Here is a 70,129-nt window from a genome sequence, read left to right on the forward strand (position 1 = left end):
AATTAAGCATAAAATCAAAGATCAAATAGTCATTTTACTACTTAATACCTAGGTTCTTGATTTCTATAGAATGGGTGGGTTTTTTTTTAATGGAAATTGACCAATAGCAAATTGCTTTCTATATAATTTTTGCTTTTGTTGTAGGATGCCCAATTGTTTTTTCTTGTTTTTTTATTATACACCATAAACCGTTAATCAACCCGAATATAAACCGTTGGTCCAAACCTTTAATTAGCCCGAACCCAAACCACACCAAACCGAAACCGTTATTTTGCTAAAGGCCGTTGTTTGGGCTAGATGTTGATCTGAAACCGTTAGCCCCCTGACGGCTCAAAAAGGCCTGTTCTTTCAATGAAAATCTAATTTCGGGGTCTCTATGCTTTTTAAACATATAGTGGGGTGAAGTGGGGTGTCGGTGCTTTAAGGCCTCCATTTTGGGGTGCTAGTGTAATTTGCTCTTAAATTAAAATGTAACAGCTGCCTCTTTAGGATGTAGTTAATGTGCTTGAAAGCTGGCTTAAAAAAACCTCAGTTGCAAAAAATAAGTATAAAATATATTTGATCGATTTCAAACATTTACCAATCTATTTTGATTCGAATCAATTGATTCATCCAATCCAAGTCCAAACACTAAAACTTAAGGGCAGTGGTTCTTCGATTTGAATCCGACCCATTTATCCAGAAAAAGGGAATAACCGATCCATTGGAGTTAGAAAAAACTTGGTTGTCAAGTAATTGGGTGGACCGGTTTGGTTCACAGCAAAAAGATCCCGTAGATTTGCGTGTTGGAAGGGCATCTTAAAAGTAAATATGAGATATATTTTTTATTTTTATTTTTTTAGCATCGTTTTTTCATGCAAATAATTCTATTTTTATCTCTCTCCTCATTGTTCCGTCCTTTCCTTCATCTCTTCTCCTATAAACAGGTTATTCCTTACTTATTGTTCTCAGTTAGGATTCATCCGTCTCTCGGATCGAAAATCAAAACCCTAACTTAAATTCGTTTCAGTTTATACATATATTTCTCCAACACTGTTCTCTGCTACTCCCACTACGACGATCCGATCGGAGAAGAGAAGAAATACAGAAGATAAAAAGCCGTTTTCCAATTGTTTTGTTTTACGGTTTCTAATTCTGAAAGATAATTGGCAGTGAAAGGATCGTTCTTCTGCCTTTCTTCCGATAGTAATGCTCTACACTGGTTAATTCAAGATGAAGTTAAAGAGGAGAAGGGTTTTGGAAGTGGTATAGTATTTCTGAACTTTGTTTGCCCTCTGTCTTAATCGATTCGTATTGGCAAAATCACTTCTAAATTACTGTAAAACGTTATAGGTTAATTCTTAGGGTCTGTATATATTTTATTTGATTGACACCTTTTCATTTCCGGTTGTCTGAGAGTGCATTTAAGTGTGTGTGGCATGTGGGTTTTCTTCTTTCTAACATATCGCGTGATATTTTTTTGTCGGTTAAGGACTTGTTTTTTTATTCACCAGCAAACATACATGTTGAATCCGTTGTTTATTGATCAAGTCTGCTTAGTTCATGCAGTGGATTTAAGAATAGGAATTGGACTGAAGGCTTTGTTTTGTTTATTTATCTTTTGTTTTTGGTTAATAGGTTTTGTTTAATTTCCACCCAATAGTTTTGGAGTATCCAATGTTATTCTTGAAAGGTTATGTAATGCTCTTGGTATCACATGCTTAGATATAGTGAAGTTTTATGTTTCACTGCTGGTTTGGTGGGTGATGTTTGTGTCTTGTTTGAGTTTATCACATCCAAATCTTTACGATTATGTCATGCAAGAAAATAAAGCAAGGCAGTCGTTTAATAACTTGTTGAATCATCATTCGTGGTTGGCTTCTTCTTTAGTCCTTGCTTTCGAATCCTCTAGTCCCAAGAGGATATTACCAAGGAAGTGATTTTATGGAGGACCTGCTTCATTGTTCATTTTGGACATCAGAGACTTTTGTCTGATTCCCAGCTGGGAACAGTTTTTTGAATTACTGTAGGGAAATTGTTGAACTTCTCTTCGAATTAATTGATATCCTGCCTTTTTTGAGGAAAGAACCTTATGGAGTCTGGAATGAGGTTACCCTTCCTGAATCCCAATTTATGAAGAAGTTTGTCTGTTGGTGAAAGCAGTTGCCAATCATGATAAGCTGTAGGTTTAGTTGATGATGGACCACAAATTTGTGGTCCCTTAACCTCTGTGGTTTACATGTATTCTGTGAGCACAGACTGATTACAATGCTAAGGGAGAATTGCAGCTTTAGTTTTGGGCTCATTAATTTCTTATGTAGGTTACATACTTGAGTTACCATGTGAATAATTTGGGTAAAAACTGATCCCTCATCCACATTAGAAAACTTTAATGAAATAGAGCTTATAAAAAACGAAGAAGAAAGGTGTTCTGAAACTGTGTTAGTTGTTGTAGTGAAATAGCATGAAAACCCAGGTTGATGGATCATGAAGTTATGGTTTGCATTACCATTGTTTAGAGAATTATGCGTTCCAATTTTCTTTTTATTTTATTTTATTTGGTTCGAAATTGCGGAACCTGTCTAAATTCAAGTGGACTAAAAGCAGTATTATGGCGATGAAGATGATTACAGTTGGTAATTTATTGAAGTAGTACCCCATAGCAAGTTTGTTGAGTCCTCTCATGTTAATGGATGTTATAAGTTTAGACCTTATAAGCTTGTTCAGTACTTGTTCCTTGGCAACGTAAGAACTGTTTAAGGTTAATCCAGTCCCGATATAGTCCACATTAATCATACTAGCTGTCAGAAAATAACCCCCATAACAATGTATATATCTGAGCTGAAATTAGGCTCATTGGCTAGAATCTCACTTAGGGTTTGCAGCTGAGAACAGCGGCTGTAGAGGTTGAGTGCAGGCCTTTAATAGTCTGAAGCCAAAATTTGGATGGCATACCATTGCTATTCAATAGGTTATGAAATTAGAAGTATGAATGTGAGTGTAAAAATCAAACCAGTTACTAGTATCGAACCGAGTTCTGATTGGGCAAATTACTTGAAGGAAGGATCCACTGCACAATTTTCGGCCAATCTTGATGGTTAATCTGAGGGTGACACCAGAATAGGTGGTCTGGACTCTTCTCCAAACTCTGCAGGTTCTGATGAAGGGATATGGAGTTGTGAGATTTTGGGACTTGCGGCCAAAGGCCCAAAAGTGGAGAAGAACTGAATCTGTATGTTGTTTAGCCTCCCTATGGTGAATCTGGTTTAGCCTTAGATTGAAACTGAGCACTGATGCTGCCAAGAGATTCCAAATAGAACCAACTTGATATGGATAACTTAGGGCAAAATTAGGATATTGCTGTTCTAGGGTTTTTAAGGCTTAGGTCTAGGGCAAGTTTAGGATTGAGTTCTAGGTGAATTAAGGAATGGTACAGTCTAAGTTATGGATGAAACCAGGGGTTTCTGAAATTACAGTTTCTGGAAAAACTAGGGTTTGGATAACTTTTGGAAATCTAGAGTTTGGCTGAAACCTGAATCGAGTAGGAGTTTTTACTGTGGATGCTCTCCAAAAATCAGCAAATTCTGATGGTGGGAAAGGTCTGATATGAAATCTGCAGAAAGTTATGCTCTTTATTGGTCACAGGGTTTGAAAAATGGCAGAATTCTGATGGTGGGCTGGACTGGAACTGAACATAGACTGAATAGGGTTACGGTTGGTTCGAATTGTATAGTTGATCGAGAAGATAAAGGAGAAGTTCGGGGGGAGGGGAGAGAGGGATGAGGTTGTAGATCTCCTTATCTAGGTAGCAGGCTGTAATGGCAGATCAAAGTAGACTGTTTCCACTGACAGATCTAAGAACTAGAGTTTGAATCACCTAGCACCTTAGGGGAACCCTCCTGGACATTGAACCACCAGATGCAAACCCTCTTGGACATCAAAACCACCAGGTTAAATCCCAAACAAATTAACTCTTTTTTTTTTTTTTTTTTTTGGGGGGGGGGTCAAAAACAAAGTAGCTCTCAATTATGATCAAGCAATTTGCTCAGCAAAAATAACAGAACTGAAACTGATTGTATTCATTCCTTACTGGGGTATAATTTATAAATAGATGGCTTAGCATGCTTGCAATGGGAATCCTTCCATCAATAGGATTAGACTTTAGACCTCGAACAAAATTAGGATGCTGACTAGCTAACTGGTGTGGAAGATGTGTACACACTTGACACTTGACACATGACCACTTATTTTAAGTGACATGATCATTTAAATTGACCCAAATAAAAGTCTAGGTGAACCAACAAGCTGGTCCAACCAAAATAAAAAAAAGAGCTGTTGGGGGCAGGGGTTGGGAAGACCTAATTATAGACCCTACAATCTTCTGTACTACTAGTGCTACTGTTGGTCGTGCTGCTTGGGCAATCTTCCTTGGACTTCTTGCAGATGTAGGTCTGTGGATCTACATCTGATGCAGGGGAGTCCCTAGAAACTAAGGGACCTACAAAATGGGCTATGAGACTCTTAGAACGAGACACCTATTCTTGACAAGTAGTAAAAGAAAAAGGAATACACCTGGATTTTGATTAAGCATGCATATAAGACAGGTAAAGTAGAGAAAGAAACATAATAAAAATAAGTCTTAACTGATGAGCACAACTAAACAAGAATCAATAGAGAAACAAGGGGATGGGGATGTTGGCACCCTAACACTCAACTGGATGCAAGAGTATTACTGTATTAAGAAACTTAAAAGAAAATAGAGCTGTCCTAATCAATGTCAGATTTCTAACAAAGAATTCAGCAATTAACAATGCAAAGGGAATCCTTTGTTTTAAAGAAAACTATTGCTAAAGAATAAATATAACACGAGAAATATTGAAGGAGAGATAAAGTTACCTGCTGGTTCTAGCTGCCAAAACAGGGGTTAGAAAACATCTAGGAATAGAAATAATAGAAAAAAAATATTTCTAAACAATGATGAAACCCAAGAATGTACAGTAGGGTTAGAATGGAGAAATACAGCAAGGCTGCTGTACAAGAAGTGAGAATAGAGAAAAAATGAAATAAAAAAAGGTATGGCAGAGAAAGAAGAAAGTGCTGACGGACATAATAGCAGGGAAAGAGGAAGGAAGAAAGAAAGAAAGAAAGAAAGAAAAGAAAACTGAGAAGAATAGAAAGAATCGATAGAAAGAAAGAAGAGAGAAGAAAGCAAATTTTCTGGACAGGGAAGAAAAGAAGAATAGAGAAACTTGATTCACGCAAGAGAGAAAGTAGGAGAAGAGGAGAAGAACTTACTGAGAGAGGAAAGAAACCACGCCAAGAGATTTGCTCAAGAGAGAGAGAAATCTTTTCTGTTTTCATTCATTCATGCTGCCAAACGATTCCCATTCAAGATTTAAATAATAGAACTAATCCCTCCCAACCCTACATCGAATTCCCAAAATATCCCCAACTAAAGTGGCAAATATAACCCAAACCCAAACTAATTCAAAATTGGGCCAAATAATACTCTAGGCCCAGCCCACAAAGACTAACATAAAAAAATCAATAGTAAACTAATACCCAACCCACTAAGACTAACGAAAATAACATGACAGAGTGCCTATTAGCAGTGCTCCTTATCGAACCATAGGACCCTGAAATCTGATAGCCTCCGAACTCGTCATCCATCCACAAACTGTCGTGGGATGATCTCTACGCCGGCATCGCTGGTAAACTTGGAACTGTCCACTGATGTCCTCTTCAGCATCAGAATTAGCTACAACCATAATGTCTACTATGGTTGTTGGTTTGCCTTGATGATGCAGATCCAGCACCAAAGACGGATCTGCATCACTCAAGCCTTTAGGAACCTTCATGGCTATGTATTGATCACAGAATAGTAGCAGCAGCAAGGGGATTTGATTACAAGATAAAAGAAGGGTGATCTAGTCATTGAGTGGTAGGAGACCATATAAGAGCCAATGTCCAGGATTTAGGGTGAACTATAGTGAAGCCAGGTAGGTCAAAATATGATTTTTGGTTTAAAATTAGGGTTGGGGTTTGGGAGGACCTATGTGATGCAGATTCATCACCAAACTGGTCTAATTTTCTTAGGAATAAGTCGAGGGTTAGGTTCTATACATCTTGGGCCTGATCTCGTGTTTTTTATTTTTATTTTTTGTTTTTATATATTATATATATAATAGGAGATTCTTATGAGCCTAATCTCTGGGTAATTAGGTTGCTATGAAATTAAGTCTTGTTTTTTAAATTGAACCAGTGGTTCAATCTAAGCTATTTTGGAATAATTTTTTTTGGTTAAAGGACTATTCCCTTTTAAGTTGTATTCACTATTTCAGTTTCCTAATGAGTTTGAGTTACAAAGTTCATGCTTGATAGGTTGGGCAAGTGATCCCTGATGTAGATCCACAACCAAAATAGGATTATTTCCCCTAAAATAAGCTTAGGGTTGGAGACTGGCGTTTTGAATTTGTTCACATTGCTTTGTTGCTGCTTTCTTCTTGGAGAGTGAGTATTGTGCTTGGTGACTAAATTTGGAGTGCGGTGACTAAATTTGGAGGGCCAGTGTTCTTGGTGATTGGAAGTTGAAGAGAGCTTGGGCATTAGGTGTTTGAAGCCCTATTCCTTTCTTTGAATGTGGAATCAGTTTACTGATACCTACTGTAAAGTTGCTGTTTTAGGAGACATTAGTTGGTAAAGTGATCCAATTAATAATCTATCCTCCATCCTCATTTTTTCTTGTTACAGAGTTAGCAGAGAAGCCACTGAAGACCAATTTCAGTTTTATTTTTGTCCTCTTTGCTGTTCATAAATTTTGGTTGTCTAGACCTGAACCTTGGTTTTCTCCTTCTGGAGTTGGGTTCACAGTCTTACATTAATATGCCGCTCAACATCAAATAAGACCAAATTAAGTGTCGTTTTTCAAAATGCCACAGCTGCCATATAAAAGGTTATTATTCGTTTGTGTTGTGGGTGGAAACTTCTTTTTGAGGCAGTTTTACAGCAACAACAACAAGCCTTATCCCTACTAAATGGGGTTAACTATATGGATCCTTGCCTGCCAACCAGCTCAATTTGAGGCTATACTAGGGTAGAATCCATGTAGAAATGGTTTGGCTGGGTTTTTCTGGCGCCAGCTGCCCACGTGATGCACCAACCCTCCTCCTTTACCCGTGAACTTCTAGGTGAAGGGCAAATCTGGTGCAGAAGGCTTCCATACAAGCAGAGTCCATTGGGGGAGGGGGCAATTTCCTAAGCAGCCTTTCCCCAGCAATATTTGCTGAGAGGCTATTTCGATTTTAGCGGTGCACTTTTGATCCTCTGAATTTTTCTAGTATCATTGCATGCATTATTACTGCTTGGTTAACGGCTATTATGTACTGATATGTTTACCTTTAAAGATTTGTGAATATGCTTACTAATATTTTGTTCGATTCCAGCCTCCAAAAATCCGATCCTTTATCAACAGTGTCACAGGTGTTCCACTTGAGAATATTGAAGAGCCCTTGAAGGGTTTCATTTGGGAATATGACAAGGTGTGTTTTCTTAAGTTTTAGTTCTTTGGGTTGTTGAAACTAAGTGCAGTTACATTGATTCTTGACTATGTTCTTGGTGCAGGGAGACTTTCATCACTGGGTTGATCTTTTCAATCATTTTGATTCATTCTTTGAGAAATACATAAAATCAAGGAAGGATCTACAGTTGGAGGATAACTTTTTAGCTGCTGATCCTCCCTTTCCAAAGGAAGCTGTTCTGCAAATTCTTCGTGTTATACGAATTATTCTGGAGAACTGTACAAACAAGCACTTCTACAGCTCATATGAAGTATGTTCCCGTTATTGTTTGTTTTTTTGGGGTCTTTGCAAAGATCTATCCATAAATTTTTTTAATATGTTTCCTTCTTTTTATTTTTTTTAAAGAAAAAGAAACATCATGTTTCTCTCAATTATGCTAGATGACGGGTGTGGGGGTTTAATTTTATCATTTCCTACCAACTTTCACTTGACATTTGGTTACTAAATTGCTTTTCTTCTGTTTATTATTTTTTGCCACTATGCATATCATTTTTCTTCTCCCTCCTCCCCTCTTCTAATTTCTCTCTCTTTTTTTTTTTTGAACTTGTGGCAATGCAGCAGCATCTTTCGTCGCTTCTTGGATCCACTGATCCAGATGTCGTTGAAGCTAGCCTGCAGACTTTGGCTGCATTCTTGAAGAAAACAATTGGGAAGTGCTCCATTCGAGATGCATCTTTGAGTTCAAAGTTATTTGCTTTTGCACAAGGCTGGGGAGGCAAGGAAGAAGGCCTTGGATTAATTTCATGCTCTGTAGAGAATGCTTGTGACTTGGTAGCATATGAGTTAGGTTGCACCCTCCATTTTGAATTTTATGCAGTTAATGATTTGTCTGAGGTGTCTGCAACTTCTGAACAACCGATCCAAGGTCTGCAAGTTATACATTTGCCGGACATTAACAGTCATCAAGAAAATGATCTTGAGCTTTTGAATAAGTTAGTGAGAGAGTATAATGTACCTCTTAGTTTAAGGTTTTCGCTCTTGACGCGATTGCGATTTGCAAGGGCTTTTGGTTCTTTAGCCTCTAGGCAGCAGTATATATGCATTAGATTGTATGCCTTCGTAGTTCTTGTTCAAGCTAGCAATGATGCTGATGACTTAACTGCTTTTTTCAACAACGAACCTGAGTTCATTAATGAACTGGTCTCATTATTAAGTTTTGAAGATGCAGTTCCTGAAAAGATTCGAATTCTGGGTATTCTATCCTTGGTTGCTCTTTGCCAAGACCGGTCCCGTCAACCAAGTGTGCTGACTGCTGTCACATCTGGTGGGCATCGTGGGATCCTACCTAGTCTTATGCAGAAGGCCATTGATTCAATTACCAGTGACTCCTCAAAATGGTCTGTTGTTTTTGCTGAGGCTCTCTTGTCACTTGTCACTGTTTTGGTTTCATCTTCTTCAGGTTGTTCAGCTCTGCGGGAAGCAGGATTTATACCCACTCTTCTTCCTCTTCTTAAAGATACAGAACCCCAGCATCTACATTTGGTCAGTACTGCGGTTCATGTTCTTGAAGCTTTTATGGACTACAGTAACCCAGCTGCTGCATTGTTCAGAGACCTGGGTGGTTTAGATGACACTATTGCACGCCTGAAAGTGGAAGTGTCATACGTAGAGAAGGGTTCAAAGAAACATGGTGAAGACTCTCAATGTGGTAGGAAAGGCAAAGAAGTGGTCTTAAGTACTTCCAATGATGTAGATAGTATGCAGCCCCTCTACTCTGAAGCTTTAGTTGCTTATCATCGACGATTATTGATGAAAGCTTTGCTCCGTGCTATATCACTTGGAACATATGCCCCTGGAAGCACAACTCGTATTTATGGTTCAGAGGAGAGTTTATTGCCACACTGTTTAAGCATTATTTTCAGAAGAGCAAAGGATTTTGGTGGTGGTGTGTTTTCACTTGCTGCAACTGTGATGAGTGATCTCATTCACAAAGATCCGACATGTTTTCCTGTGTTAGAGGCGGCTGATCTTCCTAATGCTTTTTTGGATGCTATAATGGGGGGCATTCTTTGTTCAGCTGAAGCAGTAGCTTGCATTCCACAGTGCTTGGACGCCTTGTGCCTAAACAATAATGGTGTCCAAGCTGTGAAGGATCGTAATGCATTGAGGTGCTTTGTCAAAATATTTACTTCCAAGGCATATTTGCGTGCACTTACTGGTGACACTCCAGGATCCTTGTCTACTGGACTTGATGAACTAATGCGCCACGCTTCCTCGTTGCGTGGGCCTGGTGTAGAGATGCTGATTGAGATCTTGAATACTATCGTGAAGATTGGATCTGGAGTTGTAGCTCCTGCATCCACTGATTCCTTTTCCACACCTGTTCCTATGGAAACTGATGCAGAGGAGAAGAACCTGATGTCATCTGATGATGGAGAGTCATCCAAGATGGAATGTGCTGAGAGTACAACTGAGCCGTCTGCTGATGGTTCACTCGTGAATGTTGAATCTTTTCTTCCTGAATGCATAAGCAATGCTGCTCGCCTTCTTGAAACAATTCTTCAGAATGCTGATACAAGCCGAATATTTATTGAGAAGAAGGGTATTGAAGCTGTTCTCCAGCTATTTACTTTGCCATTGATGCCGCTTTCAGTATCTGTTGGGCAGAGCATATCTGTTGCTTTTAAAAATTTCTCACCTCAGCATTCTGCTGCTCTGGTTCGGGTTGTATGCACTTTCCTGAGGGATCATCTGAAGTTAACTGAAGAACTATTAACATCTGTAGGAGGTACTCAGCTTGCTGAGGTTGAAACTACAAAGCAAACAAAGGTTTTGAGATGCTTTTCCAGCTTGGAAGGTATTCTGTCTCTTGCCAATTTTTTATTGAAGGGGACTACTACTATGGTATCTGAATTGGGTGCAACAGATGCTGACGTCTTGAAGGATCTTGGAAAGGTTTATAGGGAAATACTGTGGCATATTTCATTGTGTAGTGACACCAAGGTGGATGAGAAAAGGGATGCTGATCAAGAAAGTGTTACTGGAGATGTTGCTTCATCTAATGCTGCAGGAAGGGAGAGTGATGATGATGCAAATCCTGTTCCACCTGTGAGATACATGAATCCTGTCTCCATAAGGAATGGTGCTCAGTCCCACTGGACTGGGGAACAGGAGTTTCTGTCAGTGGTTCGAGGTGGTGACAGTTTACATCGTCATGGTAGGCAGGGATTGTCACGATTGCGGGGTGGAAGGTCCAGTCGACAGTTGGAGATTTCAAACATTGATTCAGAAGGTTCTGGAAATATATCTGAGACCACTTCTGCCCAAGATGTTAAAAGGAAAAGTCCTGATGTTATTGTCATGGAAAATCTGAATAGGCTTGCACTTACTGTGAGGTCTTTCTATGCAACTCTAGTGAAGAGCTTTACATCTCCAAACCGTCGTAGAGCAGACTCTGGTTCACTGAATTCTGCTTCCAAGAGCCTTGCAACTGCACTGGCCAAAATTTTCCATGAGGCTCTCAGTTTCCCAGGGCATTCTACATCTGCTGGTCTTGAAACTTCGTTATCAGTAAAGTGCCGATATCTAGGAAAGGTTGTGGATGATATAGCTGCACTAATATTTGATAGCAGAAGACGTGCATGCAATACTGCGTTGGTAAATAACTTCTATGTAAATGGAACCTTCAAGGAGCTTCTGACAACATTTGAGGCTACAAGCCAGTTGCTCTGGACGCTTCCTTATTCTATACCTACATCTGGCGTTGATCAAGAAAAAGCAGCTGAAGGGAGCAAGTTGTCTCATAGTACATGGTTGCTGGATACATTACAGAATTACTGTAGAATGCTTGAGTATTTTGTTAATTCTGCTTTTCTCTTGTCTCCACATTCTGCATCTCAGGCACAGCTACTTGTTCAGCCTGTTGCAGCAGGACTGTCAATAGGGTTATTCCCTGTTCCGAGAGACCCAGAAGTCTTTGTCCGTATGCTACAATCTCAGGTTCTGGATGTGATACTTCCTGCATGGAACCATCCAATGTTCCCTAATTGTAGTCCGGCTTTTATCACATCAATGGTCTCACTTGTGACTCATATATACTCTGGTGTTGGAGATGTAAAACGTGGTCGTAATGGTGTTGGAGGAAGCACAAGCCAGCGCTTCATGGCCCCCCCACCAGATGAGGCTACTATTGCTACTATAGTTGAGATGGGTTTTAGTAGAGCAAGAGCAGAGGAAGCCCTGAGACGGGTAGAAACGAATAGTGTTGAGATGGCCATGGAGTGGTTGTTTAGTCATGCTGAAGATCCTGTGCAGGAGGATGATGAGCTGGCTAGGGCACTTGCATTGTCATTGGGCAATTCATCAGAAACAACAAAAGAGGATAATACTGATAAGTCACGAGATATGTTGGCAGAAGAAAAAGGAGCAGAACCACCTCCTATTGATGATATTCTTGCTGCATCTATGAGGTTGTTTCAAAGTGCTGATTCAGTGGCCTTCCCTTTGACAGATCTGCTTGTGACTCTTTGCCATCGGAACAAAGGAGAAGATCGTCCAAAGGTGGTGTCTTATCTTATCCAGCAGTTGAAGCTTTGTCCATCAGATTTTTCTAAGGAGACCAACGCATTGAGTACAATATCGCATATTCTTGCCCTGCTTCTTTCTGAAGATGGCAGTGCACGAGAAATTGCTGCAAAAAATTGTCTTGTGTCCATTTCAATAGATGTATTGACAAATTTCAAGGTGAAAAATGAATCAGGAGACGTGGTTCTTGCCCCAAAATGTCTGAGCGCTTTGCTGCTTATCATAGACAACATGTTGCAGTCCAAACCCAAAGTATCTTCCGAAAGTGCTGAGGGATTTGTCTCAGAATCCTTAGTGGTCTCACCTGAAGAGGATGCTTCCTCATTGCTGCCTGCAGATAAAAAATGTGCTTCAGAGACCAAAGAAAAACAATCTGAAAATGCTTTTGAGAAGATCCTGGGGAAATCTACTGGTTATTTGACTTATGATGAGTGCTGTAGGGCTCTGGCACTTTCTTGTGAATTCATAAAGCAGCATGTTCCTGCGATGGTAATGCAGGCTGTTCTACAGTTATGTGCTCGTTTGACAAAAACACATGCTATGGCTTTGCTATTCCTTGAGAATGGAGGATTGCCTGCACTTTTTAGTCTTCCAAGAAGTTGTTTCTTTCCTGGGTATGACAGTGTGTCATCAGCTATTATCAGGCATCTCCTTGAAGATCCGCAGACCTTACAAACGGCTATGGAGTTGGAGATTCGACAAACACTGACTGGCATCCTCAGCCGCCATGCTAGTCGTCTTTCACCAAGGACATTTTTGACATCCATGGCACCCGTCATATCCAGAGATCCTGTGATCTTTATGAAAGCTGCAGCTGCTGTTTGTCAGTTGGAATCTTCTGGAGGGAGGACTAACATTATCTTATCCAAGGAGAAAGAGAAGGAGAAGGACAAAATGAAAGCGTCTAGTGTTGAGGTTGGTTCTTCTCATGAATGTGTTCGGCTACCTGAAAATAAGCTCCATGATGGTCCTGGTAAATGTTCTAAAGGACACAAAAGGATTCCTGCAAATCTTACTCAAGTAATTGACCAGCTTCTAGAAATAATAATGAGTTATCCATTGCCTAAGAATCAGGACGAGTGTACAAGCTTTTTGTCTCCTATGGAGGTGGATGAACCTGCCACCAAGGAGAAGGGGAAGTCAAAGGTTGATGAGACAAAGAAAATGGAATCTGATAACACCTCAGAGAGGTCTGCCATGCTAGCTCAGGTGACTTTTGTGCTGAAGCTGATGAGTGATATTCTTCTCATGTATGTTCATGCTGTTGGTGTTATCCTGAGAAGAGATACGGAGACATGTCAACTCCGTGGTTCGAGTCAAGTAGATGGACCTGGGCATGGTGGGATACTTCATCATATTTTGCATCGGCTTCTTCCTCTATCATCGGACAAAAAAGCAGAAGCAGCGGAAGAATGGAGAGATAAGCTGTCTGAAAAGGCTTCATGGTTTTTGGTAGTGTTATGCGGACGTTCCGGCGAAGGGCGCAGACGAGTGATTGGTGAAATAGTAAAAGCATTTTCTTCATTCTCAACTTCTGGGAGCAATTCTTCCAACAACATTCTATTGCCAGACGGAAAGGTCTTAGCCTTTGCTGACTTAGTTAATTCTATTTTGTCAAAAAACTCATCATCTAGCAACTTGCCTGGTCCTGGTTGCTCACCAGACATAGCAAGAACCATGATAGATGGAGGAATGGTCCAATCTCTTACTGGTATTCTTCAAGTAATTGACTTGGATCATCCTCATGCCCCAAAAGTTGTAAATCTAATAGTCAAAGCTTTGGAGAGCTTGACAAGGGCTGCTAATGCTAGCGAGCAAGTATACAAATCAGATGGGGCCAATAAGAAGAGGTCTTCAGGCACAAATGGAAGAACAGAAGATCAGACAAATACTTTTTCTTCCAGAGAAGCTGGGGAAAATGATCAGAACCAAAGCAATCAACTGGAAGCCAGAGATACCACACAGACTGAACAGCAGCAGCAACAACAGCAACAGCAACAGCAGGGAACTTCTCATAGTGCTGGGGATCATAATGGGAATCTAAATCAGATAGTGGAGCATGATATGGGAATAGAAGTGGAGGCTACTTCCACTAACCCACCTGTGGGGCACGATGTGGAGTTTCCACAGGAAGAGATGGTAGATGGTAGTGTTTTACGCACTACAGATGGGGTTGAAATGGCATTCCGAGTTGAGCATAGGACAGATGATGATATGGGTGATGAAGATGATGAAGACATGGGGGATAATGGTGAAGATGATGATGAGGATGACGACGACGATGATGATGAAGATGAGGATCTAGTGGAAGAGGGAGCTGCCTTGATGTCTCTTGCTGATACAGATATTGAGGACCATGATGATAATGGTCTAGGAGATGATTACAATGACGATATCATGGATGAAGAAGATGATGATTTTCATGAGAATCGTGTTATAGAAGTGAGGTGGAGGGAAGGCCTAGATGGTTTAGATCATTTGCAGGTTCTCGGAAGACCTGGAGCTGCAAGTGGCCTGATTGATGTTGCATCTGAGCCTTTCCGAGGAGTAAATGTTAATGACATTTTTGGTCCTGGTCCTCTCCGGTCCTCGGCTGCTGAGCGCCGTCGTCAAAATAGTGATAGGACTTTACTTGAGCGATCTGGTCTAGATGGAAGTGGTTTCCAACATCCACTTCTTGTAAGGCCATCCCAGGCTGGTGATTCATCTTCCTTGTGGTCTTTGAGTGGAAACTCATCAAGAGATTTAGATGCTTTGTCAGCTGGAAGTTTTGATGTTGCCCATTTCTACATGTTTGATGCACCTGTTCTTCCATCTGAACATGGATCAGGTTCTCTCTTTGGTGATCGCTTGGTAGGTGCTGCACCTCCACCTCTGATTGATTTTTCTCTGGGTATGGATCCTCTACATCTAGCTGGACGAAGAGGACTAGGTGATTGTCGTTGGACTGATGATGGTCAGCCACAGGCTGGTGGTCAAGCTGCTGCCATTGCACAGTCAGTGGAGGAACTGTTCATTTCTCAGCTGCGTAGTGTGGCTCATGCAAACAGTCCTCCAGCTCAAAGGCCGTCTGAAAACTCAGAACCACAGGACAAACAACATTCTGATGCCCCAACAAATGTTGATGGTCAACCACAAGTAGTTGGTGAGAATGCCACTGGCCAACAGAATGAAGCTCAATGTCCAGAAATTGGGGAGGAATCAGCACATCAGCAACATAATCTGGCAGATGAAACTGCATTGTGTCTTCCTGAAGCATCTAATGGACAAGCAAATGCAGGTTCTACCGTGCATGAATCAGATGAGGGTCTACAGGCACAGGAATCTATGCCAAGGCAAACAAATATGTCTCCATTTGGTAATGAAAGCATGGAAATTGGTGATGTTGGTGCTACTGCTGGGCAATCTGAGGCCATTCCTGAGCTTATTACACCATCCACTGACTTATGCACTGATCCTCAGAGTCAAGATGGATTGCCTCATGCAAATTCTGGGGATGCAGAAAATCAAAATGAGTGTATTGATGGCCTTCCAAGAACAGATAGGCAGTCCAGTGACCATGTTGTGGTCGGTCCTGGTTCAGGATTGCCTGATGTAGGCGACGGTAATACATCTCAGGTTCCTGCTAATGCTGATGTTGATATGGATCGTGCAGACACTGATGGAATTCAAACTGAGCATCAGTTGCCTATTTCTGAGAATGGTGCCGATGATTCATCTGCAATGCAAAGCCCTCTAGTTGCACAAGATCCTAATCATGCGGATCAAACCAGTGTAAATGATGAGGATTCTGGTGCAAACACTATTGATCCAACCTTTTTGGAAGCACTACCTGAAGATCTACGAGCAGAAGTCCTAGCTTCCCAACAAGCCCAGTCTGTCCAGGCACCGACTTATTTACCCCCGTCTGCAGAAGATATTGACCCTGAGTTTTTAGCTGCCCTCCCTCCAGATATCCAGGCAGAAGTTTTAGCACAGCAACGAGCCCAAAGGGTACAATCTCAGCAAGCTGAAGGACAACCAGTTGACATGGACAATGCATCTATAATTGCTACCTTCCCTGCTGATTTGCGTGAGGAGGTATGTATTTGTATATCTTGTTAGTTAGTAAACTGCATTTGAAATTCTCCTTTGCTTAGACTGCATTTGAATTTCTTCTTTGCTTCTGTCCAGGTTCTTTTAACCTCTTCTGAAGCTGTCTTATCTGCACTACCTTCTCCACTACTTGCTGAAGCTCAAATGCTCAGAGACAGAGCTATGAGTCATTATCAGGCTCGTAGTCTTTTTGGAAGCAGCCACAGGCTCAATAGTAGGAGGAATAGCCTACTTGATAGGCAGGCAGTTATGGATAGGGGAGTCGGAATTACAATAGGTCGACGAGCAGTTTCTGCCATTGCAGACAGCTTGAAGGTGAAGGAAGTTGAAGGCGCACCTCTTTTGGATGCCAATGCTTTGAGGGCATTGATCCGGCTACTACGGTTAGCACAGGTATGGTTTTGTACACTGGAAATCAGTGAGTCAAGGTGTTTAATTCTCAGTTTGGGAAACCTCTGATGATTCTTGTTTGTGGAATGTCTTCATATGGTTAAAATTATGTCTGAATTTGAAAATATCAGATTAATAGATAGGGAAAAGTAAAGATAAAGGTGAGGCAATTAGACCATGGAGGATGGGAAACAAAAGAAGGTATAATGATTGCATGATCGAACTAATTGAGATTAAAAAGTGAAGTATAGTTGTGGTACAATTTGAGGCATGAGTGGGTGGTTAGTTGAGTGCTGTCAGGATTAGTCATGTGGATGTGTTTGAAGTATTATATGCTCTAATGAAATAATTTTAAATACATAGACAATGCAGAGCGTACAGATTTTTTCTTTTCTTCTGTTAGATTGAATGTATTTTTACCATTTGCAGAATCTAGACATTTAATTAGTACATCTTGCTTTGGAAAGAGCTAATATCATCACTGACCAGATTAGGTTTATTATATTTACTTCTTAATTGAATTATTCCCTTCATTAGTCTTTTTTAGGTAAATTCTATTGTAATACACTTAACCTGACCTCCTACCTTTTTCTTCTCTTCTTTTACATGTGAAGCCCCTTGGTAAAGGTCTTCTGCAAAGGCTGTTGCTGAACCTATGTGCCCATAGTGTTACACGTGCGGTTCTACTTCGCCTTCTGCTTGATATGATCAAACCTGAGGCTGAAGGTTTTGACAGGGGATTAGCGCTTGCTACTTCTCAGAGGTTGTATGGTTGCCAATGGAATGTTGTTTATGGTCGACCACAGCTATCTGATGGTACTACTTTTGACCGAAGGGATCATTAATTACTTTTGAGCTCTCTTATTTCTAAACATAGGCTTTTGATTTTTGGATTGGTTTGTCTTATGTAGGTCTTCCGCCACTTGTATCACGTCGGCTTCTTGAGATTCTTACATATCTGGCAACAAATCATTCTGCTGTCGCAAATATCCTTTTCTATTTTGATCCTTCATCGATCCCAGATTCTCCAACTCATGATTTAGAACCCAAGAAGGTGAAAGGTAAACAGAAAGTTAGTGAAGAAACGGATTCATCAAACCAACTGGAAACCTCTAAGGAAGGGAATATACCGATAATATTGTTCCTGAAGCTCTTAAATCGACCTCTGTTCTTACGCAGTAATGCACATCTTGAGCAGGTACCAATAAGGTCCTGAAAGACCTTTAGTTTTCCCATTGCTATTTCAACCTTCTTAGTAATTTGTTCCAAAATATTCTCTGCAGGTCATGGGCCTACTCCATGTAGTCATTAATACTGCAGCATCTAAGGTCGACAGTCAGCCTCATACTGGGCAGGATACATCTAATTCAGAGAGTGTACCTGTTAATAGAGCCTCAGATGATGTACAGAAAAATCCACCACTATCTGAACCTGATCCCAATCAACAATTGGTTTCCACTTCTGATGAAAAGAAAAGTTTCAGTCCATATGATATCTTCTTGCAGCTCCCAGAGTCTGACTTACGTAATCTGTGTGGCCTTCTTTCTCATGAAGGGTAATTTTGATGTACTGATCCTAGGTTCTCGTTGTTATATTTGCTTAATGAGTTTGGTAGTGGGTTTTATGAGTTTAATTTGATTATAAGCTGACTCCTCTTGTCTGTGTGGGTGTTGGTGTGGCATGGATTTTTCTTTTTTTTTTTTTTTTTTTGGAGGGGGGTTGGTGTGTGTTTTGGAGCGGTGGGGGTGTATGTGACGTATGGGCATGCATACATCCCTATACTCTCATTCACCCACTAACACTAAATATCCCCATTTCTACATATTGCTCCCTGTGCACATTCAACTGCATCTCTATTTATTATTGTCTGTCATAATGACTACTTTGATACAATTTACTAGGCTTTCAGACAAAGTCTATTTGCTTGCGGCTGAGGTACTGAAGAAGTTGGCCGTTGTAGCTGCACTACACCGGAAAATCTTTACTTCAGAGTTAGCAGGACTTGCTCATGGTTTGAGTAGTTCGGCAGTTGCTGAGCTTGTCACCCTGAGGAGTACACAGATGCTGGGGTTGAGTGCTGGTTCAATGGCTGGTGCTGCAATTTTACGCGTGCTTCAAGCACTCAGTACTCTCACTTCCCCCATTGCTGATGCTGCCAAGGGTCAAGATGATGATTATGAGCGGGAAGAACAAAGCATCATGTGGAAGTTAAATGTTGCACTTGAGCCTTTGTGGCAAGAACTGAGTGACTGCATTAGCACAACAGAAACAAAACTAGGCCAGATCTCCTCCTCTTCTCCAATGGCAAATACGGACACTACGGATCATGTTGGAGGCGCATCTTCTCTTTCCCCTTCGCTTCCTCCTGGAACTCAGAGGCTTTTGCCATTTATTGAGGCTTTTTTCTTTTTATGTGAGAAGCTACAAGCAAATCAGACCATCATGCAGCAAGATAATTTCAACACTACTGCAAGAGAAGTGAAAGAATCTGTTGGAAGTTCCTCAGGGCTGTCCACTAAATGTGTTGTGGGTGCTCAGACTCAGAGACGACCTGATGGTGCCATCACCTTCACAAGGTTCACTGAGAAGCACCGTCGCCTGTTGAATGCTTTCATCAGACAGAATCCTGGATTACTGGAGAAATCATTGTCATTGATGTTAAAAACATCGAGATTGATTGACTTTGATAATAAAAGAGCATATTTCCGCTCAAGAATCAGGCAACAGCATGAGCAACACCCATCTGCCCCTCTGCGCATAAGTGTTCGCCGGGCTTATGTCCTGGAGGACTCCTATAATCAATTGCGAATGCGTCCAAGTGTAGACCTCAAGGGACGGTTGACTGTTCAATTTCAAGGTGAAGAAGGGATTGATGCTGGTGGTTTGACAAGAGAGTGGTATCAGTTGCTTTCACGTGTCATATTTGACAAAGGAGCTTTGCTTTTCACCACTGTGGGGAACAATGCGACATTTCAACCAAACCCCAATTCTGTGTACCAAACTGAACATCTTTCCTACTTCAAATTTGTTGGCCGTGTGGTATTTTCCGTCAACCTGTTCACTTTTTCAATACCCTTCAATTTTGTTGTGGTTGATCATTTTGATGCTAGACTTCTATCTGCCCTTTCTGCAGGTGGCTAAGGCACTCTTTGATGGTCAACTTTTAGATGTCTACTTCACCCGCTCCTTCTACAAGCACATTCTTGGTGTCAAGGTGACTTATCATGATATAGAAGCAGTTGATCCTGATTACTATAAGAACTTGAAATGGATGTTGGAGGTAAGTGAAATCAGTGGTGTAAATTATTCTTTGTTTGGTAGTGTTTACATAATGGTTGTAGGAATCAGGAGTGGGTCGGTTGATTCTTGCTGATTCTAGGGCCTTTTTGACTGATTCTAGTTGTGGATCAGAAGAATGGGAGTTGGAATTGGTGGAAGCCAACTGTTTGCCAATACCACTCAAACTTGGCTTATATGGGAAACTCTAACTTATTTTTTGTTCATGTTTACATCAGAATGATGTGACTGATATACCTGACCTGACATTTAGCATGGATGCTGATGAGGAGAAGCACATACTTTATGAAAAAACTGAGGTACGAAGATTGCCAAATTTACATGAGACCCCCAATTTCTCTTTTCAGACTTTCCAAACTTCTTCGCTGTTCTAAATTTGTTGCCATTTGACCATTTATTGAGCTATTTCTCATTGGTGCTGCATACATTTTCAATTTTATGTTTAACCTCCTTAATTCTCATTGAATTGCTCATACTTTTGAGAAGGTCACCGATTATGAGCTTATCCCTGGAGGAAGAAATATCAGAGTCACAGAAGAAACAAAGCATGAATACGTAGACCTTGTGGCTGACCACATTCTGACAAATGCAATCCGTCCTCAAATTACCTCCTTCCTAGATGGTTTTGAAGAATTGGTTCCTCGACATCTCATTGCGATTTTTAATGATAAAGAACTTGAGCTTCTAATCAGTGGACTTCCAGAAATCGATTGTGAGTTTACTTGGCATAATTCATTACTTGTTTTTGTTATCTGCATCCTCAAATTTTAATACTTCTTCATTGCATGTACAGTGGACGATTTAAAGGCCAATACTGAGTATACTGGTTATACAGCAGCTTCTAATATTGTACAGTGGTTTTGGGATGTGGTCAAAGGCTTCAACAAGGAGGATATGGCAAGGTTGTTGCAGTTTGTCACTGGAACATCAAAGGTATTTAATATTTAGTGTATCAATTTATCTATTTGCATGTCGTCATAAATTGACATCAGTAGAAAAGCTACATCTCAGACACCTACTTTGTTTCCCAGGGTGGGGGTGGGGGTTGGGTGTATTTAGGGTTTTTACCTTTGCATGAAGATTTCCCAAAATTTTCATTAAATAAAGACCTGTGAACTGTACATATTCATTCAACCGATGTTCTGAATAGTCTATGTTGTATTATTCTACTGTGCTTTTATCTGTATCTTCTCAATCTCCTTGTTTTCATCATGCATCTGGCCGCCCTCAACTTAGTAGTTGTCATTAGTCTGTTGTATGACTTCTTGATCTGTGCAAAATGCCAGCTGCATGTTATTTTGATCTGGATGTTCTAGTGGCTCTTCATATATTGATCTAGTGTATTGCTCAAAAATCTTTGGATGTAACCAAACTTAATAACATTGATGCTTTTGAAATAAAATTTTAACTGTTTGTTCAATGTGATCAGGTTCCCTTGGAGGGTTTTAAAGCACTGCAAGGTATCTCTGGTCCTCAACGGTTTCAGATCCACAAAGCATATGGTGCCCCAGAGAGGCTACCTTCAGCTCACACTTGGTAAGTGTTTTAACTTTGCAAGTGTGGTGCAAATTTCAAGTGGTTACTATTTTTCTCCTTCCAACCTGGGTTCCTGATAGAAATACTATTGTCTCTCGCAGCTTCAATCAGCTAGACCTTCCAGAATATTCCTCCAAAGAGCAGCTTCAGGAACGCTTGTTGCTTGCGATCCATGAAGCAAGTGAAGGCTTTGGCTTTGGTTAATGTTAGTTTTGCTGTCTCCTAGATAATATCACTGGGACAACACTATCAGCCTCTCTTTATGTTGTCATGTACAGGTTAGCCTACATCTCTTGCGTGATTTCCTTTTCATCAACCAATTTGTTTCCTAGACGAAATTAGCATTGTGGTCCCTGCATTGTTGAATTAAAAAAATTTAAGCGTAAGCAATTCTAGATTGAGTTTTGTCTTCACAGGGTATTGCTAACTCCCAGTGGAGAACATACTGAGGTTCATTATGGGAATATATGCAGGGGCTCTCTATGTAATGGTGAGATCAATGTTTATGAGGACCCATTTTTTAGGTTTAGTGTTCTCTACTAAGTGCATGAGAGTTCGCCTCCTTTCTGCAATCTCTTCTGTTCAAACAAATTAAAGAAGCCTTTGAATGAGTAATAGAGATACAGGGTGTCTCTTATAAACCTGGTGATAGATGACTGCTCCTGTGATTTGGCGTAGAATTTAGAAAGCAAACAAGTAATAATAATTATAATAATTTTAATTCCTTAGCAATGTAATGGAATTCCACAAATGTAAACTTTCTTACTTCTACTCTGCAGATAGAGGGCAACTGATTCAAGGCAAAAGGATTTGATAATCATTTATTGAGTTGCTGAATCTCGTGGGTACAAACAAAAGTGGGAGATTTTTGAAACCTTACTGACCCAAGCTCTTGCATTTGTTTTTGACTGCATCAAGCACGGGCATCTGGTGCGAGTAACTGCAACATTTTTTGCTATCACCATGTCAAGCTGTGTGGGGGAAGTTTGTAGCAGTCGAAATGAATCTGCTTTATATTTTTTGTTACTCATAGATCTTTTTGACCTTTTTAATACCGTGCCCATCTGGTTTCCTTTTCTAGGTTACCCTGCTTTTGAGGTTGGTAACTATTGTGAATATTGGGGCACCTAGTGAGATGAATAATTTGTCAGATCTATAATCTTTATTATTTTTTTGGGAAGTTGTATAGAAATATTTTCTCCCTTAAAAATTATTAATTCAGTTTTATTCTATGTAACTAACTGTGTTTCTAAAATTATTCCTCTCTCTCTGTCTCTCTCTCTCCAAATGTGATGTTTCAGCCCAACTATGAGGTGGGCTTTCTGTATACCGCTTTGTTTGAAATCAAATCTGTATTATGTGTGGTAAACCTCAAATCTATCTCATTTCTGTTCTGTGCGAAATATCGATGCTTGGTCCCTTCCATCGTGAAATCAAGAAAACATACGCTGAGCATAGCAGTGGACATGTATGTCAATGGGTGGCTGAAAAAGTGCACTGTTGTGTATGGCTGAGAGATGTACACGGTAAACCACCGGGGGTGGTGGTCTAGTGGTTCCAAGCTCACTCCCAAGTGGTTTGGTTAACTTCATGTCTCAGGTTTGAATTCTCTCTGTTTCTCTGTTTCTTGCATTGGACAGTTGTGTGCTCTGTTGTGTGGGCATAAGTGCTTCGGGCTTTTTTGACTATACTAGGCCTCTGGTGGGGTTTTGCTGACGGAGCCAGTGCTTGCGCTGGTGGTAGTGCACAGGGCTAATGCTTGCAAATGTCACACTCAATAAAAAGTCCGAACATTGCGTAGCGGGGGGAGCTAGGTTGCCGCATGGTAAAAGACTTTTTCCCCGTGAAATCTAGGCACCTCCCCATGAACACGGATAGAGGATCTAGTTTATTATTTGTTCAGACATATCTATAAAGTAATGATTTAGTTTGTATTATTACACATAGTATCTTCATTTTCCTTAACTTTTCTCTTCAATCAGATGAGGTTTAAATGGCTTTTTTTTATCTTTTTCTTTAATGGATGTGGATCATGGCAATTATTGGGTGCCCTGGCCAATGCTCTTTAAAACACAAGAATCTGCAAGTGTTCCAAAGGTCATCAGCACGAATGATGAGAAATGGTAAGTGAAGCCTGTCATGCTTGCATTCAGAAATCTCTTGCATTGATGAACAGCTATGATTGTTGCCTCAATGTAGCTCATGTGGCCCAGAATTTGGTGGATGCATTAATCTTAGATCATCGCTCAACAGGATTTTTTGGGTAGAATGAAAAGAAAAATGTGAATGCTCTTTTTACAAAAATATACATGAATTCTGGCAAATCATAAATGGAAGATTAAAGCGATTCGAAATGGGAAAAAAAAAATAAAAAATTGGTTCAGATGGGAATGACCGGATTCATAAATGGGAAGAATCATCAAAGAATTGGTTCAGAGGATAATGACTTTAACACTTCTTAGAATTAAGTCAGGTTCCGCTCCTTTTGATGATATATAAAATATTTATAAAAGTGCAAGCTTCAAAAAAAAATATAATTAAAAAAATTCCCATTTTGGTAACATCATAATTACACGAATTCGTTTTTTTTTTTTTCTTTAAATAATTACTTTAAGATTATGTTAATGTATGTAATATATAGTCACGAATTACATATACATCTAGACCCTAAAATGAGGTCTTAAGTACTAACACTCCATTTTATATTTGAAAAACACATGAGTCTCATTCTATTAGAATGGTTACTTGTACAATCGGAAATACCATTATATCATATGTATAATGGAATGGAAAAACTTTATCTACTTTTCTCTATTAGACTTATTCTCGTTTACTAAAAAAAAATAAAAATTAATAAGTAGCAATGTTTTGATCCGTATCTTCAAGTATTGAAACAAAACAATTCAAACAAAAAAAAAAAAAAAAAACCGATGAAATATCATAGTCAACCTAGAAATTGAAGTGGTTTAAGGATATGATGGTAATGTAGGGACCGATCTATCAAATGCTTATGAATCTCCAAATCCTTCAAAGCTTTTCAATGACAAGATGCCTAGTAATATGATAACAATAGCCAGGTAATCCATTTTCATTACTACAACCTGTTTTTTACCACGCCCATTTCTCCTGAGATTTCTCTTTTTACCCACATTTGTATCCACTTTGTCACTCTCCATCTTGGAACTTGGAAGGAGATGGTGGAGGAGATGAAGAAGTATGAAAATACTAAAGAGTATTGTTGGGCTTAGTGATGAAAATCACTTTATCTTTTGTTTGAATTCAAATTTGAATTTGGTGGGTGCCACTTAGTGTTAAACATGGGTTAGGTGTTTGGTTTCATTAAGAGGGTCTTGGGAGAGATAAATGGGGTGAAAAAAAGATAGTTTCTAGGGACTTCTAAAATGGGTTTTGAGCAAAAACGAGATTGCACTTTAGGTGTCTTCTTCTTCTTGTGGTTTTACAAAAAAATGGTTTATTCTCTCTTGTATTTTTCTCCATTGCAATTCCATTGAAGCTTGAGCTTGGATTGAAGGGTTTTCTTCAAGAGCTTGAGGTGGAAGGGTTTTCAAGGAGGTTTGAGTGGTGGTGTGACCGGTTGAGGTAACATTGTATTATTCTCAAATCTTGTACTACTTTAAAGATTAAAATAGTGAAATCCTTCCCTATGGTTGTAGCTAATCTCGAATATTTCGAATTAGTGAATCACGTAAAATTCTTGTGTGTTGTTTGCATTTCTCTTTCATTCTTGTGGTGGTTTGTTGTTTATTTGCTTTGTGATTGTCTTTCAAATTATTTGCACAAGATCCTTGGTTTATTTTTGTACATTTGGGTGATTTGCTTAACTACCCGGTTCCTTGGTTGGGTCTTGTCTTCTACAAGTATAATGATCGAACACTTGGACACTTGGACTCCATTATCATCTTCGTCATCAGTTAAAGAAGAAGAAGAGAAGCAAAGAATGGATCTTTCTTCACAGCCTTGAATCAAAACAGAAAAATGCCCATTGCTCCTATCGAAATCTTCATTGGAACCATTCTAAGGCTTGAAGTAGTAACTGTGGATAGCAAATGGGAGCCTTCACATTCTTCGATGTTTTCCATTGCTGAAACATCCAAAAATGGTGGATGCAATCAACCTCATAGAGTGCTTTGATACAGATGAAGATGGTGAATGAAAATATTAATGTCGCCGAATGGTTGCGAACTGCGAACCCAAGACCTCCCCGTGGGAGGTTACGGGGAGGTTGAGCCTTTAACCGCTTTATTAAGAATCAAAGAAAAATAAACAATTGTTTTAACAGTTTTCACTAACTAATTTGACTAATGTGTGTCCAATGAAAACCCAACTTTGGGGTATCTCGGTTTTTCAAACATAAAGTGGGGTATAAGTGCTTTAAAGCCTTTACTTTGGGTGCTGGTGTAATTTGCTCTTTATTTTATCATAACTATATCCTTTATATTTCAAGCTACGTATCAACTATATATAACTTTATTTTTAGGATAAGAGGGTTAAGTGATTTAACATCTATTGTATTTTCAATTCCTATAATACCCACTTTACTGAATTTGCATACTCTATAGTTTGCAACCTTGCAATTTCTTATAATTAATCAATACGATTGTGACAAGTGACAATAAATTATCCAGCAATCATAATTAATTGTGACGGTTGAATAAATTATTATCATGTGTCACAATCCTAAAGATTAATTGTTGGGGATTACAAATGGACAATCCTAAAGATTAATTGTTGGGGATTACAAATGGACTTGTAGAGGATGTGAATCCCTCTTCATTTTTCAAACATGTTTTCATTTTGTTAGAATGAAAATAAAAGAGGAGGGGAATAAGAGGAACAACAATGAAATTTTTATATATAATTATTAAAGAAAATTCAGCTAAGGCATATATGTCTTTTTTATTTAAAATTAACGATGTTGGTCATAAATTCTCTTTTTTTTTTGGTAAAAAAACCTTAAAATGGGATGAACCGGTAGCTTCAGAGTAATAGAAGTCTAAAAGCCACGGAGTGGAAGGGTGTGCCAAATCACCTTCCATAAATGGGCGAGGCGTCCGAGCCAGGACCGTCAACTAAGTTGTTATTTTAGAAATGAAAGAAACTTTACAACTCATGAAATATGATTTCAAAGTCGTAATATCTAAGACCGCTTCCCCAATTAGATCTAAATTCTAAAGGGGTGTAAATTTATTAGTTTGCAAACCCCTGAGATATTCTTATAATTTGCTCTATATGCTAATATACTATTTGAGCAAATTGCATTGATACCCCAAAATGGAGGCCTTTAAGTACTCACACCCCACTTTATTTTAAAAAATCAAAGACTCCAAAATTGGATTTTTGTAGGATATATTTGTCTAATTTGTCAATAAAAATATATTTATTATAGGGATATTTTTTTAAATAAATAGTAATTTAACTGTTTTCAGTGATAAATTTGATAAATATATCTAATAAAAATTCAATTTTGGGGTCTCTGTGTTTTTTAAACATAAAGTGAGGTGTCAGTGCTTTAAAGTTTCCATTTTGGGTGCCAGTGTAATTTGGTCAAAGTATTTTTTTTGGGGTAAAATCTGTATATTTATATACGTGAATCATAAATCAGCAATACCAATATGCATATGTATATTAAAAATTAGTAATACCTGTATTTATTAGTGTATTGTACATGGGTGTTATACGAATAGTCAAGTGTCGGCTAATAAAAAATTATTATATTATAAAAACGGAAAAAAAATATAAATACGTTTGTTTTTCTTTTTGGTTGAATATATAAATATGTTTGTTTACTTGTATCACTGTCTCTCTGGTTCATTTCTTTCTCTTTTTTTTTTTTTTCCTTCTTTCTATTCGTAGGCGGAGCGCTTTTGATTTTTGAGAATCTCTCGGAATTCATGTCGGTATGATTACGCACTCGAATTTCTCTTCCAGACCCTGATTCAATTCTTGATAAAGAAAAACAACTTCCAAGTTTAATCGTTGCGTTCAAAATGTGTTGCGTTTGGTTTTGAGATTCATTGGATTTGATGTTATTATTCTGGATTTTGATGTTGTTTTTATGGATCATGTTGTTGTTCTTGATGGTTTTTAGGAATTCTACTTTTGACTTTCATTATTTTTGCGAGTTGCTTTATTTTAGGTGAAGTGAGCTGATGTTAACTTCTGTTAGATTTTGGGAGTTCGCCCGTGTTAGATTAACCTTTTGTGGAACTGAATTGAATTAGGTTGTGTCTCGTGGATTTATTTGGAGTTGCTTCTGTTATTTATTGTGCTTTTTGCCCTTTTTTGGGTCAACGGATTTGATGGGAGTTGGTGATGCATTTATGATAGATATTCTGCGATTACTTCAGTTTTTTGGTCCCTCCATTTCCATCTGAAGTTTCTCCTTTTCCTTGAGTGTTCGATTAGTTGCTTTCCTTGTGCTAATTTTAATTGGAGAAGAAAAAGAGCCTTCTTTCCTTCCTCCAGCCGTCCTGTTAAGGGGTTTAGACGGGTGCGTGTATTCTGTGAGGGTATTGATTACATTTGTTTTTGTTGGAGGATGCACAAGTAGGTCAAACAGGTCGCACAAGTAGGTCAAACAGGTCCTGAAAATGAGACTTAAGCTGGGCAATGGTGGACTGGGTGACCATTAGTTATTTTCTATCTCCTATATATGATAAACTTATTAGGTAAGGTTGCAGTTTATGAACAGTGAATACTGCCTGAAGGACAGCAGATCTTCCCTGATAGAGGAAGAAATTTCTTATAACTATTAGGAATTCTAACTCAGATGAAACACTGTTGCTGTTATTCTAAACTGTGACACCCTCCACCCAAAGCTCTACTGTTTCCTGGAGACTGGAATGGAGCAGCTTGTTCATCACTCCTTTTTGTTCGGGTTTCTCCTAAACACATGATTTTGCATTCCATTTTCTTTGAAAGCTGATCTTCCAGGCTGTGATCTTGGCCATAGTGCACATTACTTTCTTTTCTTACACCTATTGTCTTCAAGTGTTTTGACTTTCTTCTTGTTCCTGACTCTGATGCAAGTCTCTTGTAAATTTTCATAAGTTCGTTGTTCTGCTTGATTTATTCTTAGGATTCTCTTGCCAAGGTATGCGCTTCTGTTTTTTTTATCCCCCCCCCCCCCCCCACCCCCACCCAAAGGAAAAGAAGAAAAGAAGAAAAAAAAGATCACCTAGAGTTTCTCCAACTTTGTGAGTGTTTTTGTTAGGGACATTTTCAAAGAGCTGGTTATGACCTCTCATGTATTGTTAGTCTTCATTAACATAAATCTTACTACACATCATTCATGGATTTCTCAACATGGGAAAAGGGTTACTTTGTCCCTTGGACCCTACTGATGGGTAAAGAACTCATCTAGTGTGCTAGCAAAAGGTTTGATAGCCTTAGGCATGCATCCATGCTCCCCAACTTGCTCCCAAAACTATTCCTGTGGAACTTTGATGAAGAAGTCTATCAAACTTTGTCATAGGCTCTCTTTGCCTAGCTCACTAAGAAATTGCTTGTTGAACTTCAACAGTTTCCTCTAGAGTGGCACTTAGCCATACGATCTTGTTCATGGAAAAAAAGGGAGACTGCCTTGTAAGTTATAGCAGAAATACGGGTCCATCATCTGGAATTATTTTCCCTTTTGGAGTTGGATGATAGTGAAGAGGGAAGAAATGTATACCTGGTGGCTTGATGCTACTTGTTAAATGTTGGGAGGGGATACAACAACAAGAAGATAGTGGTTGCAAGTTCAGACAATTAGTCTGAGATATTTTTGTAATAGGGCCTGGTAATACAAAAGTTTTACTGGAAAATAGAAGTTGAGCCTGATTGAAGCCTCTAAGAATCCCCTGCCAATCTCTGAGATAATTTAGAAGCGAATTTTCTTAAAAAATGTATAACAGAAAAGAGAAATCAGAAATGGCTCTAGGGATGGTAGAACAATAACAGCCTCAGCTATAAGGCAGAAGGGACTTCAGATTATTCACCATTATCACATCCCTTTCCTTGAACATTGTGTAGAGTGGATTGCATGGTACCTTATTTCTCTGTGATTATTGATGTGGTAAAAGGGTATACCCAGTGCATAAGGCTTCCAGTCACTATTGAGTTCGGGAAGGGTCATAGCTTATGCAGCCTTTGTATTGTTGATGCGGTGTGGCCCTTCGAGAAACTTTTTCTGTGGATAATAATAGTGCAGGACTTTAGACTCAAGGACTATTATCTGCTTATCCTTGTGTAAGACAGTTGACATAGGGGTGCCACAACTGGATACTTAACTTATGCCTTTCCCCTCCTTTAACTCCGCTCCACACCCCCCCCCCTTTTAAAAAACCCCAAGGGAAAAAGGGTCGCCAAGTGAAAGTTGTAATTGGATACTGATGCAGGGATCTTTTTGTTGCTGTTGATGACTTGGTTTACTGTTTTCAGCCAATCAAGAGTTACCATTTTTATAAATCTTGTTAACTCTTAATTATAGTATCACTTTTTCTTGAAGAAGCATGGCGACAAATTACTGGTCTTTTCAGTTAAACTGTTGATTCATGTAGATATATCCATTTTTCTTTTGGTGTGTTTTCTCCTGGATTGTTCTCTGTGTAGATATTTTACTTTATCAGTACAATTTTCCCCTTGGTGTTTAAAGAAGACACATTTTCAGAAGCTTCTTTTACTATTAAGTTGGAGTCAAAATTTTAAAATGCTGATAATATTAGCGCTATAACATTTTCTGGATGATTTCCAGAAGAATTTGAGAATTTTTTTTTGAGTTTAATAGTTGTTCATTGATGGTTTTTACTTTACCTTGTGGTTTTATTAATGGGATAAGGAAATGTATAAAAAATGGTTGCTTGACGGTAATACCCTATCAGCTTTCATAACTAACTGTCCCTTATATTATACTTATTTCAGTATCTCTATAGCGTATATGCTACCAAATAATCTTCTTCTTTTTCGTTCCTCAATGATTTGGTTTGCTTCCTGGTTTTTGAGTTGGATCTACTATGGTTGGAGTTGGATTATTCTTTGTTCTCCTATGTCGGCTGGTGAATGACAAAGTGACTTGTGGAATCGAAGCCTGCTTCATGTGGGAAACACATTCACAATCTCCAGTCCGCCTACAAGCTAAGTGATAAAACATGAGCATTTTTTTCAAAAGTATGGTCTACATGAGAGAAAGAGACATTTGACGAAATATTGGGGGTGCTGAGTGCTTTTGTTAGGAAATCTTGCTCAACAGTGAGTCACAGAATTACAAGAAAAGTAATTTGATAAAATAAGTTATTCCATAAGGCAGAAGAACAAGTAATTATTGGTTACTTCTAAACTGGGGTCTCCAAGACACTGCATTAGTCCTGGCCTTATAAACTCTGCTTAAGTCCTTTCCTTTCTGTTGGTTTTAGCAAGAGCGAATTGTGGACTATTGCAGAAAGGAGTTTACGATGGACAGGATCCCATGCTAGGATTGGTCTTCTGCCATCTTCTTGCACCTAATTGTATGTTCTAGTTAAATGCACGTTTGCTTGATAGATGTGGTTGTTGTAAGTTTTATTTTCATCTCCATTCTTTATGGGCATGCAACTTAATTAGTTCCTGGCTGAAAAAAAAAAAATTCAGATTTTGGTTCAAACTTTCTGAGTGATAGCCACCTTTTAGTAAAATTTCCTATCCTTTTTTTTTTTGGATGAATGAATAAATAAATTAAAGGAACGAAACACTGAAATACAAGAAAGATCCAAATAAGGAAGGATCAAAGAAAATGATGGAATTGGCAGTTGAGTCCCCAGAAAGCAACAATGAGCCTGTTCCTTGGGGAATCAACAACCGGGGGATGGGGAATACAAATAAGCCTAGAAGATACATCAAAGTAAATAGCATTCCAAATCAAGTCGAGAGAGCGGGATTTGAAAGTCCAACGCCTGAGATTATGCTCCCACCACAGATGGTGGACCATGGCACCAAAGACAAGCTTTACCTATTTGGTCACAAATAGAGGAACCTGAAAAGTTACTCAATATCCAAGACCAGACACGATCAAACCCAAAAGAACGACGGGAGCGGGGCCAAATGTATGCAAGGGCTTTCCTTCTGAAGGAACTAGAGAAAGGGCAAGAAAAAAACAAATGCTCGATTTCCTCAGTACCAATCCATAAAATGATACAATTGAGGTTCACAGGGATGTGGCGGGTGATAAGGAAAGTCTAGCTTGGGAGGGCTAAGTTTAGGGCTCTCCAAAGGGTAAGAGAGTGACGGGGAATGTGACCTTTGAACCAAACTAGGGGGGCCAATAGGGGGAGGGGGATTGAACCAAGTTCCAAGTAGAAGACGTGATGAAGGATTTGGTGGTGGAAGGTAGCCAAACTAGAGTATCATGGGTGGAGGGAATGATGGGGAGGAGAGTGTTCCAGACTTGTGTGAGACTAGGGTGGGGGAGAGGGATCCAGGAACCATCGGAGATGAAATCCGATAAATGGGCGGATTTGGGGATGCGGGTTTCATAGATAGTGCCGGGGGGGGGGAAGAGAGTGAGGAGAATACCCATCGGATGCCATGGATCTAGCTAGAAGTTAGTGGAGAGGCCCGAAGAAATTTGAGCGGTAATGGTAGGGAGGGCACGGGGTCTAAGGAGAAGAAGCTGCCTTCAGATCCAGGAAGGGTTGGAAGGGATGGGGACAGTCTAGAAAGAGTCAAATTTGAGAAGGTAAGGGTACATCCAATTGACCCAAATGGAATCGTGTCTGGAAACAATTTTCTAGACGAGTTTGAGCAAAGCAGCAGAATTGGCCTCTTGGATGTGTCAAATTTCTAGGCCCCCCTTAGCTTTAGGCCGACAGATGTTAGACCAACTGATGGGATAGAGGAATCACGAGGATTCCTGACCCTTCTAGAGAAAGGCATAGAAGAGAGATTCCTTATTATTATATAGAGAAACCAGATTTTTTTTCTTCCAATTGTATGGTGGTCTTCTAGCTGTGGATAATTGAGTTAACTTTAGATATTTGATTCCTTGTATAGTGTAGGCTGTGTTGCACTGCAATAAGGATCCTATCATTGCCTAGCATATTCAATTAGAAGGGATGTGATTCCAGGTACAGAGAGATCTGTTTAGCATGCAATGAACTTATAATGTTGTGCTTCCATTTGATGGCATTGATGGAGGACTTAAAAAGAAAAATAAGCTTTTGTGGTTATTCTGTTATTGATGATTTTATATGAATTTAGGTTTATGGAAGCAAGGGATTCAGGTTTAAAGAAGAATAGGCTTTTATGGTTATTGATGATTTTGTATGAATTAAGGTTTTATGGAAGCAAGAGATTCCCGAGCATATTCAGTTGGAAGGGATATGTGTCCAGGTGCAGAGTGATCCATTTAGCATTCAGTGAACTTATAGTGTTGTGCCTCCTCCATTTGACGGGATCGATGGAGGACTTAAAAAAGAAAAATAAGGTTTTATGGTTATTGTTGAGTTTGTATGAGTTAAGGTTTAGCAAGAGATTCAGGTTTAAAGGCTGAACTCTTGCATAGGTAATGTATCTGTATGTGTATTGGTGCAACATGTGATCTTTGATAACTTAGTTTCATAAGGTTGACGGGCTTTAAGGATTGTAAATATTGAATTGATGTAAGGTACTGACTTTAGGGTATAGGGTTTTTGAATTGAGTTTTGTAAGGCTGTTAACACTCAAATGATAGCTTAATGTTAAAGGTTGATGTGTAATGAGATTAGGATTTGGCATGGCAATGTGGGTGATCACAGCATATGGATGGACAGCTGTAAATCGGTGCAGAAAAACAGGAGAGTTGAACGAGTACAGAACAATAGTCCCTGCAGTTGATCTGGTTTTTATCTTGGACAAACCGAGTAGATGGAATTACACAATGTCAGAAGCTTGTCCCTTTATCAAACTATAGGCTTCTATTGGCAGGTGGACAACTTCATTAGGGAAGTTGATTAGTGTACAATATCTTGTGCCCTACCTTCTAGAATTTTGGGCCTTGCATGATCTGTCACATGATGGATATTATGACACTACAATGTTCCTATGTCGTCTGTGCAGGAGAACAAACCCATGAAAATGGAAGTGTTTGCTTCCACCTAGGCAGTGGTTAGATGGTAAATTATGTGTATGACAGTTGTAAAACCCCATTCCTTCACTGTTTTGTATGGTAATTATGCAGTGACACGTCTCTTATATATTTGTATGTGGCTCCTTTTCAAGTGTCTGAATTATGGCTTTTTACCAGGACAAGGGTCGGCCTCTGCCAAAGTTTGGTGAATGGGATGTCAATGACCCTGCTTCAGCAGAGGGTTTCACTGTAATATTCAACAAGGCCAGGGACGAGAAAAAGACTGGTGCCAAGCCCGACTCACCTGGGAAGGATGAGCTTGCATTCAGGCATGCTGCTGATCCTGTCAAGCCCCAGGGTGTAAGTTCACTTGTTCACCTGATCTCCCTGTTGTCTTTTCTACTTTCTGCATAAATATGCTGCTTTCAGCCTCTCATCATCTTTATTTCATTTTGATTACAAAATAGCTTTCTAGCTAGGCAGGTTTCTGTTGTCAATTTCTGATTAATCCACCTTGCAATTATTTATATGACATACACAATCATGGATGATGGCTCAATTTGAGAGGTTATCTTCCTTGCAAAATATAGGGAAATCTTCCATAATGTCCATGGAGGACCCTTGTAAATAAAACAAAGCTAACTGTATATGTTAATCATCATATAACCATGGTCTTGTCTGTGTACTTCAAAATGCACCCATCTTTATGTGTATGTAGATACAATCTGAAGTCTCAGCTCAGGCCTTGCCCGCCCAGTCCTACTTGGCCTGGAAATCTCAGCCTGCTTTAGCCTTTAGCTGCTTAGTGAAATGATGAAACCAGGCCCTGTCTGGCTTTGGTGTACTTGTGCCAGACTTGCTAGGCCAAAGTATCAATGTGGTGAATGTAATAGTGGAACCTTCATCATTAGGTTTTATATTCATCTGATTTGGTTGATTTTTTAGCCTTTAGAATGAAATACTCTATGCAGTTGATGTTCCATCTAGGGTGGGGTCTGTTGTTATGAGCTATACTCTAGTCTTTATTTGTTCTAAGAACATTCTTGTGTATGATGTCAGATATTAGATGCTCATAGTTAGTCTTAGACCTTAAAATGGGCTGCTCAATTGAGAAATTCATACATGGCACCGATTAAGTCTAGTTGGTGATTTGTTTCATTCATGTGCCCATGAACTTCATATGTTGCCTATTCAATTTTTAAATTCTCTTTGCCCCAGGGCTATGACAATTGGATTATTGCTTGCTACAGAAGCATATACCTGGTCAGGTTGTGAAGCAAGACCTTCATTGGTGACTGGATAATTTTTTTCCCCTAGTCTCCATTAGGGTTTGTATTGCTAAATTGGTGGATAAACTCGCAAGAAAATTATAAGATGACCATCCAGAAATATGAGTTACTGCTTTGATCCTATGGTGTCTATGGCAGTTATGCTGACAACATACTATTTTGCAGAAAAAATGGTTTTGCTGCGTCCAACCTGCATATGCAGAGTCCTGACAGAAGGGGCTCTAACTTGGTAGAGCCTTGGTAGAAAGTGATTTCCATCAGGCTCTGCCATAATCTCTGAGAAGATTGGAACGGTAGTTACAGAAAGGCTGTGATGAGTCTTGCCAGAATTGGTTTGTTGTGCTGTAAAACTGGGGCTGAATGGAAATGTGGGTTTGAGAGGATAATGAAAGAGAAGACAAAATGCTTTATTGTATTTATAATCCTGTGTGTACTAACTGGTTGGGTACTATTTGAAGCTGAGCTCGGCTTCCCTTCCATTTCCTTCAATTTGCTGTTGGGGCTCCACTGGTTTGTGACTATTTTTCTTTTGATGATGTTATACAGGAGTTAAGTGGATTTGGTTATTGTGTATAGTTAATACAGGTTCATGGTTTTTTGGATATGTGCAATTGTCAGACAAAGCATTATGCCTTCAGAATTAAACCAACGTCTTGAATTGCAAGGAAAGCCAAATAGCTCCCTTAAAGAAAGAGAGCAGATTATAGGGCATTATGGATCAGTTATATGTATCAATGTCACAATTTCTCATGCTTATTTAGAGTTTTCCTAAAATGAAGGAAGCTGATAAATAGCATGCCATTTTATCTAATACAGAGGCACAAAGAATAGCAATAAAGCACAAACAAGCGATGTAATTGTAGTGGAGGTAGGCATGCGTCCCTTGTCTTTGCGGATGAAGAGTGCTTCATAGATGGGGATGTTAATGGCGACCACAAGCCCAGCAATAACAATTTCTGAGACGAAAGTTTCCAGAGCTGATACTTGCATAGCCGTAAGTATCCTCATCAATCCCCCCACAAGGCTGAAAAGGTTGAACAGAGCCACTGTTGCTATGATGGTAAACATAGGAGAAGTGGCACCAAACTCAAAAATTCCCTGCTCATATCTCTTGAATGTCTCCTCTTCATCTACTTTCGCTGTGATTACAAATGTTGTTTCCGAAAAACCCAGTTGCTTGACCACGGTGTCGATGAAGCCGAATAGAAATGAAGACATCCTCCGAATCAACACCATTCTCTGTAATCTCCACCACTCCTCTACTGTGTTTTTACACCACATTGCTTCAACTAGGCTGTATGCATTCTTGGCCACAAATACATATGCAAATGGTAGAAACCATAAGCTAGACATCTGAAAGCATCACCAGATTAATAGGGATTAATTAGAGGTATGCCAGTTTGTTGTGTGGAGAGAGAGAGAGAGAGAGAGAGAGAGAGAGAGAGGTTCAGCTTTACCTTTGGGAACAAGGAAATGCCCTTGAAGAGGCAAAGAGAAGGGACAAACACATAGTAGAGAGTTGGTAGAGAGTTAGCAGCCCATAAGCAGTAGACACAGTAGCCCATCTGGTGCCCTAGTTTTAACTTTCCTCTCCCATACAGGAAGGGACAATACTGAGATAGGAAAATTTGAAACATCCCTGCAGACCATCTCTGGAATTGTACCAGATGTTGAAGTAGTGTGGTTGGAGCAGTTCCTAAGAAGCCAGGTCTCTCTGGATTGCAATAAATGGGTTTCCAACCTCTGCACTGGATTGCCAAGCCTGTTATTATGTCCTCTACTGGACACCCATACATTAACCCCATCTGTAATATCCATTCCATAAGCACATCAGCAATTTATCTAGTGATCAGAGAGATGAGAGAATGGGTTGAGGTGGGGAATTCCAGAAACAAATGTGTGAGAGAAGCTACCTCCTTTCCCCACTGGGTACCCATCTCATAGGTACAGCTTGCCAGTGGTTTACATTTCTCTGCTACTTCTTTGCTGCTCCTTTCTTCCTTCCTCTCAATTTTTCTTTTCTGTTTTCCTCTGAACTCACTACTGTATTTCATTCCACAAAGTGCCTCTCTCCTATGAAAACACCCAGTGCCACAGTACAGAGCCCCACCAAATCCATCTACACCTGCAAGTTCCAACTATTGAAAAAGAACAGAGCAGCAAATCAAGTAAACTTATCAGTATTCCATCTAATACCTTCTTAAACATAAGTTGATCGGATATTACTTTGTTATTACTCACCTCATTGACTACCTTATTTTCATTGCTGTAAATATCATTCTCCGTAACATTATAGTATTTCTGTGGGAACTGTACATATGATATCTCATGACCATTCACTTCATCCAAGAAGAAGCATAAAACATCTCTCAGTGTTCCTGAATCATTTGAGTACATGTCACAGTCGACATTGAGTATGATCTCCCCATTGCTTATCTCCGACGACGCCCGAATCTTCAAAACAGAAGCAAAACAACTAACAAGTATAAGCAACGAGGAAACCCTAGCTCTTGAATTTAGAGGTGTTCAAATTTGTTTACCAAGGCATTCATGGCACCAGCCTTGAAATTGTGAGGATATTGTGGTCTTTTCTCACGTGCCAAATAAACCAAAGTTGGCAAAGGAACTCCTTGGATATCCACCTCATTTGGGTCACTTCCATCAATTATTATCTGGAACATATAATAAAAACAAATGAATACTGTAATCAGGGATGGAGTCCAGATATCGATCTTGTCAGGGTAAAGGGCTAAAGGCCTATGGTCCTCTCATATTTTTGAACAACATATTAAAGTGAAGCCCCCTTCTGTATATTTGATAAAATGAATTAGAGGTGGGATTTTCAGTGGATCCCACATGAGTCCTATGCCTAATATGTGATGGAAAAGTGTGCGAGGAAGACAGATCTCTATCTTGACGGATTGATGATCTAGACTCGGACTAATAACATCCAAAAAAACCATCATATTATTATTTTAAAGACAAAATGATAGAAATGAAACACCTGAAGAATAGTATGATGATCCCTTTTAGTTACTCCAACATTCCACTCTGAGAATCCTTTGTGTTGTTCCCTCACTTCTTCAGGAACTCTGCCTAATTCAGATGCCAAATTGACCATTTTCTTCATATTTTCATACAATTCCTAAAAAAACAAAAGCAACAAGAGAGAGAGAGAGCTATAATCAGAATTAACAAGAAAAAGGAAAGGATGGTTCAACCGGCTCACTAGCTTTTTATCGTTTTAGTGCCCAAACCATATTCTCCTATACATATAGAGCTGCGAAGAAAGAAAGAAAGAAAGAAAACCTTAATTTGTATGAATCTGGATCCTTTATCCGCATAGAGAGGAAATTATCCAATCCACGTGGTTGAATTTTTTACACGTATTCAATTTCAAAGCAAGATCTTGTATTTTAGTACCAATGACTAATAGTATTAAACTATATTTTAATTAATTTACTAAAAAGAAGATGAGAATGATTATGTGTCAATAATCCATCCATATTACTAGGTTGGAAAATTTCTTTTGTGTGAATAGAGGATCCCAACTCGTTCATTACATGCAATTCATATCGGAAGCCTCAGTATTTTCTATAATGAAATGTGCATTAAAACCTGACAACCCAAACGAAGGTGGTATGTAAGGAGAAGATCACCTTCATGGTTAGCCATTCATCATCGGAGAAATGATCACCGTTGGATTTGAAGATTTCTCTAACAAAAACGGCATCAGGTGATCTGGGCTCCAGTTTGAACTTGTTACAGAAGGATATCCAATGCTTGGAGAAACGAGCAGCTTCTAAGAGAGCATAGAATGTTAAGTCAGAGCCTCCATCATCAGAGAGATAAACACTTAATTTCTCGGGTGGATAGTTATATGCCATTACAGATAACACGGTGTTTATCACCAAAATTGGTGGCTCCATCACCGGATCTGCTGTGCACACGAATATGTCTATGCTTGGAAGTTGTTTGTCTTCGTATCTGCTTCAAATGTTATGTTAACAAGCATTTGTTGTTAATAAAAGAGAGATCAACAATTCCGGAGAGAGAGGGATTAGCAAGATTTTCTTGTTCACGAACTGTAGGTAGAGAATTACACTACCCTCAACCCCCCCCCCCCCCCCATTATTCATTCGGGAAAGGGTCCACCTTTGTTAGCAAGATTTCCTTGTTCACAAATTGTGGGTAGAAATTGCACTACCCTCACACCCCTCCATTATTCATTTGGTAAAAGGAGCCATCTGTGGTCTATCTTGTTAGGAGTTGGGATCCTCTATCCATCGGAGTAGAAGACATTACTCCCCTCATGATTACTTGGGGAGATCCACCTCTATTCCACTTTTCCAATACTCAGAGATGGACCCCCGCCCATTCTAAACATGGGTTGAGATCTTCTATCCATTAGGGTGGAGGTTTGGGTAAAGGTCTGAGCATTCCTCACAGTTCTCCACCACATATTAAGAGGTCTACATTTGAATTTGAATAAGAAAAACTAGAGACTAGCATGCAATGAAAAAGTGAGAGAAAACATAGAGGTCTAAGATAAAGAATCTAGTACCACATAAAACGATGGACATTAGACAGACCTAGATCTAGTATTTGGATAGAAAGGATGAAAAAGAAAAGACACATCTAGTAGTTCAATTAAATTATGATAATTTTCGATAGCCACAAAGTCAAAGATAATAGTTTCCAAAGTTGAACAGTTAAAACGTGTCACACCTTCACCTATTACCATGAAAATTTTAATCGTCACCTTCAACAACTATAGACAAGAAAAAAATAAAAAACTAAAAAACATTATAGTTTTGCAGAATTGATGTTGGATCTGGATAAGTTTAGATGAAGAAAGTTTTGATTTTGTTTTTTCTATTCTTGGAAGAAGAAAGTTTGAAATTGAAGAACTTAAAAGACGGGTAGCTTGAGAGGTCGGTTACCTGAGCGAAAGAGTTTCCTTGAAGCAGGTGGTGTGACGATGAACAACGTTCCAGCGAACAGATTGAGTGATGATCCAATAGAAACTGAACCAAAGCTCTGCTGAGAACAATCCAAGCCACGCCCATCTTCCTGCTCCTGCTGTTGGGATATGAAAAACCCTGTAAACCCATACCATCACTATTCCCAGAAAGATGCTTGCTGCAAATATCTTGTACCCTATTCTTCTTCCCTTTGATTCCACCACTGTTTCAAACAGTGGATGAACATCTTCTTTCCTGCTCCCTTTATCTGCAAACCCCATGTCTCTAGCTCTCACGAATACAGCTACAGATAAAAATGGAAGAAATGTCAGACAAACTCCATCCAGTAAGAACTCTATGATTCAAAGTCTGCAAACCAGATATTATAATGAAAAACCCAACAAAAAACTTAAAACCAGAACAGGGTAACTCGGTTCAGTGTCTTTCAGTAGTTCTTTTGCTTCCAAGTCCTGTGGCTAAATCCAACCGTTCCTCCTTGGAAGAATGTATTATCTCCCCTGTTTCTACAATTAGGTGTTCTAGTTCTATCTCTGCCGGCCTGTACATAAAAAAAGGGATAATATATCTATTATTGCAATAGGTCAATAGTGTGGCTCATTTGATTTTGTCTTGTTTAGCTCTATGAAAGAAAAAACCAAAAAAAAAAAACAACCATTCAATGAACCCTCTTTTCGATTAGAATATTTTTATTATTGCATTTTTTTTGGGGTGAGATTATGATACTAATAGGTATCACAACATTTTTGTTTTTGGGGTGAGTTTTGTGGGCATACAACTCCTCTCATCGCATCTCTCCTTTGTGGTTGTTTTCATCCGTGCCCCATACCAATACCGAGATTGAATTGTCTATTGGCAATGTCTCTTTCAATCGCTTCAAGCAATTTCTGATTCTTTCATTATTTGTGATGAATTCAATGAAGTTATGATTGCCTCTGATAAATGTGGGCGGTTATTTCGGCCGTCACATGCACTCATTTTCCTCTAGAATCTAATTAACTCTTTTTCTTTGGTTAAACTACTAGGTATTGGTCCAACGTTCATATGGTCAAACCACAAAAAACTTTAGTTCTCAACTCTATGGAAAAATTAGACCGTGTGTTCTTTTTTCTCCTACCATTCTAAACATCTTTCTAAATCTAAAGCTTTGTAAACTCACGGCCATTGGTTTTGATCTTTCTTTCCTTCTTCTTAATACTAACCCTCCTTTGTTAAGTGGCATGAAATTATTTCACCACCAAGTTACCTGGCATGATCATGCAGATTTTTTTCCTAGGATCTTTCCAGCAATTGGGTAAGTCCAGTTAATGTTCCCCTTAACCAAAAGCTTGCTGATCTTGCCAAATTTCTTATAAGGTGGAATAATGGGAAGTTTGGGAATGTACAATCCCTTTGTGAGAGAATTGAAGCTGAACTTTGGGCTATTGAAACCTCATCCACCCCCAACTGGTTAGAATATAACCAAAAAAAGGCTTGGCTCGGTTGGATCTACAATGCCCAAGAAATGTTCTGGTTCCAAAAAGCTAGAAAACAATATATGTGGCGAGAGTGGTGATAGAAATACTAGGTTTTACCATCTTTCTTCACGTATTAATATCAAAAAAAAAAAAAAAAAAATTGAGTTCTTAAAAGAAGGGGATTGGGTCATTACTGAACTTGCTTTGATTGCTAATTGTTTTACTGATTACATGATTAAATTATACACTTCCCCCAAGCCTATTGATATTTCTTTTCTTGATGATATGTTTTTGCCTTCTCCCCTCATTCTTAACTCTAAGTGCATTGTTGATGTGCCTGATGAAGCGGAGATTAAATTTGTTGTTTTCTCTATTGGGGTCTTTTAAAACCCTAGGTTTTGATGGTTTCCAAGTGGTTTTCTTCTATAAATTTTGGGAGATAATAAAAAATGAAACTGTAGATTTTGTGCAGAATTTCTTTCATTGTGCTACTTTACCTTTTGGTGTTAATCACACCTTGTTGTGTTTTATCCCAAAGAGGGATGATCCTTCTGAAATGATTGACTTCAGACTCATTAGTCTGTGCAATGTTTCCTACAAGATTCTTGCTAAATTCTAGCCCATAGAATGAAACCTTTGCTAAGTGACTTCATATCTCCTTTTCAGGGTGCTTTTGTTCCAACTAGACAGATTCGTGATAATATGATGATTACGCATGAAGTTTTTCATTTCTTGTCACACACTAGGGGTAATTAGCAGGGTTTTATGGCCCTTAAGCTTAACATGTCTAAGGCCTATGATAGAGTTGAGTGGAAATCTCTTTTGAAAATTTTTGCAATGCTTAGGCTTTAACCCCAAATGTTGTGGCCTATCTCTATTCTAATCTCCTCTATCTCTTTTTCAATCAAAATCAATGGTTCTCCATATTCTTGGTTCACCGATAATAGAGGACTCTGACAAGAGTGTCCTCTAAGCTAAGTCCATATATATTCCTCTTTGTCATGGAGGTTTTAGTCAGATTACTTTCCAGTTTAATTAGAAGTGTCAATGCCTTTCAAGGCTTAAGGATTGCTAGGAATGCCCCTGAGATCTCTCATCTGTTCTTTGCTGATGACACATTTTTGTTTTATACAGCTAATGTGGAGGAAGCATGTGTGTTTCAAGTTATTATTGATTTCTTCTCTAACATTATAGGACATGTAATTAATTTGGAGAAGAGTGAAATTTTCTTTAGCAAGAATGTGAATTAGCATACTAAACATAAACTTGTTGGTATTTTGGGAGTTAAGCAGTTTGGCAAAAAAGCTCTCTACTTTGGTACTGACCTCTTTCCTTTTAGATCTAGAATCAAATATTTGCAGCCTCTCCTAACCAAAACGTAGAGAAAATTGAGTGGCTATAAAGCTTGCTCTTTGTCTTATGCTAGGAGACAAATTATTGTGCAATCTATGCTAGCTGTTTTGCCTGTCTATCATATATATTTAATACTCTCTCTTTCCTAAGGAAGTTTGCAGAAAAATGGATTCGTTGTATCACAGGTTTTGGCTTGGGCACGCTGCTTCTAGGTAAACACCTCACACTTATAGATTGGGATAAGTGTTGTATGACTAAAGAGAATGGGGCTTATGTTTCAAAAAGCTTGAGGATGTGAATTGTGCTATGCTTCTTAAACAAGGGTGGAGACTAATTAATGAACTAGAATCTATGTGGGCTAAATGCTTTAAAGCTAAGTACTTTCCAAAGACCTCTATCTTTGACCCTAAAATTTCTCAAAAAAAGGGCTCACTTGTTTGGAATGGGTTGCGAAAAGTTATTCCAAACCTTGCAAGGTGGAATCAACACAGAACAATACCATAGGTGAGTTCAACCCCCATTTCCAACAAAGGGATGTTAGCATATATAAGGTGATTCAACATAGAGCTTATTTGATAGAAGAAATCAGGTTTTCTTTCTCTCCTTTATCTTGATTAGCCATCAACAATATCTCTCTCAATAGGGACCCAGACTGTTGGGTATTAAAACTCTCTGTGAATGGTTGTTTCACCACTAAACTTGCTTACAATAGAATTATTAATTAGAAATATGCTATTTGTAGTAATCCCAATAAAGCTTGGTGGTGCTTCTTTTGGAAATTACCCATTCATCCTAAATTTAAACTTTTCTTTTGGCGATGTTTGCATGCAAGAATTTCAGTTAACGCGATCATTGGTCGATTGACAACGATCCAACCTGATCATTTTCTTCTTTGTGCCAAATGTGAAGAGACGATTTGGCATGTGCTTATGGAATGTGAACGGAGTAGACGGATATGGGCGTCGGGACCATTAGGTCTTCAAGTGGACCATATCCACCACAATATTCTGCTGCAACTTTGCCTTCATTTTCTTCATTCTGGACTGGATAAAGCTATGCTTAAGTGGTTCTTCAACATGTTTATTCTCACATTTTATGCTATTTGGTCTTTTCGTAATGGTGCTTTCTTTAATAATATTACTCCAAATCCACTTAAAGCCATTGAATTTATAAATAAATGGTCTTTAGATATGCAACTATACCCAATTAACACAAAAGTCGAAGACTTGGGAATCATCATGAATCACCCCCAAATGTGTATTTGTAAGTCCCTCCTCACATACCAACATAGTCATGACTCAATTCTAATTTGTGCAGGAAAATGCCAACATGCTGAAAAAAAACTAGATGGATATGGGGATTGCTTGAAAAAGGCATGATCACATTCCTAGAATGGGGAAGCGTGGATGGCGTTGATACAAGAAAGGCAACTTTAGAGGGCATGGCTCGTGGATTGACCCTAATGTCCAAGGAAAATAATAAGGGTTCACTCCATTTGGAACAATGCTAAGCAAATGATTCACATCCTTTCCCGCTCGATCTTGACTCCTTGGCACTCACAACATCTTGTTCAGATTGTTACCATCTTAGACCAACTAAGAGATACAAAAATCACATCATTCCAAGACTACAACATCCAATTGTGGGCAGAAACAATTATAGAAAAAGGATCTAAATGTACAGATTTAGGGACAAAACTTCTATCACCACAACGTTGTATTTTGTAATTCTATTATTTAATGTTTATTTTGTTTTCTTTCAACCAAAAAATAAAAATAAAACAAATAGGCATTTTCATCACAAAAGCCATCAACCTAGCACTATCTCTTAAAATGATCTAATGGTGTGTTCTTAGTTGGTCATATTTGGATATTATTGAAAGAGCTAAATGTAAAACGTTTGTTCATAAAATTTTCTCTCTTTGACAAAAAGAATATTAACTTAGACATAACCATTAGATGGTCCATCTAAAAAATTTCTTAGTTGATTATCTATCCCAGTCAAACACAAGTTCATGATTGTCTTTTTGAAAATATCTGATAAAATTAGAACATAACACATGTTCATACTCATGAGACTCTTCAAGCTTATAAACCCTTTTGCTCCATTATTCTCAACTTTTAGTTCAATAATGGTTAGAGGACAAGTGAATCTTCTTGCTTTTAAAAAATCGATAGCTTTTCCACATAAGTGCATTGTCATTTTTTCTTATTGGTCTTCATCAAACTAGTAAAAAAGATTGGAGATACTAAGGAGGTCAAATGTAAAATGTAAATTGTTTGGATCGAATCTGGTTGAGGATAAATCTTCAGGGGTCCACGTGAAAATTACCCATTTGGTTATCTATCCTAGTTATAACACACATTTATGATTGTCTTCATGAAAACATTCCATAAAATTAGAACGAAACACATGCTTATGACTCATGAGGCTTTTCAAGCTTACGTACTTTTCATCAATCAATATCAACTTTTAGTTCATTGACGGACAAACACAAGTTCCCTCTTTGCCCCCGCCACCTCCCAAAAAAAAAAAAAAAAATAGAAAAGGGACTAGACAAGTAAATTTACTAGCTTTTGATAAATGGATGCTTTACCAAGCAAATGGAATGTCAACTTTTTTTGGAATCATCAAATCTCTCAACAGAAATGGGCAATACTACAAAAGAGTCAAACGTAAAATGTATTTTTTTTAATCGAAACTAAGTTAGGCTGAACTTTTTAGGGATTCCATCTTAAAATTACCCATTTAGTTATCAATCCTTATCAAACACATGTTTATGAGTATTTTTATGAAGACATCGAATAAAGTTAGAATGAAACAAATGTTCATAACTCATGAGGAGGCTCTTGAAGCTTGTGTAACCCTTTTCTTCTGTCATTATCAACTTTTAGATTAACAATGCACCGGTAACTTGTCAATTATTCAAGTTCACCTAATTCCACTAGTTGTGTACAATCATAGAAAAACATTTTGCCAAATATCCGCCGAATTTTAGTGACGTTTAACGGTATTTTTTCACATGCGAAACCGAAACCGACAAAGAATTGCCGAGATATTGACAATTTTTTTCCCACAAATTTCCAACATTTTTCTTGAATTTCTCTCTTCTCCAGAGCTCCCCGTACCTTCTCTCTCCTACTTCTTGATGGAAGACAAAACGCTTTATTGTATTTATAATCGTGTGTACTAACCGGTTGGGTACTATTTGAAGCTGAGCTCTGCTTCCCTTCAATTTCCTTCTTCAATTTGCTGTTGGGGCTCCACTGGTTTGTGACTGTTTTTCTTTTGATGATGTTATACAGGAGTTAAGTGGATTTGGTTATTGTGTATAGTTAATACATGCAGGTTCATGGTTTTTTGGATATGTGCAATTGTAAGACAAAGCATCATGCCTTCAGAATTAAACCAACGTCTTGAATTGCAAGGAAAGCCAAATAGCTCCCTTAAAGAAAGAGAGCAGATGTTACAGGGCATTATGGATCAGTCATATGTATCGATGTTACAATTTCTCAAGCTTATTTAGAGTTCTCCTAAAATGAAGGAAGCTGATAAGTAGCATGCCATTTTATCTAATACAGAGGCACGAAGAGTAGCAACGAAGCACAAACAAGCGATGTAATTGTAGTGGAGGTAGGCATGCGTCCCTTGTCTTTGCGGATGAAGAGTGCTTCATAGACGGGGATGTTAATGGCAACCACAAGGCCAGCAATAACAATTTCTGAGACGAAAGTTTCCAGAGCTGATACTTGCATAGCCATAAGTATCCTCATCATTCCCCCCACAAGGCTGAAAAGGTTGAACAGAGCTACTGTTGCTATGATGGTAAACATAGGAGAAGTGGCACCAAACTCAAAAATTCCCTGCTCGTATCTCTTGAATGTCTCCTCTTCATCTACTTTCGCTGTGATTACAAATGTTGTTTCCGAAAAACCCAGTTGCTTGACCACGGTGTCGATGAAGCCGAATAGAAATGAAGACATCCTCCGAATCAACACCATTCTCTGTAATCTCCACCATCCCTCTATTGTGTTTTTACACCACATTGCTTCAACTAGGCTGTATGCATTGTTGGCCACAAATACATATGCAAATGGTAGAAACCATAAGCTAGACATCTGAAAGCATCACCAGATTAATTAGAAATATGCCAGTTTGTTGTGTAGATAGAGAGAGAGAGAGAGAGAGAGAGAGAGAGAGGTTCAGCTTTACCTTTGGGAACAAGGAAATGCCCTTGAAGAGGCAAAGAGAAGGGACAAACACATAGTAGAGTGTTGGTAGAGAGTTAGCAGCCCATAAGCAGTAGACACAGTAGCCCATCTGGTGCCCTAGTTTTATCTTTCCTTTCCCATACAGGAAGGGACAATACTGAGATAGGAAAATTTGAAACATCCCTGCAGACCATCTCTGGAATTGTACCAGATGTTGAAGTAGTGTGGTTGGAGCAGTTCCTAAGAAGCCAGGTCTCTCTGGATTGCAATAAATGGGTTTCCAACCTCTGCATTGGATTGCCAAGCCTGTTATTATGTCCTCTACTGGACACCCATACATTAACCCCATCTGTAATTTCCATTCCATAAGCACATCAGCAATTTATCTAATGATAAGAGAGAAGAGATCGAGATGGGTTGAGATGGGGAATTCCAGAAACAAATGTGTGAGAGAAGCTACCTCCTTTCCCCATTGGGTACCCATCTCATAGGTACAGCTTGCCAGTGGTTTACATATCTCTGCTACTTCTTTGCTGCTCCTTTCTTCCTTCCTCTCAATATTTCTCTTCTGTTTTCCTCTGAACTCACTACTGTATTTCATTCCACAAAGTGCCTCTCTCCTATGAAAACACCCAGTGCCACAGTACAGAGCCCCACCAAATCCATCTACACCTGCAAGTTCCAACTATTGAAAAAGAACAGAGCAGCAAATCAAGTAAACTTATCAGTATTCCATCTAATACCTTCTTAAACATATGTTGATCGAATATTACTTTGTTATTACTCACCTCATTGACTACCTTATTTTCATTGCTGTAAATATCATTCTCTGTAACATTATAGTATTTCTGTGGGAGCTGTACATAAGATATCTCATGACCATTCACTTCATCCATGAAGAAGCATAAAACATCTCTCAGTGTTCCTGAATCATTTGAGTACATGTCACAGTCGACATTGAGTATGATCTCCCCATTGCTTATCTCTGACGACACCCTAATCTTCAAAACAGAAGCAAAACAATTAACAAGTATAAGCAACGAGGAAACCCTAGCTCTTGAATTTAGAGGTGTTCAAATTTGCTTACCAAGGCATTCATGGCGCCAGCCTTGAAATTGTGAGAATATTGTGGTCTTTTCTCGCGTGCCAAATAAACCAAAGTTGGCAAAGGAACTCCTTGGATATCCACCTCATTTGGGTCATTTCCATCAATTATTATCTGGAACATACAATAATAACAAATGAAGTTATCCTTTCGGCTCTAATATCAGATGGAGTCCAAATCCTCTATCTTGTCAGGTAAAGGCTTGTGGTCCCCTCATATTTTTGAGTTGCATATTAGGGTAAAGCATGCTTCTGTATATTTTGATAAAAATGAATTAGAAGAGGTACTTTCAGTGGAGCCCACATGAGTCTTACACCTAATATGTGATGGAAAAGTGTGAGAGGAAGATGGATTTCTATCTTGGCGGATAGAAGATCTAGACTCGGACTGATAACATCTATGAAAAGCATCATATTATTATTATAAAGACAAAATGATAGAAATGAAACACCTGAAGAATAGTATGATGATCTCTTTTAGTTACTCCAGCATTCCACTCTGAGAATTCTTTGTGTTGTTCCCTCACTTCTTGAGGAACTCTGCCTAATTCAGATGCCAAATTGACCCTTTTTTTCATATTTTCATACAATTCCTAAAAGAAACAAAAGCAACGAGAGAGAGAGAGTTGTAATCAGAATTAACAAAAAAAAGGTAGGGATGATTTGCCCAAACCATATTCTCCTATACATACAGAGCTGGGAAAAAAAACCCCTTTGTTTGTATGAATTTGGATCCTCTATCCACATAAAGAAATTATTATTCAACCCACATAGTTGAATTATTCACACGTATTCAATTTCAAAACAAGATTTTGTATTTCAGTACGGATGACTAATAGTGTTAAATTTATTAAAAAAAACATGAGAATGATTACGTGTCAATAATCCAACCATGTTGCTAGGTTGGAAAATTTCTTATGTGTGAATAGAGGATCCCAACTTTTTCATTAGATGAAATTCATACCATATTTGCCTCAGTATCCGATACCAAAACGTGCATGAAACCTGACAACCAAAAGGAAGGTGCTATGTGAGGAGATGATCACCTTCATGGTCAGCCATTCATCATCAGAGAAATGATCACCATTGGATTCAAAGATTTCTCTAACAAAAACGGCATCAGGTGATCTGGGCTCTAGTTTGAACTGGTTACAGAAGGGTATCCAATGCTTGGAGAAATGAGCAGCTTCTAAGAGAGCATAGAATGTTAGGTCAGAGCCTCCATCATCAGAGAGATAAACACTTAATTTCTCCATTGGATAGTTATATGCCATTACAGATAACACGGTGTTTATCACCAAAATTGGTGGCTCTATCACTGGATCTGCTGTGCACACGAATACGTCTATGCTTGGAAGTTGTTTGTCTTCATATCTGCTTCAAATGTTATGTTAACAAGCATCTTGTTGTTAATAAAAGAGAGATCAACAATTCCGGAGAGAGAGAAAGAGAGAGGGACTAGCAAGATTTTCTTGTTCATGAATTGTAGATAGAGAATTGCACTACCCTCACCCCCCCCCCCCCTCCCCATTATTCATTCGAGAAAGGGTCCACCTTTGTTAGCAAGATTTCCTTGTTCACAAATTGTGGGTAGAGAATTGCACTACCCTCACACCCCTCCATTATTCATTTGGAAAATGATCCATCTCTAGTCTATCTTGTTAGGAGTTGGGATCTTCTATCCGTAGGAGTAGAAAATAGTATTCCCCTCAAAGTCTTCCCCTCATGATTACGAGGGGAGATCTATCTCTATTCCACTTTTCAAGTGCTCAAAGGTAGATCCTCATTTCTAAACATGGGTTGAGATCATCTATTTGTTAGGGTAGAGGTCTGAGCTTTCCTCACAATGCTCCACCACATATTAAAAGATCTACGATTGATTTCAATAAAGAAAAACCAGAGACTAACATGCAATGGAAAAGTATGAGAGAAAACATAAACCTTCTAAGGTAGAGGATCTAAACTATTTAAACATGTGGTAGAACTGTAGAAGAGACTAAGAGGACCATATAAAACCACCGATGGAAATTAGAGAGAACTAGATCTAGCATTTGGATAAAAAGGATTTAAAAAAAAGAAGACACATCTAGTAGTTCAATTAAATTATGATAATTTTTGATTGCCACAAAGTAGTCAAAGATAATATTTTCCAAGTTGAACAGATATACGTGTCACACCTTCACCTATCACCATGAAAATTTTTGATCGTCACCTTCATCAACTATAGACAAGAAAAACTAAAAAACATAATAGTTTTGCAGAATTGGTGTTGGATCTGGATAAGTTTGGATGAAGAAAGTTTTGATTTTGTTTTTCAATTCTTGGAAGAAAAAGGTTTGAAATTGAAGAACTTAAAAGATGGTAGCTTGAGAGGTTGGTTACCTGAGCGAAAGAGTTTCCTTGCAGCAGGTGGTGTGACGATGAACAACGTTCCAGCGAACAGATTGAGTGATGATCCAATAGAAACTGAACCAAAGCTCTGCTAAGAACAATCCAAGCCATGCCCATCTTCCTGCTCCTGCTGTTGGGATATGAGAAACCCTGTAAACCCATACCATCACTATTCCCAGAAAGATGCTTGCTGCAAATATCTTGTACCCTATTCTTCTTCCCTTTGATTCCTCTACTGTTTCAAATAGTGGATTAACATCTTCTTCCTTGCTCCCTTTTTCTGCAAACCCCGCCATGTCTGTAGCTCTCAAGAATACAGCTACAGATAAAAATGGAAGAAATGTCAGACAAACTCCATCAGTGGAAACTCCAGATTAAAAGTCTGCAAAACCAGATATTATAATACAGTAGCTGCTCATGTTTTGAAAAAAGAATATAAAATCTTAAAATGAAAAACCCCACAAAAAACTGAAAACCAGAACAGGGTAACTCGGTTCAGTGTCTTTCAGTAGTTCTTTTGCTTCCGAAGTCCTTTGGCTAAATCCAACTGTTCTATTATCTCTCCTGTTTCTGCAATTTTTTTTTTATAAGACCTGTTTCTGCAATTAGGTGTCCTATTTCAGCCTGTACATAAAATAAGGGCAATATATCTATTATTGTAATAGGTCAATAGTGTTGTAAAAAAAAGAAAGAAAAAAAAAACCATTCAATTAACCCTCTTTTGGATGAGAATATTTTTATTATTATAATATGCTGTTTTTTTGGGTGAGATTATGAGGGCAATAAGCACTTGGTGGAAATTCATTTGAAAGCTTAAATTACACCTTAAAATTTAAAATGTTCTTTTAGCGTTTTGTTAAAGCTGGGATACCAGTTAAGGAGCAATTGGCTAAGTGGACCCAAGCTAATCCTATATGTATACTGTGTGGCAGTGGTAGCAAATCAACTTGACATCTTTTTTTTGATTGTCCTTGATCTCAGCGAGCTTGGGTTGTAGGACCATTAGGGTTACGAATGGAAATGATCCCTCAAATGGAGTTTATTAATTTTTGTCTTTATTTTCAATCATAGTTGGACAAACCTTTGTTAAGTTGGTTTATGTCAATTTTCATAATCACTTGCTAGAGTATTTGGAAGATTAGAAATGATGTAGTATTTCAGAACATACAACCTAAACTTTTGGTTGCCATGAATTATCTTAATAAATGGATACCATATTTGACCTGCCACCCACAATGTAGAAGAAGCCCAACTTTTGAGGCTTGCCTATGCTATTAGGCGTGATAAGGATGATTTTTCATCATTTCCCTAATTGTTTCTAATTTGAATTCTTTCCATATAATTTAATCTTCTCATTTGAATTCTTTCTATATCATTTCATCTTCTCATTTGAATTCTTTTCATTCATCACTCCTCTCATTTGAATTCCTTCCATTCTTCATTCTTTACATTTGAATTCTTTCCATATCATCTCATCCTTCCATTTCATTAATATCCTAATTTGGCTTTGGCTACATAAGGTTTCTGTATTAAATCATTTCCATACAAACATTTCCATGTATTGTATTTCTATGTTGCCTTATATGGGCTTGTATTTTATTGTTCATAGTTGCCTAATAACATGGGATGTATGCTGCATATATATTTGAGGTTTTCTCATATGAAATCATTCAATCATTTTTCCCATTGAGACTGTTTCTTAATATATGCTCTAATTATCCGTGTATTTGCAGGGTATACAGTGACTTGCCACTTAGTAGTGGCACTAGTGGCACTCTGTTAATGTGTGTTGGATCCTTAATTTAATCCCTAACAACACAAATGAGATGTTGTTGGGGCCTAATAAGCAAAAACACACAATGGTTGAAGCAGTAGGAATTTTTTACAATGAGGAGGATGTAACTAGAGGAATCCTGACAGGACTAATCCAGGACTAAGTTCTGCCCAAAATAAAGGCATGAAGCTTACAACCATCTTGAGTAACTACCCCCTGTTGGAAGATTGGATCCCAATTATTTGGAAGGCTTAACCAGTATCAGCTGCAACCAAATTTTTTTTTTTTTTGGATGAATAAGCTGCAACCAAATTAATCCAACTTGCTACACAAATTGACCGTATCCAAGTAACAAGATTTAAGAGCCTCATGTTCATAAAATTAGAACTCGATAGTATCTAGCTGATAAATTAGAACTCGATAGTATCTAGCTGATAAAATTAGAACAGAACACATGTTCATACTCATGAGGCTCTTCAAGCTTATAAACCCCTTTTGCTCCATTATTCCCAACTTTCAGTTCAATAATGGTTAGAGGACAAGTGAATTTTCAAGCTTTTGAAAAATTGAAGCTTTTCCACATAAGTGCATTGTCATTTTTGCTTATTGGTCTTCATCAAACTAGTAAGAAAGATTGGAGATACTAAGGAGGTCAAATGTAAAATGTAAATTGTTTCGATCGAATCTGGTTGAGGGTAAATATTCGGGGTCCACGTGAAAATTACCCATTTGGTTATCTATCCTAGTTATAACATACATTTGTGATTGTCTTTATGAAAACATCCATAAAATTAGAACGAAACACGTGCTTATGACTCATGAGGCTTTTCAAGCTTACATACTTTTCATCAATCAATATCAACTTTTAGTTCATTGATGGACTAAGACAAGTTCCCTCTTTGCCCCCCCACCCCAACCTCCAAAAAAAAATAAAAGAATAAAAAATGGACTAGACAAGTAAATTTACTAGCTTTTGATAAATGGATGTTTTACCAAGCAAATGGAATGTCAACTTTTTTTTTTTGGAATCATTAAATCCCTCAAGATAAATGGGCAATACTACAAAAGAGTCAAACTTAAAAGGTATTTTTTTTTAATCGAATCTAACTTAGGCTGGACTTTAGGGATTCCATCTAAAAATTACCCATTTAGTTATCAATCCTAATCAAACACCTGCTTATGATTATTTTTATGAAGACATCCAATAAAGTTGAATGAAACAAATGTTCATAACTAATGAGGCTATTGAAGCTTATGTAACCCATTTTCTTCTGTCATTATCAACCTTTAGGTCAACAATGCGCTAGCAAGTTGCTAATTATTAAAGTTCACCTAATTCTACTAGTTGGGTACTGCCATGGATAAACATTTTGCCGAATATCCGTCGAAATTTAGTGACGTTTAGCGATATTTTTCACTAGCGAAACCGAAACCAACAAATAATCGCCGAGATATTGGCAATTTTTTGTGAATTATCGCCAAATTTTCCAAAAATTTCCAACATTTTTCTTGAATTTCTCTCTTCTCCAGAGCTCCCTGGACCTTCTCTATCCTACTTCTTGCTTTCTTGCCATATTTTCCTTCGATCTTTGATATATAAAAGCAGATCCCGCATCATTATTGTTGAAAGAGAAGACAAAACGCTTTATTGTATTTATAATCTTGTGTGTACTAACCGGTTGGGTACTATGTGAAGCTGAGGTCTGCTTCCCTTCCATTTCCTTCTTCAATTTGCTGTTGGGGCTCCACTGGTTTGTGACTGTTTTTCTTTTGATGATGTTATACAGGAGTTAAGTGGATTTGGTTATTGTGTATAGACTGTAGAGTTAATACAGGTTCATGGTTTTTTGGATATGTGCAATTGTCAGACAAAGCATCATGCCTTTAGAATTAAACCAACGTCTTGAATTGCAAGGAAAGCCAAATAGCTCCCTTAAAGAAAGAGAGCAGATGTTACAGGGCATTATGGATCAGTTATATGTATCTATGTTACAATTTCTCAAGCTTATTTAGAGTTCTCCAAAAATGAAGGAAGCTGATAAGTAGCATGCCATTTTATCTAATACAGAGGCACGAAGAGTAGCAACGAAGCACAAACAAGCGATGTAATTGTAGTGGAGGTAGGCATGCGTCCCTTATCTTTGCGGATGAAGAGTGCTTCATAGATGGGGATGTTAATGGCAACCACAAGCCCAGAAATAACAATTTCTGAGACGAAAGTTTCCAGAGCTGATATTTGCATAGCCATAATTATCCTCTTCATTCCCCCCACAAGGCTGAAGAGGTTGAACAGAGCCACTGTTGCTATGATAGTAAACATAGGAGAGGTGGCTCCAAACTCAAAAAGTCCCTGCTCATATCTCTTGAATGTCTCCTTTTCTTCTACTTTCACTGTGATTACAAATGTTGTTTCCGAAAAACCCAGTTGCCTGACCACGGTGTCGATGAAGCCGAATAGAAATGAAGACACCCTCCGAATCAACACCATTCTCTGTAATTTCCACCACTCTTCTACTGTGTTTTTACACCACATTGCTTCAACTAGGCTGTATGCATTGTTGGCCACAAATACATATGCAAATGGTAGAAACCATAAGCTAGACATCTGAAAGCATCACCAGATTAACAGGGATTAATTAGAGATATGCCACTTTGTTGTGTCTGAGTGAGAGAGAGAGAGAGAGGTTCAGCTTTACCTTTGGGAACAAGGAAATGCCCTTGAAGAGGCAAAGAGAAGGGACAAACACATAGTAGAGTGTTGGCAGAGAGTTAGCAGCCCATAAGCAGTAGACACAGTAACCCATCTGGAGCCCTAGTTTTATCTTTCCTTTCCCATGCAGGAAAGGACAATACTGAGATAGGAAAATTTGAAACATCCCTGCAGAGCATCTCTGGTATTGTACCAGATGTCGAAGTAGTGTGGTTGGAGCAGTTCCTAAGAAGCCAGGTCTCTCTGGATTGTAATAAATGGGTTTCCAACCTCTGCATTGGATTGCCAAGCCTGTTATTATGTCCTCTACTGGACACCCATACATCAACCCCATCTGTAATATCCATTCCATAAGCACATCAGCAATTTATCTAGTGATCAGAGAGAAAGAAAGAGAGAGAGAGAGAGAGAGAGAGAGAGAGAGGGGTTGAGGTGGGGAATTCCAGACTCAAATGTGTGAGAGAAGCTAGAGAAGCTACCTCCTTTCCCCATTGGGTACCCATCTCATAGGTACAGCTTGCCAGTGGTTTACATTTCTCTGCTACTTGTTTGCTACTCTTTACTTTCTTCCTCTCAATTTTTATCTTCTGTTTTCCTCTGAACTCACTACTGTATTTCATTCCACAAAGTGCCTCTCTCCTATGAAAACACCCAGTGCCACAGTACAGAGCCCCACCAAATCCAGCTACACCTGCAAGTCCAACTATTGACAAAGAACAGAGCAGCAAATCAAGTAAACTTATCAGTATTCCATCTGACACCTTAAACATATGTTGATCGGATATTACTTTTTTATTACTCACCTCATTGATTACCTTATTTGTATTGCTGTAAATATCATTCTCTGTGACATTATAGTATTTCTGTGGGAACTGTACATATGATATCTCATGACCATTCACTTCATCCATGAAGAAGCATAAAACATCTCTCAGTGTTCCTGAATCATTTGAGTACATGTCACAGTCGACATTGAGTATGATCTCCCCATTGCTTATCTCTGACGACACCCTAATCTTCAAAACAAAAGCAAAACAATTAACAAGTATAAGCAACGAGGAAACCCTAGCTCTTGAATTTAGAGGTGTTCAAATTTGCTTACCAAGGCATTCATGGCGCCAGCCTTGAAATTGTGAGGATATTGTGATCTTTTCTCGCGTGCCAAATAAACCAAAGTTGGCAAAGGAACTCCTTGGATATCCACCTCATTTGGGTCACTTCCATCAATTATTATCTGGAACATACAATAATAACAAATGAAAGTTATCCCTTCTGCTCTAATAACGGATGGAGTCCAAATCCTTTATCTTGTCAAGGTAAAGGCCTGTGGTCCTCTCAAATATTTGAACCGCATATTAGGGTGAAGTCCACTTCTCTATATTTGATGTGAGACTTTCAAGGGAGCCCACACGTGAGTTTTACGCCTAATATGATGGAAAAGTGTGCGAGGAAGACAGATCTCTATCTTGAAAGATAGAAGATCTAGACTCGGACTGATAACATGATCTACAAAAACTATCATTATTATTATAAAGACAAATGACAGAAATGAAACACCTGAAGAATGGTATGATGATCCCTTTTAGTTACTCGAGCGTTCCACTCTGATAATCCTTTGTGTTGTTCCCTCACTTCTTGAGGAACTCTGCCTAATTCAGATGCCAAATTAACCCTTTTCTTCATATTTTCATACAACTCCTAAAAGAAACAAAAGCATCAAGAGAGCAAGAGAAAGCTGTAATCAGAATTAACAAGACAAAGGAAGGGATGGTTCAACCGGCTTTATCAGTTTATTGCCCAAATCATATTCTCCTATACATAGAGAGCTGTAAAGAAGAAAAAAAAAAAAAAAAAAAAAGAAAAGAAAGAAAGAAAGAAAGAAAGAAAGAAGAAGAAAGAAAGAAGAAGAAGAAGAAGAAGAAGAAGAAGAAGAAGAAGAAGAAGAAGAAGAAGAAGAAGAAGAAGAAGAAGAAGAAGAAAGAAATATAGAAGGAAAGAAAGAAAACCTTAATTTGTATGAATTTGGATCCTCTATCGACATAAAGAGAAAATTATTCAACCCACATAGTTGAATTATTAACATGTATTATATTTCAAAGCAAGATTTTGTATTTTAGTACCCTAACTAATAGTGTTAATTTTATTTCAATTAATTTATTAAAAAAAATGATTATGATTATGTGTCAATAATCCAACCATGTTGCTGAGTTGGAAAATTTCTTCTGTCTTAGTAGAATCCCAACTTGTTCATTACATGAAATTCATACCTGGATTTGCCTCAATATCCGATATCGAAACGTGCATTAAAACCTGACAACAAAACGAAAGTGGTATGTGAGGAGATGATCACCTTCATGGTCAGCCATTCGCCATTGGAGAAATGATCACTGTTGGATTCGAAGATTTCTTTAACAAAAACGGCATCAGGTGATCTGGGCTCCAGTTTGAACTTGTTACAGAAAGGTATCCAATGCTTGAAGAAACGAGCAGCTTCTAAGAGAGCATAGAATGTTAGGTCAGAGCCTCCATCATCAGAGAGATAAACACTTAATTTCTCGGGTGGATAGTTACATGCCATTACAGATAACACAGTGTTTATCACCAAAATTGGTGGCTCTATCACCGGATCTGTTGTGCACACGAATATGTCTATGCTTGGAAGTTGTTTGTCTTCATATCTGCTTCAAATGTTATGTTAACAAGCATACTACTGTTAATAAAAGAGAGATCAACAATTCCGAAGAGAGAGAAAGAGAGAGGGATTAGCAAGATTTTCTTGTTCACGAATTGTAGGTAGAGAATTGCACTACCCTCACCCCCCCCTCCATTATTCAATTGAGAAATGATCCATCTCTAGTCTATCTTGTTAGGAGTTGGGATCCTCTATCCATTGGAGTAGAAGACAGTACTCCCCTCATGATTACGAGGGGAGATTCACCTCTATTCCGCTTTTCCCTCTTGAATTTTCGGCTCTTTCCGTCATTGAAGTAGCCTTTCATCGCCCTCCCCCCCCCCCCCATAAGGTTGTTGAAGCACTATCAGCAGTACTCAGAGCTGGACCCCCTTCTAAACATGGGTTGGGATCTTCTATCTATTAGGGTAGGGGTCTGAGTAAAGGTCTGAGCTTTCCTTACAACTCTCCACCACATATTAAGAGGTATATGTTTGAATTTAATAAGAAAAACCAAAACTAACATGCAATGGAAAAGTGTGAGAGAAAACATAGACCTCAAAGTAGAAGATCTAAACTGTTTAAACATGTGGTAGAAGAGAGTAAGAGGACCATATAAAACGACCAATCGACATTAGACGGGACCTAGATCTAGTATTTGGATAAAAAGGATTAAAAAAAAAGAAAAAAAAAGACACATCTAGTACTTCAATTAAATTATGATAATTTTCGATAGCCACAAAGTCAAAGATAATATTTTCCAAGTTGGACAGTTATACGTGTCGCACCTTCACCTATCGCCATGAAACTATAAGGCAAGAAAAACATTATAAAAAAAAAAAAAAAAAAATAATAATAAAAACATTATTGTTTTGCAGAATTGGTATTGGATCTGGATAAGCTTAGATGAAGAAAGTTTTGATTTTGTTTTTTCTATTTTTGAAAGAAGAAAGTTTGAAATTGAAGAACTTCAAAGACGGGTAGCTTGAGAGGTTGGTTACCTGAGCGAAAGAGTTTCCTTGCAGCAGGTGGTGTGACGATGAACAACGTTCCAGCGAACAGATTGAGTGATGATCCAATAGAAACTGAACCAAAGCTCTGCTAAGAACAATCCATGCCACGCCCATCTTCCTGCTCCTGCTGTTGGGATATGAGAAACCCTGTAAACCCATACCATCACTATTCCCAGAAAGATGCTTGCTGCAAATATCTTGTACCCTATTCTTCTTCCCTTTGATTCCTCTACTGTTTCAAACAGTGGATGAACATCTTCTTCCCTGCTTCCTTTTTCTGCAAACCCCATGTCTCTATAGCTCTCAAGAATACAGCTACAGATAAAAATGGAAGAAAGGACACTCTTTTACAACCATAGGTGTTCAGACAAACTCCATCCAGTAGAAACTCAAGATTCAAAGTCTGTAAAACCAGATATTATAATACAGTAGCTGCTCAGGTTTTGAAAAAAGAATATAAAATCTTAAAATGAAAAACCCAACAAAAAACTGAAAACCAGAACAGGGTTACTCGGTTCAGTGTCTTTCAGTAGTTCTTTTGCTTCCAAGTCCTTCGGCTAAATCCAACTAAACTGTTCCTCCTTGGAAGAATGTACTATCTCTCCTGTTTCTGCAATTAGGTGTTCTATTTCTATTTCTGCCTGTACATAAAAAAAGGACAATATATCTATTATTGCTATAGGTCAATAGTGTGGCTCATTTGATTTTGTCTTGTAGCTCTTTGAAAGAAGAAAAAGAAGAAAAAGAAGAAAAAGAAGAAGAAGAAGGAAACAAAAAAAGAAAACCACTCAATGAACCCTCTTTTGGATGAGAATATATTTATTATTGTATTTTTTTTAGGTGACATTATGATACTAATAGGCATCACAAATTTTTTTTGAGTTGCAGGCAACACCTCAGGATTGCTGGGAGCAGGCACATAGGCACGCCGACAGCATGTCGATTAAATTTTTAATGTTTGTTAATCTATGAATTATCAGCATGAATAACAAAACTTTTTTTAAGTGGTACTGACTCGATTTAATGGCTTTAACCTAGACCATAGGATCAGCTTGTTTTAAACCAAAGAAACCAAATATAAAAAATCCTCTTTTCGTTTTCCTCTTCTCAATCGTAAGCGGGAAGACGAAAGAGCACCTCTACAATCAAATGGTAAAAATCCTCTGAAAGAACCCTAGATTTTGGATGTTGCTTAACTGGCGTGAACCCTAGCTGCTGTATTTTAGTGAGCGAGGCTTGGTGCCATCCACTTGCCATTCAACTCTGTCGATTCTTTCACCATTGCTGAACCAAACAGACAATCCCAATCGTTCTTCCCCCCAAATGCTGCAACTCTCCAACATTGCAAGTTCTCCCTGTTTTTCTTTTAAGTTTTTTGTTTCAATCTCCCTCGTTTTTGTTTTTATGGTTTAGATTGCAACTAGAAAGTGATTGTTTTTGTTCTAATGCTTCTATGATTTTTTTTCTTTTTCGATGTGATTGTTAGAATAACGAATCATTGTTTCACCTCTACTTTAATGGCTAAAAAAATTAATAAAGAAGGCTGAATAGATACTGAGTTAAAATATAATTTGATCAAATCCTCCAAGTAAAAATTGAAGTGGAAATTAGTAGACTAAATGGGAGGATTCTGAAACAAGCATAGCTTATTCAACCATGTCTACTTCCCAGTAAGGAAGGTTGTTTGTCCCACTATCCAAAATACTAATAAATCATCTCAGAAGATACTATGCATTGTAATCCAATGAGAAAGATATTATCATTCAGAGCTTGATCCCATTAGTCACATTCAAGGGATTCCCAAATCAAACTTACAATAAGGAAACAAGAAATGAGTTCCAAGATTGAAATCTGAAACTGTGAGATAATATTTCATTAGTGAAGAAGAAAGCAATTGAGTTAAGCCATTCCTTCTCACCATGGGAATCCATTTAAAGTCTTTTATAGGGGCAAGTATTGAACATAGATTTGATTAACGGAGAAAACTTTTGCTGCTAGCTCCTCTTCTTCAGTGAACAATTTGTCTTGTATTTGATCAAAGACTAGTGAAAGTGTATGAACTGATTGACTCTTTGAATAGTGAAGCGTGAGATGTTTGAAACAAGGATCCACCTCAACTTGGTTGATAATTCCTGCTGCAACTATTTCTTTAATCATGGGATTTCAACAAATTGCTAGGTTTGAGTCTGGATTACACATTTTTCTCCTCTTGTCCTCCCCAGAGCTTCTAAACCCCCACAATATTCTCATTGAAACAACTTAGTTTACAACAATCAATACGCCTCATATACCTAATTATGTACACATTCTCTTGCCAATCAAATAGATGAAGAGAATGACAGAGTGGAAAAAGAGACACTATGGCCTCTTTTGCGTGGTTGGATACACATCTGGAGCCCATACCCGATTGGGTACAATGGGTCATAATGTGGGTGTCCATCTGGAGCCCATACCCAAAAAAATATATAAGAATCCCTATGCCCTGAGACTAATATCATGTTCATTTTTAAGTGTGGATGTGAGACATGTGTTTTAACAGCACATCAAAAGTGGGGTCCATTTATAAGTCACATTAAAGGGTTGTGATTAAATTAAAAAAAAAATTGATGTGACTTGTAAATAAAAATAAACTTCAACCCTTTGATGTGATGTTAGGACACACGTTATACATCCATCATGGAGGATTAATAGGATGATTAGGAACTTGACTTTTTAGTGGAGAGGTCATGGGCTCAACCCTTACCGGTGGCCATAGTTGTCAAGGCGACGCCTTGGCGTCCTGGCGGCATTAGAGGGTCTGAGGCAATACTCGCCTCAGTTGAAGCCCATAAGGCGGTCGCGTCGGAGGCGTCTCCTCAAACAGCCGCCTTTGAGGAGGCTGCCTTATGGGATTTTACAAAATCACCATTTTTGTTCCAAATCAAAGGCCAAAAAATAAATAAGAAATTAGATTCCAATAGGGAATAATCTAATGGTTGAATGCTTATATAAATTTTACATGGAATACATCGGATCATTGTAACATTAATTCATTAACCCAAAAAAACAAAAGGGAAAAATCGAGAATTTGTCGAGCGAAAACCCGAAATCCCTAACGTCTCTCTTCTTCCACTCTGCCTCTCCCTCTGCTACTCTTTTCCAGACGATCGACGACCACCACCAGTGACGCCGGCGACAGCCAGCGACAGTCAGAGACGTCACCGGCGACAGCAGTACGACTGCTTTTACTTCTGCAACTGCTAGCGACACCTGCTACTCTCTTATTTCTGCTTCTTTTTTTTTCGTCATACAAAAACCACCTTAGTTGCAGCGGCAGCAAGCCAGCAACCTTCAGTGGCAGCGGAAGACTGTAGGAGCAAGAATTTTTTCCTTTATATACTTCTCGCTTTCGGTCGCTCTCGAGTTGGCAGCACTGTATCAGACAACTAAAGTTTGTAACTTCTCGACTCGCCTTCTTTTCCTATTTCTATCTTTGATGAAATCGTAGGATTTTGTCCTTTGTATACATTCATTTAGCCTATCAAGATGATTGCATTAAAACTGATGTTTGGGTTTACCGTTTACTTGCTGGTTATTGGCTTGTGTGCTTTTGATCACCCTGTCGTTCTTATTAATTTAGTAGGATTGATCACCATTGCTACTAGTAGGTCCCTGCAAACAGCCACAGAAAACCTGCAGTATTTTGGTTTAGACTTGGATCAGTTAGTTGTCTTGATTGATTGGTTTTCCATACTTGACGATATACTGGAATTCTAGCGGAAGAATAAATTCAAGAGCCAGAATGGGCTTTTTCTCAAGTTAGGGAGCTTTTGCTCTTGTGATTGGGTGATTGGGAAATTAGAAATCAAAGACAGAACATCTGGATTGATGCAGGGATTTTAGAGTTCAGAATATAAAATCAAGAATGACCAAAATTATTGATTATGAAGTAAACAGTAACGAGATTCAGAAGAAGAATGACTCAGTTTAGGAATCAGAATTTCAGGAACTTTAGTTGCAATGGGAAAATCAGGAAACTTGATACTTAAGAGAGTTGAGAATTAATGGAATTAGTGAACGAGATGTACACTAAAAAGTAAAAATTTCACTTAAAACACCTCGACCGCCTCAAAAGCGCCTCGGAGGGCGCCTCGTCGACTCATCCCTCAACTAGCTAAAACTGCCTTGCATCGCCTTGTCGCTGTGACAACTATGCCGGCGGCATATGTAATATCTCCATCCCCAATTTCCCTATGTATAAAAAGCGCCTTTGTATCGGGAAAAAAATCCCATCCCCCCAAGCAAAAACTGCTCACAAGATCTCCCGCTTTAGAGAACTCATGGCTTTCCTTGTCTATGACTTTTTTTTTTTTGGGGGGGGGGGGTTAAAAGCAATATATTGCGAAGACTGGCAAGAGGGGCTCGAAACATTTTGATTACAAGCATCAAGAAGCCACAGAGTGGTACAAGTAGGGCTGCAACCAATGTTTAAAGTATCGGTATCAAGTATCGTATCGGTAATGTAATTTTAAGAGATGTATCGTCCCGTATCGAGTGTTGTATCGTTCTGACAAATTTATTTTAGTGCAATTGAATAGAGAGACGTATCGAGATGTATCGTATCGGTTATGTCAAATATAGATACATATCGGCTAGTATCGTATGGTATCGTAGGATACTTTAAACCTTGGCTGCAACAGGGTCGGGCTTTTGCAATCCCAATCCTAGCCCTATATATATTCTAATCTAAGCCTATTCCAGCCCTGACTCTAATTCAAGGCCAATGATTATTGTCCTTGACCCTAAGCCCTACAAGGCCAAGCCAAGCCCTTTCCCGCTCTAATTGGCCATGTCTTTGGCCCTGATTGGCCCTGTCCTTAGCTATGATTGACCTTATTCTTGGCCTTAGCTTTGATTGACCCTATTCTTGGCCCTAGCCCTGATTGGCCCTATACTTGGCCCTAATTGGCCCTATCCTTGTCTCTGTTCCTGATTTATTGAGATCAAGTATCAGGGACAAAATTAGGGCCATGATTAAAACCAGAATCATGGCCAAAAATTAGGGATATGTCAGGACAGGCCCCTGCGGGTCAAAGAGTAATCTCGGGCTTGCCCTTGGCCTTAGTCAGGACCAAAATATTTTGTCACTTACCCGCTCACAGAGCCAAAATCTTGAGCTCAAACCCTATTTGGGCTCAGGGCGGGTCAGAGCCATCAGGGCCAAACCTGCATCCCTAGGCACAAGGCCATATTGTCTTACTTGTCAAAGACCTTGCCTAGCTACAAAATCCACAATGCCAAACTGTCGGTGACTCTTTTGGGTTCGGCTCTTCTCTAGGGAAAAATGGAGAATGTCTCGTAGGAGTGCCCAGTCAAGTTTAATAAGCTATCATGTATAATGGAGACTAACATTGTAGCTCATTCCTCGGCCTAGGAGGCCCTGACGCGTGAGATAGCGTTGGATTGGCCTATTTCCACTCGGTGGCTGAAGGAGCCTGTTCCTTAGCCTGCTGTTGTATCTCTTTCTAGTTAATCAAATGTTTGTACCAAAAAAAGAGAGTATAATATGCTAATCTTAAAGGCTAGAATAAAACCCTCATTTTTGTCCAATTTTAAACCCACATTATCTTGTAAAACCTAAACCCAATTTGAGTTACTCGTTCGCGGTTGCGAAGATTGAAACTTGTTCTGAGCCTGCTCTCGTTTTCACAGCAAAATAAAATAAAATAAAATAAATATTAAAAAAAAGAAGAAGAAGAAGAAGAAGGTTGTCTTCTTCCTCCTGCGACCACTTTCAACCCGTGCAAAGAGCTGTCGCCAAATTCTCTCAACGCTTCATCTTTCTTGGCTATATGGATACTGTTTTTCCCAGTTTCCCTGAACTAGGTTTCATTAATTTCTTCTGTCTGTCTGCTAATTTTATAAATTAGAACTTCTATAGTAGATCACATTCAACAGAGGAGTGAATAATTCTGAAACTTTTTTTAATTTTTAATTTTTAATGCTTAGTTATTGTTTCTCTTTTGCAAGCTAACAGTCCAACTCACAGTTGCAATGCTGTTCTATACTTCTATGATTCTATCTTCTTTTTCCCGCTTCTTAAAGATTTTATTTTTTATTTTTTTATTTTTTTATATTTCTCTCAAATATCATTCATCTCTTTTTTATTTCTAAATACTGAGAGGAAGATGAAGCCCTTCAATGAGGAAGAACGCATCTTTTCTCTAGAAATCTCATCCATTGCGGTCATTGCAATGAAAAGACCAACTCCTGCAAGCTGGTTTCAAAGAAAGGAAATATTGGAACCCAAATCGGGTTTCACCGGAGGTAGCACTCCTGGGAGAATGTTTTCATTGGGTTCAGCCAAACCCTTTGTACTGTGTTGTAAACTTGTAATCTATTAAGATGAGAATATTTTCATGTTACAGGTGGTTTTGTTAGTGATATTTGTTTTATTTATCTTCCAGATCTCAGAGCACGATAAGAATCATAAGATAGACTTTGAGTTCTTAGAAAACCGAACAGGGCTTATTACAGAGAGAAACTTTTGGTGGAACCGTAAATGATGAATTAGGTTTACTGGGGGTCTTGTGAGTTTTAGTGAAAATAGGAATTTCATCTTAACCCTTGGATTGGTATACTCCGGGTGGCAAACTCTCAGGCGTCAGTGGGGAGATTTCCTCCAACGAGAGGAATTCGTTTTCGCTGGTTTTGAACGTTAGCCACCTTCTTCTCCCTTCTTTGATCTCAGCCGACATCAGCGGAAGATGGTGAGTAGTTGGAGGGCGATGAGTAGTTATTACCTCCTCAAATAGTATCCAAGTGCTTTCCATGCTGCCTCATTCCTCTTTTCCGTCTCCTTTGATAGTGGCGGCAAGTCTTTGTTCCCAAATCTCAGATAGTTGTGGTGGTGGCTAACGAGTATCTAGACTATCTACTTGGTAAGGTCATTGCTCTTCTCTGTAGTTTGTAGTCCCTTTGTCTTTCCAGTGGCTATTTATGCTTCCATTCTCTTCCCTTGTTCTTCTTCTGCTATATGAAACTAAGAATGCCTAGAGTGGATGAGCTTGGTTAGGATTTTTTAACTAATGAATGAAATTTCATTTAGTTTTGGCATTATGATATGTTCTACTAAGTCAGCGATACAGCTCAATATGCTAGCACCTCACTGCAAATGAACATGTATACTTAGTTGTTAAACCCTTGAATTAATTCAAAAGTATGCTTCTATTTTTTTTTTTTGGGGTGGTTGGGGGGTTCTGTCAGTATAACCCTTTTAGGTTTAATAACTGGAGCTGTAGTTGTCTTGTTGAATATGATTAATTATACATAGAGTAATTCGACTATGTTAATTACCAGAAAACCCCTTCTATGTTTCTATCATAGGGTTTTAAGTTTTTTAGTGTTCAATGCTTAATCTCTTTAGAGGACAAAACCTCTGAGTCACCACAGGGTTGAGGACTCAAGAGGAGTTGGGAGAGACCAGCAGTTGACAACCGGTCACTCTGCAATGTGCAATCCGGCAACTCAGGTAACACACTGAACTCGTTCACTCTTGCTATGAGCTGGAGTCTTGCAGACTACTAGCCTCCTCTGGTCCTCTTCAGTTGCTGCTCTGGTGACTTCTCCTACAGTAGTAAGTAGCAGGACTCTCCTCTTCTTCTCCTCCGTTCTTCTTTTTCTTCGCCCCACTCCCTTCTGCTCCTCCTTCCTGCTCCTCTTGCGATCCCACCTCCACTCACCCTGCTAGGCTGCCACAACTGTCTCCAACATTTAAGGACAGAAGCCCATTTTAGGGTTAGAACCTAGAGATCTTTAGGTGAAACTTGAAATTGTAGTCGTATATCTATGCATTATTAGTAATAATAATCTCAGTTTTGTCACTTTAGTGGAATTTTCTGTTCTCTGGTTTGGTGGTGTGTGATCTTAAATGTGATTAGGAATTAGGATGCAATGGCTGCCATGGTAAGTAATTTGGTTTGGTGGTTAGATATTGGTCCAATTTTTGTTATATAGGAGGGAATTTTTATTTGTAGACACTTGTTCAGGCTTATACTATTATTTACAGGAATGTGTGGATCAACCCGAATTCCTGCTTTATGTGTTTTTCTATTTTTTAGTTTTGTTGTGATTCTTTGTCCCTGTTTCAGTCCATCAATTGGTATAGTCAATTTATTGGTTTTTGAAAACTAATAGCAAACGGATGATATTGTGTTGATTGATGAGACCCAAGTGGGGATTAATACCAAATTAGAATCATGGAGATTAGCTTTGGAATCAAAAGGCTTTAAACTTAGTAGATCGAAGACAGAATATTTAGTTTGTAACTTTAGTCATGATCGGCCAGATGATGAGGTGGTGATACTTGACGATAAAGAGATTCCTCAGAGTGATTGTTTTAGGTACCTAGGTTCAATCATAAGTAAAAGAGGTGATTTGGAAGATGAGGTTTCCCAAAGAATTAAAATAGGGTGGATGAAGTGGAGAGGTGCGTCCGCGGTCTTATGTGATCGGCATATTCCATTAAAGCTGAAAGGAAAATTTTATAGGACCGTTGTTCAACCAGCTATGATGTACGGTGCAGAGTGTTGGGCTGTTAAAAAGAATCATATAGATAAACTCAGTGTAGCAGAAATGAGGATGCTAAGATGGATGAGTGGCAAAACTAGGATGGATAAGATAAGAAACGATCATATTAGAGTTGGGCTGGGAGTTGCTCCCATAAATGATAAGCTTAGAGAAAGTCGTTTGAGGTGGCACGGCCACGTTCAACGGAGACCTATAAATGCTCCTGTACGGAGAAGTGATATAATCCATATTGAAGGAACTAGAAGAGCTAGGGGTAGACCTAAGATAACCTTAGGAGAAGTGGTGAGAAAGGATATGTATAGCTTAGGCCTAGTATCTAGCATGGCCTCGAACAGAACTGATTGGAGGGCAAGAATCCATGTAGCCGACCCCATTTAGTTGGGACAAGGCTTATTGTTGTTGTTGAATAGCAAACGGATATCGGACCAATAGTTGATTGGTTTATCCATGCATAGGGTAGTGGAGAATACAAAGGACTATATTTGTTGTGCACTAGTTACTGTTGTTGATTACCTTGGAAGTGTTTCCACAAATCTTGAATTTATGCTTTCAAAGATTATTGTGGTTCCAGTGGCAGAACTTCGGATTGATTGTTTAAAACTGGTTTGTGCCATGTATCTACTGAAAAATTATCATTAAGTCTCTACATGTTACAAAAGGGGGAAAAAACTTAAAAGATGGCTAATTACTTAAAAAGATCCACTACTGTTATGAATTGGGGGGGGGGGGGGGGGACATAGCTGAAGTGTTTATTATTACAGTCTTGGCTGCTTTTACTTGTCACTGAATTTGAATGAATGTGTTTGTTCAGAATAAGATCTTAAATAAGGATAATGAACAAAATCCGATCTAAAGAAGTGTCATGTCTTCTTTGTGGTTTATGAATTACACATGTTTCAGTAATAAGTGCATGATAGAGTGACTATTTATTGGTTATATCTATTGTTTGATGTTTAAGTTTAGACCACTTTCTTACATATTTGATAATTTCCATTCAATTCCACACCCATCGATATGTATCTATGATAAGATACTAAGCAAAACATCTCTTAAACTTGCCCAACCAATACATTACCTATTCACGATACTTAAAAGCTTGGTATGAACAACCTCTAATCTGTGTTGGATATTCTGGTTCTATAGTTCAAGTGGGTAGTGTGCACGCTTAGCTTGTTTTGATTTTCAAGTTGATACAAATTGAGCTTTGGTTATTGTGTTCAAATTTATATGATTAGAGGTATAAGATTTTTGTAGTTGGTAGCTGTAAGATTTTCTCTCTTTTCATAAACAGAAAGAAGCCGAAGAAAAGTGGCTCATGGGGTACGAGGGAGGTAATCTCAAATCGACCTCTGTTAATGGTGTAAAGATATATTCTGTGTCGGGTCAACGTTCTGTGCCCACTTGGCTTCCACCGAAGAAGTTGAGAGCTCTTCGCAAAGACAAAGGTAATGGTAATCATCCCTTGTTGAAATTTGTGTACTGCCTGTGTATCAACACTCTAAGCTCTTCACTGTTCTAGAGTTTGAAAAATTCACATATCTATTTCAGATAGGTGCGTTACTTATGTATTTTAAGTGAGTAGCTTCTCAGACAGGGTGAAAAAATAAACAACAATTTTAGCTTGTTATCTTAGTTTTGTAGATGTAGTGAGTTGCTTTGTGCACTTGCTTGTTTTTGGAATTCTTTGACGACCTGAATTGGACTTTTGATGTTATGCTGTTCAGTTTGATTCAAGTAGTGGTAGAAGTGTTTAGAAGTGTTTATGCTTTGATTCTTTTGATGAGTGTAATTCAACTCTTTTCAGTGTTTTACCCTTTTATTTGAATGATCTTTCATTAGGCTAGTGCTTCATGAGTTGTGACGACAACCTCTGTTTTTTAAAACTTGAAACCACTGCATGAAAAGCCTCTTAAGTTAGGTTTTTTGTTTTATACCTCATGTAGGTAGCTGTGCACACTTCGTTTGTTTTAAATCTTTGCTCACCCAAATCAATCTGCTGCCTCTTATCAGTTTCATATGGTTAGTGGTGTATGCTTTTCCCTGGTCTTGGTCTGATTTTTTTCCGGTTTCCTTCTTTTTTTTTAAATATAAATTAGACTACATCCAAAGACTCGATGTGATCCAGGACTTGAGGTTTGAGACTGCAACAACTAAAATTAAGGCATCTCCTGATGGAGAATACCTTATTGCATCAGGTACTAAAATGCTTCTGATGCTTATTTGTATGCTTGGCTGGTTCTTTCTGTACTGAAAGACTCATTGGTTAGTTCTTTGGTAGGTTCATGCTGTCTTTGTTTATTTACAATTTACATTCAGGTATATATCCACCACAAGTTAAAGTATATGAGCTACGAGAACTATCACTGAAGTTTGAACGACACTTGGTTTCTGAGATAATAGATTTTCAGGTAATCTTTTATGGCTGTTTGTATTTGTTCTTTTTGATATTTTTGTAATATGTATCGGGTGAATTCTCTGCATGTTATATATGTATTGATCGGTGATAACAAAAGGGATCTTATGTCACTTCTATTTATCCTTAGCTTTATGGTCTTATCCCAATTAAATGGCATTGGCTTCTTGGATCCTTACCCTTGAATGAGCTCTATTTGCAGTCATACTTCATGAAAGACCTATGTTTTCATTTCTTTAATCAAGGTCATATCAATAGAATGCCTATGTTGTGCATACATTTGTTCTTTTGTTCACATATTTACTTAATATACTTCTCTAATACTTGCCAGATTGACTCTCTAGGGACTCAATTATAAGCTTTTTCTAGGTCAATAACAGTGCATATGAAGATCCTTAGCAATCTCTAAATCTTACCATGGGTCTTCTAAGTAAATAGCTTCTGTTGTGGATATTTTTGGTAGAAAACCAAAGTTATTCTTCATAATAGTAGTTTCTTGTTTTATGTGAGTTTCAATAACCCTCTCCAATAATTTTATAGTATGGCATGAGTTTTATGCCTCTAGTTTTGATTAACACCCTTACGCTTGTTAAGTTGGATCCATGATATTTCTTCTCCGTTTAAGTTGGCATTTCCCTTGTCATAAAATCTTACCAAACAGCTTCATTAGCTAAGATAAAGTGATTAACCACTGATGAACTTCTATTGGGACCCCA

The 70,129-nt window shown here is 38.5% G+C and overlaps 6 protein-coding genes across 12 annotated transcripts in view; 3 read left to right on the forward strand and 3 right to left on the reverse strand.

Annotated features, from left to right (window-relative positions):
• Positions 1-866: 866 nt before the first annotated feature.
• Positions 867-22,668, forward strand: LOC149003036 (E3 ubiquitin-protein ligase UPL1-like). Of its 2 annotated transcripts, none has more exons than XM_089138001.1 (16): positions 867-1,245; positions 7,422-7,517; positions 7,600-7,806; positions 8,115-16,160; positions 16,254-16,568; positions 17,180-17,381; positions 17,477-17,763; positions 17,849-18,120; positions 18,467-19,604; positions 19,699-19,845; positions 20,081-20,161; positions 20,349-20,574; positions 20,656-20,795; positions 21,292-21,398; positions 21,500-21,676; positions 22,178-22,668. In XM_089138001.1, exons 1-15 carry the CDS (start codon positions 1,213-1,215, stop codon positions 21,600-21,602), a joined length of 11,400 nt encoding a protein of 3,799 aa, XP_088994127.1. In that variant the 5' UTR covers positions 867-1,212; the 3' UTR covers positions 21,603-21,676; positions 22,178-22,668. The 2 variants fall into 2 exon arrangements, with proteins under 2 accessions (XP_088994127.1, XP_088994128.1); XM_089138002.1 differs by having other exon boundaries at positions 8,118-16,160.
• A 4,543-nt stretch (positions 22,669-27,211) lies between these two features.
• Positions 27,212-35,435, forward strand: NOI (RPM1-interacting protein 4 (RIN4) family protein). The gene is made up of 3 exons (XM_089136506.1): positions 27,212-27,316; positions 33,655-33,837; positions 34,932-35,435. Exons 1-3 carry the CDS (start codon positions 27,311-27,313, stop codon positions 34,974-34,976), a joined length of 234 nt encoding a protein of 77 aa, XP_088992632.1. The 5' UTR covers positions 27,212-27,310; the 3' UTR covers positions 34,977-35,435.
• Positions 35,436-35,448: 13 nt separating this feature from the next.
• Positions 35,449-40,306, reverse strand: LOC149003038 (cellulose synthase-like protein E6). Of its 5 annotated transcripts, none has more exons than XM_089136502.1 (9): positions 40,153-40,306; positions 39,710-40,034; positions 38,426-38,756; positions 37,771-37,911; positions 37,307-37,438; positions 37,008-37,220; positions 36,680-36,904; positions 36,224-36,571; positions 35,450-36,119 (listed from the first exon to the last, which is right to left on the reverse strand). In XM_089136502.1, the coding sequence occupies exons 2-9, from the start codon at positions 40,009-40,011 to the stop codon at positions 35,574-35,576; spliced, it is 2,238 nt and encodes a 745-aa protein (XP_088992628.1). In that variant the 5' UTR covers positions 40,012-40,034; positions 40,153-40,306; the 3' UTR covers positions 35,450-35,573. The 5 variants fall into 5 exon arrangements, with proteins under 5 accessions (XP_088992631.1, XP_088992628.1, XP_088992627.1 ...); XM_089136501.1 differs by having other exon boundaries at positions 40,147-40,306; XM_089136503.1 differs by having other exon boundaries at positions 40,133-40,306.
• A 5,656-nt stretch (positions 40,307-45,962) lies between these two features.
• LOC149003039 (cellulose synthase-like protein E6) lies at positions 45,963-50,855 on the reverse strand. Of its 2 annotated transcripts, XM_089137920.1 has the most exons (9): positions 50,727-50,855; positions 50,256-50,583; positions 48,920-49,247; positions 48,326-48,466; positions 47,857-47,988; positions 47,558-47,770; positions 47,230-47,454; positions 46,771-47,118; positions 45,963-46,676 (listed from the first exon to the last, which is right to left on the reverse strand). In XM_089137920.1, exons 2-9 carry the CDS (start codon positions 50,558-50,560, stop codon positions 46,131-46,133), a joined length of 2,238 nt encoding a protein of 745 aa, XP_088994046.1. In that variant the 5' UTR covers positions 50,561-50,583; positions 50,727-50,855; the 3' UTR covers positions 45,963-46,130. The 2 variants fall into 2 exon arrangements, with proteins under 2 accessions (XP_088994046.1, XP_088994047.1); XM_089137921.1 differs by lacking the exons at positions 48,920-49,247; positions 50,727-50,855 and having other exon boundaries at positions 50,256-50,523.
• A 3,067-nt stretch (positions 50,856-53,922) lies between these two features.
• Positions 53,923-59,078, reverse strand: LOC149003040 (cellulose synthase-like protein E6). Its single transcript, XM_089137922.1, has 8 exons — positions 58,421-59,078; positions 57,099-57,426; positions 56,306-56,446; positions 55,851-55,982; positions 55,548-55,764; positions 55,228-55,451; positions 54,735-55,082; positions 53,923-54,643 (listed from the first exon to the last, which is right to left on the reverse strand). Exons 1-8 carry the CDS (start codon positions 58,720-58,722, stop codon positions 54,098-54,100), a joined length of 2,238 nt encoding a protein of 745 aa, XP_088994048.1. The 5' UTR covers positions 58,723-59,078; the 3' UTR covers positions 53,923-54,097.
• Positions 59,079-61,476: 2,398 nt separating this feature from the next.
• The window catches only part of LOC149003041 (uncharacterized), a 25,190-nt gene continuing 16,537 nt past the window's right edge, over positions 61,477-70,129 (forward strand). Inside the window, exons 1-4 of the mRNA XM_089136100.1 lie at positions 61,477-61,862; positions 68,292-68,445; positions 69,097-69,195; positions 69,317-69,408. Coding sequence (XP_088992226.1) covers positions 68,316-68,445; positions 69,097-69,195; positions 69,317-69,408 — 321 coding nt within the window. The 5' untranslated portion in view covers positions 61,477-61,862; positions 68,292-68,315. The remainder of the gene's footprint in view (positions 61,863-68,291; positions 68,446-69,096; positions 69,196-69,316; positions 69,409-70,129) is intronic.

The sequence above is a fragment of the Hakea prostrata genome, chromosome 10 (assembly GCF_041222555.1).
Source record: "Hakea prostrata isolate BN-2017 chromosome 10, UWA_Hpros_2, whole genome shotgun sequence".
Classification (NCBI taxonomy): domain Eukaryota; kingdom Viridiplantae; phylum Streptophyta; class Magnoliopsida; order Proteales; family Proteaceae; genus Hakea; species Hakea prostrata.

Coding starts and splice junctions, on each gene's coding strand:
- LOC149003036 (XM_089138001.1), top strand. CDS start 1,213: ATGAAGTTAAAGAGGAGAAGGGTTTTGGAAGTG. Junction 16,161..16,253: donor CTGCTGATTTGCGTGAGGAG/GTATGTATTTGT, acceptor GCTTCTGTCCAG/GTTCTTTTAACCTCTTCTGA. Junction 17,764..17,848: donor GTAATGCACATCTTGAGCAG/GTACCAATAAGG, acceptor TATTCTCTGCAG/GTCATGGGCCTACTCCATGT.
- LOC149003040 (XM_089137922.1), bottom strand. CDS start 58,722: ATGGGGTTTGCAGAAAAAGGAAGCAGGGAAGAAGATGTTCATCCACTG. Junction 55,983..56,305: donor ATCATCATACCATTCTTCAG/GTGTTTCATTTC, acceptor TGTATGTTCCAG/ATAATAATTGATGGAAGTGA. Junction 55,452..55,547: donor TAAGGTAATCAATGAGGTGA/GTAATAAAAAAG, acceptor CTTTGTCAATAG/TTGGACTTGCAGGTGTAGCT.
- LOC149003039 (XM_089137920.1), bottom strand. CDS start 50,560: ATGGCGGGGTTTGCAGAAAAAGGGAGCAAGGAAGAAGATGTTAATCCA. Junction 48,467..48,919: donor ATGAATGGCTGACCATGAAG/GTGATCATCTCC, acceptor TGTTTCTTTTAG/GAATTGTATGAAAATATGAA. Junction 47,119..47,229: donor GTACCCAATGGGGAAAGGAG/GTAGCTTCTCTC, acceptor TGGAAATTACAG/ATGGGGTTAATGTATGGGTG.
- LOC149003038 (XM_089136502.1), bottom strand. CDS start 40,011: ATGGGGTTTGCAGATAAAGGGAGCAGGAAAGAAGATGTTCATCCACTG. Junction 36,905..37,007: donor AAAATAAGGTAGTCAATGAG/GTGAGTAATAAC, acceptor CTTTTTCAATAG/TTGGAACTTGCAGGTGTAGA. Junction 36,572..36,679: donor GTACCCAGTGGGGAAAGGAG/GTAGCTTCTCTC, acceptor TGGATATTACAG/ATGGGGTTAATGTATGGGTG.
- NOI (XM_089136506.1), top strand. Junction 33,838..34,931: donor ATCCTGTCAAGCCCCAGGGT/GTAAGTTCACTT, acceptor ACTATTTTGCAG/AAAAAATGGTTTTGCTGCGT.